This window comes from Crocodylus siamensis, chromosome 2, assembly GCF_052110815.1.
Source record: "Crocodylus siamensis isolate JL-2025a chromosome 2, ASM5211081v1, whole genome shotgun sequence".
NCBI lineage: Eukaryota > Metazoa > Chordata > Crocodylia > Crocodylidae > Crocodylus > Crocodylus siamensis.
Window position 1 is genome coordinate 226,160,287 of NC_143396.1, and position 71,936 is coordinate 226,232,222.

General features: G+C 46.2%; 2 protein-coding genes and 1 pseudogene across 2 annotated transcripts; 1 reads left to right on the top strand and 2 right to left on the bottom strand.

The window, feature by feature from the left end:
• Nucleotides 1-956: 956 nt before the first annotated feature.
• On the bottom strand, nt 957-3,146 carry LOC149871796 (disintegrin and metalloproteinase domain-containing protein 20-like). The gene has a single exon (XM_090034638.1). The coding sequence runs from the start codon at nt 3,144-3,146 to the stop codon at nt 957-959; it is 2,190 nt and encodes a 729-aa protein (XP_089890764.1).
• A 149-nt stretch (nt 3,147-3,295) lies between these two features.
• LOC149871797 (disintegrin and metalloproteinase domain-containing protein 20-like) lies at nt 3,296-24,448 on the top strand (annotated as a pseudogene).
• MED6 (mediator complex subunit 6) lies at nt 21,701-50,359 on the bottom strand. The gene is made up of 8 exons (XM_090033253.1): nt 50,286-50,359; nt 46,128-46,287; nt 45,026-45,117; nt 35,218-35,300; nt 32,352-32,460; nt 29,765-29,880; nt 26,636-26,663; nt 21,701-24,715 (listed from the first exon to the last, which is right to left on the bottom strand). The coding sequence occupies exons 1-8, from the start codon at nt 50,305-50,307 to the stop codon at nt 24,585-24,587; spliced, it is 741 nt and encodes a 246-aa protein (XP_089889379.1). The 5' UTR covers nt 50,308-50,359; the 3' UTR covers nt 21,701-24,584.
• Nucleotides 50,360-71,936: the final 21,577 nt, after the last annotated feature.

Here is a 71,936-nt window from a genome sequence, read left to right on the forward strand (position 1 = left end):
AGTAAAATATACACATCTATCAAGCACAGTGGCAGTTCTGAGTATGAAGAATTTGTAATTTCGGGTCTCAGTACTACAATATCCTATAAAGTGAGGATTTTGCTCCAAATTTTTGCCCTCTGTCACATTTGTGCAACCTCAGTGAGAGTTACTCCAACCAATGGCCGAACAAATATTGAAGGTCTCCAAAATTTCCAGAAAAAAACCCTCATTCTTGTGAAAGGTCGAGTTAATATTAGCTAAGCTTCTAACAAGCTTCAAAACATCGACAAAGACATCTGTTATGAATTGGGTTGGGAGTGATTTTCTCTCATCCCACCAAAACCCTTCTCCTGTCTGACAGTCATTGGCATCTCCCTTTGAAAAGCTGCTCCTGGCAGAAGTCACGGTCTCCCCACCTTAGGAAGCAGAACTATCCACTCTTACTGGAACGCCAGTTGTCCTCCTACATTTGACTGAGTTCCTGAAGTGAAATAGTTATTTTTTTCTTCCTTAATATTTTATTTTTTGTATGGTATTTCAGAACATCATCTTAGCTGAGAGAGTAGCTGTGTTCAAATTATTTCATCTCTACAGATCTCTTTATCTATCTGCAAAATAGGATTTCTTTCCTACCTCACAGGGCACTCAGGGATTTAACATCTGGAGGAAGTAGTAAATGGAAGAGGCTACACTGAGGTGTATAGGATTAGCCTAACTGCCTTTGTTGCAGGGCCCAATCCATAAAGATTCAATAAAAAAAAAAGACTATACATTTATAGCGTGCATTTATTGTCATTAAATAACTGAAAACATATGCTTTCATGTTTTCAGGGTTCAGTGTGTAATATCCTATATTTAATGTTACATAAAATCCCACTTTCCCCTCACATGCTCTATGTTGGGTTTTGGCATATTAGCAGCTGTTGTCTTAGTTAGCTACTGGGGATTTCCTTTTGATTCCCTGAAGCAACAGCTTACTTTTTTGGGTGGATTCCGGCTAATAACCTTCTGCAGTATTCTGATAGGGCATTTCTGTAATATACACCAAGGCCGATCACAAGAACACCAATAGTGCCCATTACTGCTATTCCCACAACAAAGTTCCTGGTAGTCACTTCCATAGCTGGAGGGGGTCCACTATCAATGCTCCCTCCAAGTCCTTTATTTTGACAGTATGGAGGAGCCCAGCCATATTCACAGTGGCAGTGTCTTTCACTGTTGCATATTCCTCTGTTATGGCACCGGGTGAGGTTACAGTCATAATGCAGAACAGACACTCTGATGCACCTCCTATTGAAACAGATCTTGTCCTTATCACATGGCGTGCCATCTCTAACTGATCCAGTATCAGGTATCTCCATCCCCCAGTGATAGTCCATACCCCAGCACTGTTTACCATCAATGGGAGTTTGAACAATAGTATTATGATTCTCCAAAGAAGGTAGATTTCTCACGTTTTCACACTGGATCCTACCGCATAAGGTGTCCTCAACTCTACATTTCATATATGTATTAGCTCCAATCATACCACAGTTGCCAAACCGGTCACCTCGAGCATTCAGTTCATTGAAGCAACCTTGTTCGGCAACACTTGCTTCACTGCCAAAGATAGATTTGCACAGTTTATCATGAGTAGAGCAGTTTCCATGATAACAGTAGGCACCATGCTGGCATGGAGCACCATCTTGCACATACACATTTTTCGGGCACCACTGAGAAGTTCCATTGCAGTACTCAGGCAGATCACACTCATCAGTACGTTCTCGGCATACTGTTCCTGCCAGAAGAATCTGACAGTCTTGGCAGCAACCTCCAAAAGCACAGGCTGCACTCGCACTCAATGTGCAATTGGGTTCACAGCAAGGATCTCTGCCACATGCCAGGTCTGAGCCACAGTCACATTCCTCTCCTGTCTCCACCACCTTGTTGCCACAGTAATTGAGAGTATAGACTGCCTCGGGTGCTGCAGCTTCCTGCAGACAGTATGCACGTGTCATCATTAGGTTGTAATAGGCATTATAACTGCAGTTGCTGAATGCATTTGTGATGACATGGTACTCATACATGATGCACCTGCTTCTGTTACAAGTGCAGTATTGTTTATCATGCGGCATGCCAAGGTTATGGCCCAGCTCATGAGCAAAAGTTAGAGTAAATGAGAACAAGTTAGAAGTAGTGAATGATTCAACACCTGATGCCCAATAATTAACACATACTTGGGAAAGATAGGCTAGTCCAAGCGTAAATCCAAAATTCTTATGCACAAACAGGTGACCAGCATCATGTGGGAGACGTTGCCTAAGCACATGTCTTCTCCATTTATTAAAATTATCAAGTGTAGCATTCATATAGTCACTAATTGTTATCAGATTGTTTTGTGTCCAGATCTCCAGCCCAAGTGGCTGCACTCTCACACCAAGGGGGGCATACAGTGAATCAGCCATGTTGACGATGTCTAGCACTTCCCTGATGACCTTTGTTTCGTTGTGGTTGGAGTGGACAAATCGCTCGTGATCCACCACGATGGCCACCTTTGCATAGCGGGTGTGGGTCCACCAGTCCTCCCTGGCTGCCTGCCTGACTGTGGAGCTGACATTGAAGCCGGGGATCAGTGCTTCCTGGTGCTGTAACTCCTCCTTGGTCAAGCCGCAGCGCATGCCAGGGACACTCATCCCCTCCTCCAACCAATACAGAAGGTGCTGGAAGGTGGTGGAGCCTGGCACAGGCTCAAGGCCATAGGTGCTGCCCAGCAGCTGCAGCAGCCCTCGCAGCCCCCCTGAGCATGTGCTGAGCACCACCATGGATGTGGGGCTGCCCTGCACATATCCCTGGTAGAAGCAGTCATTCTGCAGGAAGGGCTGCTCTGCCTGTAGGACACCGCCAGCACTATAGGTGAAGAGGGTGAAGTGCTGTGGCACAAAGGCATCCTTCTGCTGCAGCCGTAGCACACGGCCCCGTCCCTGTAGCTGCAGCATGTATGAGATCTCACGGAGCTTCTTGCCACGCCGTGGGGCCAGCTGCCGGGGTATCACCACCTCATAGCGAGGGGTGCCCGCCTGGCCCAGCCCGGCCGCACCCCCCAACAAGCTGCTCCCTGCACCCAGAGCCACCAGCACCAGTGGCACCAGTAACAACCACAGTGGCACATCACGTCCCACCCCCATAGCCTGCCTACCACCAGCTGGAGAGCATGGGCAGACCCAGGCAGCAGTGGATCTCTGTTCAACTGGAACGGGCAAGTCGAGCAGGACCGAGGGAGAGACACTGGGAGAGGAGGGTGCAGGCGGGGCCAGGAGAAGCCTGCAGTGGGACCATGTGGGAGATGTGGGTGGGTGGAAGCAGCCCTAAGCTCACTCCTGTCCTACCGGCCCCAGGAGGGCAGTTCTTCGCCTGGGAGAGTTCCTATCAAAAGCCCAGGTCAGTGATGAAATAATGGTAGCCTGCTGATTCCTAGGGGCCATTATGTGATTGACTGCATGTGTTCTAAAATTTGCATACCCTCATATGGTATGGAGGGTCAAAGGGTTAACGGCCTGTCTGTGACAATTTGTACCCCCAAAAAATTAATGTTAGGGGCTAAGTGGGGGTTCAAATCTCTGTGTCACTGGCTGGATCTCTGTGTCACAAGACCTCCCTTCCTAGCAATTTTATTTGGGAAGCCCACATAGGATGCAGGAGACAGTTGTACTGGGATCCCTGGGAGGTTGGCACTAACTGTGACCTGGGCCCAGGCCAGCAGGGGGGTGGCAGGGAGACTGCAGGTTTTTTTCCCTTTCTTTCTGTCCAAAGGGCTCTCACAGACTCCAGAGGGCTCGGGCAGACTCCAGTCCAGAGTCTCCATTCTCACTGAGGCTTGTAAAATCCTCACAGCTGCAGCTGTACTGCTAGTGAGACCTCGAGCTGAAAGCCCAGAGTGGGCAAACCCAGCACTGACCCCAAGTGCCAAAGTAGCAGAGACCCCAGCAGAGCTTTTGGAAGCAGCAGTGATCCCGCAAGGTGGCACAGACCCCAAGCGGCTGTGGCTTTGCCAGCAGCTGTGGCAAACCCTAATAGTGGCACCCACAAACCGGTGATCTTGAGAGGCAATACAGCTCCCAGAAGTGCTTTCAGAGAATCCACAGCACACGGGTCAGCATGACCCCAAGCAGCAAAGCGACAGTGTCCCCAAGCAGCTCCAACCCTGAGCGTCGGCCATTCTGAGCAGGGACACAGACCCCAGCAGCGGTTTCAGAGCCACAACAGCAAACACCAAGGGGCAGCAATGTCCAGGGCCTGTCCTGGGAGCAAGAGGAAACCCCTGAGCAGCACTTTCAGAGCAGCAGCAGCATATCCCAAGTGGCACAACCTCCGTGCACCAACCCCAGAGGCAGCTGCAACTCCAGGCAGAGGCCCTGAGAGGCAGCTGGCAACACAGCTCAACCAGCACTGGGTGGAAACTCATCTCCCCCTGGGACTGGACAAGTAGCCACTCCGCAAGGAGGATCTTTCAGACACAGACTGTACCCAAAAGCTCCTGAGTGTTTCAATAGTTCAGAGGACAAAGTTGAGGGTATTTGATGCATGACGTGTTTCCCATATGGGGTCATTCATAGCGAAGGTGTTTAAATACTGTGACGTGTTGGATAGCTGGGATGACTCATGTTTCTGGTATTGAGTACTGGGAAGCCTTTAAGCCTTAAAGTTTAAGGTGTAAAGGAACTGGTGTCTGGGGTAGCTGAGATGTGGGGTGTCTAAACCCATTTTTGTGGCTGTGGTGCCTCATGCTGTTCAGTCCTATTTCAGGTGCTACCAGGCAGCTCTGTGGGGGGTGTTGTCCTTTCAGGCTCCCCAGCCAAGACCAATGGTCCCCAGTTCCTGGCTGGGGGAGTGGGGGGCAGAGGCAAAGCCCAAACCCCCAAACTAGTCCCTAGCCTCATGCGGCTGTGGGGGCCTGGCTGAAGGGCTCTGAGACCTTGGGAGACACTGGTGTGGGGGCACTGGGATGTGAGAAGACTCATGACAATGCAACAAGCACCCCAGGGCTGACCCAGTGTCACCCTGCCTGGCTGTTGTTGGGCCCACTCCAAGCCTGGCACCACCAGCTGCCAACATCAGGGTGAGCCATGGCCACGCCCCCTGCCACTGGGTGTTGGGGGGGGATCTGGAATCTGCCCCCACCCATTCCATGCGCAGTCACAAAGGCCAGAACCATTGCAGGGGACCATGGCACAGCTGGTAGGCACCATGGGGGTGGCCCATGGGGCACCACTGCTGCTGGCAGCATTGGGCATGGGCAGGCAGGGCCCATCTGAGGTGGTAATACCGCAGGTGCTGGCTACGTGGCATGGTGAGGGGTATGTGCAAGGCAAGGCAGTCCCACTTCACTGGTGGCGCTCAGCACTTGCTGGGGGGGTGGAGCTATGGGGGCTGCTGTGGCTTCAGAGGGGCACCTACAGCCTTGAGCCCCTGCCAGACTCCACCACCTTCCAGCACCTGCTGTATAAGATGGAGAAGGAGGAAGATGCTCCACGCCTGCTCTGTGGCCTGATGGAGGATGAGCTGCAACACCAGGTGCCTCTGACCCACCAGCTCCAGTGGGGTGCACTGGAGAGGCAGGGCTGGTGGATGGACACACGCCATGCCAAGGTGGCCATCGTGGTGGACAATGGACACTTCATGTGCCACCACTGCAATGTGACACAGGTGTTGGCAGAGGTGCTGGATGTACTGAACATGGCGGATGTGCTGTATAGGCTTCTGAGTGTCCGGGTGTGGCCTGTGGGGATGAAGATCCGGACACACAGCAACCTCTTCGTCATCACCAAAAACGGTTGTAGCCCTTGCAAACTTCACCATACGGTGGTGGCAGGAACTGCGCCCGTGACTTCTCCATGATGCTGTGCACCTCTTCATAGACAAGCGCTTTGGCAGAGCCACTGGCTTGGCCTACCCATCCCAAGTGTGCAGCAAGAGATGGACCACAGCCATTGAGTCCTTCAGCACCTCCAACTTGGTCCTCTTTGCCACCGTCTTCGCTCACCAGCTCAGCCACCAGCATGGCATGCCCCGTGACAAGCAGTACTGCACGTGACACAGAAAAGTGTGCATCGTTACCTCACCCGTTGCCACCTCTGATGTGTTCAGCAACTGCAGCTATAACTCCTGCTCATAAAAGCAAGGGTGCCTACAGCTTGCGGCAAGCTCCAGCACCTGAGGCGGTCTACATGTTGAAGTACTGCGGCGGAAAAAGATGGTGGAAAAAGGGGAAGAGTGTGACTGTGGCTCAATGCAGGAATGCAGCAGAGATCCTTGCTGTGAAGCCAACTGCACGCTAAGTGTGAGCACAGCCTGTGCTTTTGGTGAATGCTGTAGCAAGTGTCAGACCCTTCCGCTGGGAAGGCTCTGCCGAAAACGTATTAATGAGTGTGACCTGCCCGAGTACTGCAATGGAACATCCATCCCAGTGGTGCCCGAAGGATGTGTGCTCTGTGTGCAAGATGGTGCTCTGTCAGGATGGTGCCTACTGCTGTTGTGGGAACTGCTTTACCTATTATAGGCAGGGCAAGGCTATCTTTGGCAAACAGACCAGGGTTGCCCCACTAGTTGTTTTAGTGAATTGAATGTTGAACGGGAAACCGTTTTGGCAATTGTGGTGTAGACAATGTTAGAAAATATAAGAAATGTAAGGTTGGAGATGCCTTATGTGGTAGGGTCCAGTGTGAGAATGTAAAAATACTACCTGCTTTGAGGAATCATAATACCATTGTTCAACCTCCCATTAATACCACGTGGTGCTGGGGTACAGGCTACCACATGGGGGTAGACATAGCTGATATTGGATGAGTTAGAGATGGCACACCAAGTGGTAATGACAAGATTTGTTTCAACAAGAGCTGCACCAGCGTGTCTGTTTTACATTATGACTGTTACCTCACCCAGTGCCATAACAGGGGAATATGCAATAGTAAAAGACACTGCCACTGTGAATATGGCTGGGCACCTCCATCCTGTCAAGATAAAGGACATGGAGGGAGCATTGATACTGGACCACCCCCATCTAGAGAGATGGTCACCAGGAGCTATAATATAGGAATACCAGTCTTGAGCACTGTTGGTATTCTTGTGATTTGCCTCTGTGTATGTTGTAGAAAGGTACTAAGAAAATGTTTCAGAAGGTGATAAAATACATTGATCAAGCACACTGTGGTATGGCAACTATAGCTGACTGGGACAGCACTTGTATGGTGCCTCTGAAAGTAGAAATATTTTCATTAGAAGCACAGACGTTGAACCTAAGTGGGACACACCAGGCGGTGTGGGGTGGGATTTGGGGGGTGGGGCCGAGCAGGGGACACAGTTGGGTAGAAGCAGTCTATCGCCCTGAGCTCATTCCTCCTCTGTCCCAAGTTGGAGTGCCACCTTCCCATGCCTCCACGCCCTGGCATGCCCCAGTCCCACTCTGTGCCTGGGCTTCAATGTCCCCGCAAGACAGTGCTGCAGAGGATATGTGCTTGTTACGGCTGTCAGCATGGATGTACAATCACCCTCAAATCCCGCCCCAACCCAGAGCACGTGGGCCTGTCCTCTGCCACAGATCTGACAGGAACTTTGCCCGGATGGTGGAGGCACAGGAAGAAATCCAGCCCATGGGACACGGTTTCAGTTGGAACAAACCCACTTTCAACTTCACTGGAGACTAACATGTGCTTTGGGAATTCTTCCAGGGCAGGGAGAGGCTGGGAAGAGCCCATGAGTAGCTCATTCTTGAAGAATAATCATAAGACAAACCCTTTTATCAAGTAAAAGCTCATTCTTGAGAGCACATCCTGCTAAGCTTCACAGGGGGCAACACACCTGACTGAAACAGCAAGTTTACCATTGATATGCTTAGAAATGTGTTTGAATCATTCTCATTATTGCCATCAACAGAGTAGATGTGCATAGGCAGCAGGTCTTCTCTATGACCTGAGCTCACTATATGTGGAAACTGAAAATGCCTTACAAAGCCAGAGCTGGGGCTACTTCTTCATTTCTCTTGTTTCATGGAGTTCACTATTTGTAACATCATTTCAAAGGTATGTGTTTTTGGTCCTTACACCTCACACTGATAAACCATTTATAAGCACCATGAAGAGATACGCTGTATATAGTCTCATGAAGAAAGCCACCACATTACTGACTAGTGAATAGATGCCATGCAGCTCTTTGACAGTACTATCTCATTTAATGCCACTTGAGAAAGCTCATATTAAAATTTTCCATATTTCATTGGTAAAGATGTGATATTTAGATGGCAAGTAATAAGATTTGAGAAGTTTTCATGAAAAACTTGACTAGTGAACCTGACTTCTGGCATACTGAAAGTTCTGACTAAGAAACTGATAGTTTTCTATTAGTCTTTACTATAAATGTATTTGCCTATTTTAAATTTTGTGAACACACATGAAAAGGGACCATTTTCTAGCATGCATGCCACAGTCCTACTAAAAAAACAAACATCACTTTTACTGGACCTGTGAGTCAAGACCATTACCTGTCTCTTAAGAAGCTACAAAATTTTGGGCCCTCCATGTCAAAAAAATGTTGGCAAATCAGAAAGAGCCCAGGAGACAGCAAAAATTAATAAGTAAAAAACCTAGAGGTCTTGGAAACATGATCTAATGAGAAAGGCTGAAGGAACTGGGATGATGTAGCCTGGGGAGGAGGGGAGGCTGAGGGAATGTGATTCTCTCTCAAGGATGGTCCTAAAGGAGATGGCAATAGGCCGTTCGCTCTCTGCAGGGGACAGGATAAGGCACAATAGTCTTTCATTGAAGCAAAGGAGATTTAGGTTAATATTTAGAAGAGCTTTCTCACTGTGAGGGAGGTTAAGCATTGAAACAGGCCTCTCAAAGGAATCTCCATCTCCTGTGGAGTCACCATTAGGGCTGCGATTCGATCTGGCCGGATTTGGTGGCCGAATCTCCAAATCTGAATCAAATCAGAGGACCCTTTAATCTCTCCAAATTGATTTAGAAAGATTCAGCAATTCAGACACAGACACAGCTTAAATGCTTTTTCTACGTACCTCAAGGTACCAAGCGGCTCATGAGTGCTGCGATGCTGGGGTGCATGGAGCATCCCATAGGAGCACAGGGGGCTCCCCAACACGCTCAGCAGCAGAGCTGGAAGTGGACCAGAAGCACTTCCAGTCCACTTCCGGGTCTGCTGGAGAGCACGCTGGGGGCCTCCCTGCACCCCCCTGGCTTGGCAACTGGTGCTTCCTGGGTCTGGGGGGGCACCCAGGGCCCCCTCATGGCTAATTGCTGACCCAGGGAGTGCAAGGGGGCCCCCTGCGTGCTCCCTGGCAGACCCAGAAGTGGACCAGAAGTACTTCCAGTCCACTTCCAGGTTCGCCACCAAGCACATGGGGAGTCCCCCTCCCTCCCCCACTCCTGTGGGATGCTCCATCTGCCCCACCATCGCAGCATTCATGAGCCATGCCTGGTACCTAGAGGTATGTAGAAAAAACATTTAAAGCTGTGTCTATGGCTGAATCTTTGATTTTCCAAATCAGCATCGTATCTTCAGATTCGGATCCGGCCAAATGGAATCAGGGACAGTGATCTGAATCAACGAATCGAATCATTGTCCCCTATTCAGGCTGAATCTGAATCTAAATTGAATAGGGCCCATTTTGCATACCTCTCGTCACCATCCTTAGACCTTTTTAAGAACAGGTTAAAATGCTTACCTGGTCTGGTCCTTCTTGCAGTAAAGGGATGGAGTTGATGACCTCCTGAGGTCCTTTCCAGCCCTTTCTCTTGTATGATTGTATACATATGCACAAAGGAAGCAGGCATTCTTAATGTGGGCATTCCCAACTCCAAAATGCTTGGCCTTGCAACCTTAACAATGTTCGTTTAATCGTGTGCATGCATATGTGTGTCTTGTTTTAAATGAATTGCCATAGCCAGTGATCAAAGCACCTGGTTTGGGCAACACTTTTGTTTTCTCACCAGCTCTTGTTGCCTATGCCTCCTGATTCACTCTGCATCTATAGATGTCTTGTAGGGCTGTGTGAAATTTCGCTGGCTGTTTCATTTTGACACTGTTTTGACTCATTTTGAGGTCAAAACAGCACAATGGAAATGAAACAAAGGGTGTGGAAACAGTCTTGAAACAAAACAAGGCTAGTCGAAATGTTTCGAAAGTCAAAATGTTTTGACCATAGCGCTGGGTATGAGAAGTCAGTCCAGCTGGGCCTACTCGCCGGCCCTGGCCCAATCTAGCACAGGGGATGGGGAATCAGCCCAGGTGGGCTGATTCCCCACCCCTGGCCCAATCTAGCAAAACATCGAAACAGAGTCAAAACAGTCTTACTGTCTCGACAAAGCAAAATGGAACAGCTGTTTTGAATCAAAATGAAATTCGATACAAAACACTGTTCCATCCAAACTTCAAAACTCAAGGCGAAACGGAACGGTGCCGTTTCACAGCCCTAATGTCTTGCCCTTACAGAAGCTCAAATTCAAGATGGAAAGAATCCTCCCCTGGGACAGCTCAAGCCTTGCCATCAACAGTTTTAATAACAGGTTTCTACAGAGATAAAGCTGTTAAAATGAGCTTTCAACCCTGAAAGTTCATGGTCTTTGTCATAACGTTCTAATACGAACAAGGGGCGGCAAGCACCTCTTGCAAAGTCTTCGGCCTCTTTAGTGCCAGCACCCTGCTGAGTGATCCTTGCAGTCTCTTTTTTTGTAAGGCTTTATTTATTATTGATTTATATGAATTATGTACTGCCTTTCCAAACACAGATCAGGGCTTATTACAGTAAGAGGACACAACATTTTTTTAAAAACAGGACTGCAGCAAGAGAACAAAAAAACCCCCCAACCTTAAAAAAGGAACTAGAATGTCAATATAAAACAGAGACTCACTGAGCAATATCTCAGCCTAGTTTTGTTTGCTGAATGCCTATCCAAATAGGAGGGTTTACAATGCTGCTGAAAGGAAACCAGGTTTGGGCTCTGGCAGGCCTCAAGGGGAAGGGAATTCCAGATCCGTGGAGCAACTATTGAGAATGACCTCCCGCACAGTTTTGGCAAGCGGAGGTGACATACTGCTCTTGGCTGACCTTTGGGATTGTGATGGGACATAACAGAGAAGGTGGACCTGTAGGTGTACGGGGCCACAACTATTTACGGCTACTTGGGGTTGTTCTGGCTTCTTTATCTGATCCACTGAAGAAACAAAACCCAAACCATATCAAGTTTAATGGTTTATCTTTGGGAATCAAGCTTTAAGTTCTCAGCAGGAAGGACTGAGGAACTACAGAGCATGGAAATTAAGAGGAGGATTTCGTTGTCTTTCTTATTCAAAGTTGTTTAGAGATGCATTTGCAAATAAGCATTCTGGAATGATTCTTTTATATCTTTACAATTTTGTTTCTATAACATCACTGAAGTCAATAGAGTTGGGGGAGGCATCTTTGTTCCACTCTGAGTGAAATCCAAATTTATCAATATCTCTAGCAATCAGTGCATGGAAGTGAGTCTCAGCAGCTTTTTCTACTATGTGGTTGATGGTATGCTGTTAGCTGACAACAAGCAGAGAAAAAGGCTGAAAAGTTCCCACTAATCCCTACAAAATGTGCCTACAGCTAATTTTGTAATACACACCCTTTTTGTTTGTTATACTACTCATTGCACCTTGTTTGATTTTGGCTGTTAATCTTCAGAGGAAGACATTTTCAGAAGAGAGCCCTGGCCTTGTCACAAGTTCTAGCCCAGGGTGTCTCAAATCCAGTGCTGCAGCACCACAGGGTACTGCAAGGTCCCCCAGGTACCATAGCACCTGGCCACTGTGCCAGGAGGTAAGGGATCACTCCTCCTCCCAACTGGTGGCTGGCACCCGGCATACCCTGATGAGCTGCACCCACAGCTCCCCATGGCCTGGTAGCCACCACATCACTCCTCCTCCTCCCCATGGCCTGGTAGCCACCACATCAGCCTCCCCAGTGCTCACAGTGCCATGTTCTGCCATGAGCAAGTGGATGTGAGGGGCAGCCAGGCCATTTTTTCAGCCTAGGTTGTCCCCATTCTCCTGGAACCAGAGAGAGGGAAGGTTGCATGTGGCTCTGTTCATTGCCCTGTGAGTTGCAGGAATAGCTGCAGCAACAGGGACAGTCCTTGATCCTTGACATACAGGGCAGGGGACAATGCACAAAGCAGGGCACAGTGGAATGAAGTGGTTGGGGCCCCCTCTCCCCTCCCCTCCTCTCCCTCCCCGTCACCTGCCACCAGCTAGATTCTGGCTCACTGTTTCTTCAGTGGGTTCAGCTAAATTTCAGAAGGCTCTGGAGGGGGTGCCTTGAGGCTACACATTTTGGAGAAGCACATAAATACTAAATTAGACTCCTAGCCCTCCTACCAGCTTCATGTTTAACTTAGACAAGTCACTTCCCCTCTCACACTGTCACATACCAAGGCATAGGCGCTCTGATTGGCAGTTTGCTCAATCTATTAGCCGAGGTCACAGAGGTAGACAGGGTCAGTGCTAGAATCAGTCCAAGACAGGGCCAAAACACTAAACAGAGCAAAGTCAGGGAGCAAGCCAGGTAAGATGTGTGCAAGAACCATGCTCCACCAACCCAAGATGCAAGGCAGTGGTGGAGGTTGAAGGCTGAGCAGGGCCAGCACCCGGTGGTCACAGCTGTTTTCTTGCCTTTGTGCCCCGACTCTAGAAGAGCAGTGCAACGATAACAGGCATCTTGTTATCCAGGCAGTTTCCCCAGGAAACAGGAAGCCTTGTGGGGGAATCCAATCTTGAGACAATGGCAGAAGGCCTTTTCCCAAGAGGACACCTTTGCTTGCCAGTCTGCCTTCCTTCGTGACCTGTGGCTTGGTGGACAGCTGAGCTGGTACATGGTCTCTGGGGTTCAGGACTAGGTCCTGACATAGACCCCAGAGATATAAGTCAAGTGGTTTATGTCAAGTGCTTGATAAACTGTAAACCACAGAAATCAAGTTAGTTGAATTCAGCCTCAGTGTCACTGATGGACAGAAATAAAAGGAATGAATATGATCAAAAATAATGTTTCTTTACTAAACAGTGATTCTTCAAGGATAAATGAATTAATGGGTGGTGATCTGCTCAGCAGTGAAGTGAGATGAGCCCTGTGGAGGTACATATGACATCTATCAACAGTGGCAGTTCTGAGCATGGAAAATTTGTAGATTTGGGTCCCAATATTGTAAGACCCCAGAAACAAAATTTGGCCTTCTGGTATATTTGTGCAACCTTGCCAAGAGTTGCTCCTATGAAAAGGAAAACATACTGGCCCATCCAAACATTTGGAGGTCTTATAAAACCTTTAAAAAAGAGATATTAAATGATCTTGTTCTTCTGAAGTGTCATTTGATTTCAGCTGAACTAACAAGCTTCCAAACATTCAGCAAATGTATCAGTTATAAACTGGGCTGTGAATAAGTTCCCTGCATCCCGTTATATTAAGCCGTTGGTTATCATAGTCCACCAAGCTGGCTGGCCTAGTGGGTAGAGCTAGGCGTGGAACTGGGATTGCAGGGGTAGGGGTCAGAAGCTGCAAGTCAGGAGCTGAATGCCAAGCAAGGATCAGAAACCAGGAATCAGAAGCCTAGGTACCAAGTCCAAAGGATAATCCATGGGGCAAAGTTCTAGAGCAAGCCAAACCAGGATCAGGAGCCAGGGAACTAGGGTGACCACCATGAATGCTATGAGCCCCTGGAGGCTGGCAAGGCACGGCAAGCTCCCGCAGGCAGTGGCAGCACTGTTGGTGGTGGAAGTGTGGCAGTGGCGAGCAGGGAGCTCCCACAGGCAGCCACGGCCCACGCACCACCAGTGGTGACCACCTTTTCCAAATTGGAAGGTGAGACTTCCTGCCTGCCTTCCCCCCCATCCCCTGTCCCCCACCTCCCCCAGCAGCATTGGTGACGCATAGGGAGTGCACGTGGATGCACCCCCTGCAAAAAGGCACTGCCAATGGCACCTGCAGGTGGTTGCTACTTGCCACCCCTCCCCCCACCGCTCACTGCTGACACTGCTGGTGGTGTCTGTGGGTGGTCCCCCACTAGCTGATGTTACCAGTGGCATCTGCAGGTGGCCACCGGTTGGCACTCACCACTGCCCCGCCCCCCCCACTGCCGAAAGTGCTGCGGCTGCCTGCCGGAGCTCACCACTTGCCACCGCCACACTCTCACCATCAATGGCAGCCTAGCCCCTGGGGCCATGTGGCGTTCATGCCCAGTAGCGCAGCTGGATCAGAGCCAAGAGGGGCAGGGGTGGATGCGGGCTGCCCACTGTGGGCTCAGGGCTCTTTGCCCTGCTGTTCTTCCCCTGGGAGCCCACACTGGCCACACGCCCCTGCCTGCCCTGTGCCTCCTGGACAAACCACCCGTGGCTGTCCTGCTCCCTGCCCCAGCCCCAGAGCCCCATGCATCGTCCTGACTGGGCAGCGCCCCCAGCCCCAACCCCTGCACCACTTCCTTCCTCACTATAGGGGCCTCAGTCTGCTCCCCCTACCCCCTGATAGACTTACCTGCAGGGAGCTGCTTTCCAGGCTCCCGACCATGTGCATACATGCAGGTACATGCAGACATGCACATGCACATAGCACCACCTGTGTCCTGCTCCTGGCAGCCCCAAGCAGCCCCTTGCAGACTGGAATGTTGCCCGCCTGCAGGGGAAAACCCGGATTGCACGATGCTGCAAATCTGGGACAAACGCTGTCCTGAAGTCATGCAGCCTGGGACTGGGACTTGTTGATCCCATTCTAGGACTGTCCTGCTCAATTAGGGACAGGTGGTCACCCTACAGGGAACAGATCTGCAGGGGAAATCAAAAGCTAAAATCCTGGAACAAGCCAAAGGCAGGGTCAGAAACCAGGAAAGGCAGAGACATCACTAGGCCAGGAGCTGCTCAGAGATTACAGACCAGTAGGCTGCACAACAAGGCTGCACAAGAAGAGCTCCTTAAAAGCAAACCCAAAAACAATTAGAGGGAAGAGGTTGGGGGTCAGCAGGACTTGATTAGTTGCAACTGGGGCAGCTATACCTAACAAGGGCTGAAGGGCAGGAGCTTGCCTCAGCTTTACAGAGCTGACTCAGGAACAGCGTTGCCAGGTCTTAAATATGAAATGATCGTATTGGAAGCTCAAATTATTGTATATTCTGAAAAACTATCCTACACTGAAAAAGTAGTATGCAGATAAATATGCAAATACTTCTTCTTTTTATTTACTGTATATTGCTCTCTGTAACACTCCAGTGAGTGGGTGAGAACCAGGTCATCAAAGTTGAAGTATTTCTTCATTTGAGGCTAGCAGTTGTAAAAAAATGGTTAACAGCAAACCCAAGAGTTAGTTAAAAGTCTGTGACTTGGGTTTTGTATAAGCTGCACTAATGAACGGCCTCAAAAATGTTGTATGTTTTAAAGGTTTTTAATATTATATATTGTACATTATACAAGGGTTGAAATTATTGTACAAATACAATAATTATTGTACACTTAGCAATGGTGCCCAGGGAACTGAAGCTGGAGCCTTGTGCTAGCCTTGGTTGAGAAAGTTGGGTATAGGTCCCTGAAGAACTGCTCCCAGCTGGAGGCATTATCTCCCCGTGCTGGAATTTGATGGATCTAGTCAGTAATTCTGATAAAATTCCTTTCTTAAATCCAAAGGCCAGTAGCAGTTACACAGTTACTTTAAACCCCTGGTTTTCAACCTTTTAAGGCTCAAGGCATTCCTCTAACTTTCTGCAATTTAGTGGCACCTCATTTAAAAACCTCTGTTTCTTACAGCACATCCCTTCTTACACCCAGTGACATGCTTGAAAGACTCCTATGGGGTGGCAGGGTGGGCAGGCCACCCCTGAGATCATGGCAGGGGATGGTGCATAGCACTCCGGGTGGGCAGGGGCTGCTAGGCAGGGCAGATTGGGAAGCTTGAGGGTGGTTCACTACACCCCTCAAGAAGGCAGCTGTCTGCAGGAAACAGCAGGGGGTAACAGTGGCCACTGGTGCAGAGGCCAGTGCCAGGTGAGGGTGGCAGAGGCAGGACCCTCCCATGCCTTGCTTCTTCCATGGTCTGCCCCCTTCCTGACCCTCCTTTCTACGTTTCAGGGGTAAGCACGGTCCCTGTTGCTGCAGCTGCTCCTCTGGGGACTCGAATGCCAGTGCTCCAGAGACAGAGACACTCTTCCCCGCGCTTCCTCCCACTGGCTCTGGGAGCGTGGGAGGGTCAGGAGAAGCAGCTGGACAGAAAGAGTGTGGTTCCATGTTGCCCACCCACAGCAGACAAAGCTGCTCAGAGCATGGGGCTGCTTTTCCACACTGCTCATTCCCTTGCTTCTCCCATACTTCCAGAGCTGATGGGAAGGACTGTGCGAAGTGCCACTGAGATACTGGGGCAGGCATAGGGCACCCAGCGTCTGGAGGATTTAGTGCTTGCCTCCTTTCAGAGGGGCCAGGCAATGTAGCACTCCTCAAAGGATGTCATAACACCCCAGACAGCTGCAGCACCCCGATTGAAAATAGCTGCTTTAAACAGACCTTCTAAAAAGAAGATGAAGCTGCAGGCCAGGTCAGATGCTTCCAGAAGCTGAGCGCCAGTGAGTGGTGAGATGGCTTTGGCAGCTGTATGGTGACCCTGAGGAGGGCTTGGAGTCTTTTAGCTTTTAGTCTTTTAGCAGCTGCTTGTATTTGTTCTAGTTTTAAACTGGAGGACTGGATCATGGCTGTAGGGGTGGTAAGGAGGCCACCCAGGGAAGCCTGAGGGGCACCCATCAGAGACCCCTATAGGGGTTAGGGACTCTGGGGCTGTAGCAAAGAAAAAGCAGCCTTGTCAGGGTGAGAGACCCTGGGGGGGCTGGCATTGATTGAAAGCATCCTTGCTAGGGTCAGGGACCCCAGAGTGTTGGGACGCCGCATGGGACGAGGGCCCAGAGAGTAAAACGCAGACAGCATGAGGCCAAGAGGGGTGGGAGTCTTACACCTTGTGTGACCAATGACAAGAGGCTGAGATTGAGAAAGCCAAGCCAGAACAAGCGGGCCAGGGCTGGAGGCTTGAGCCAGCATAACAGTGGGCTAAAGCCAAGAGGGCTGAGACCTACAAAGAAAGGCAAATATTGTCAGTGACGCTTGCAAAGCATGGGTGTCGTTGTGAAGGAGGCTAGAGACCACAATTAAAAGCCCTAAGGTTTATTTATGGCCAATAGCGTCACACGTGGTAACCCCTGACTCAAAGTAGATCCACCACAGGACAAAAAATACTTGCGGAGGCCTGTAGAGTCCTGGCTAGTGGGCAGAGGGCCCAGAGAGCATAAGAAGTCAGTAAGAGCACTCGAGGACTAAGGGGCAATTGATATCAAAAGAACATCAAGACTTGGCAGGAGAGATAAAAAGAAGAGGTTATACAGGGCACCAGGAGTGCGGGCAGGATTATGGGTGGCCCCTAGGGGGTGCCACAACTTTCCTAGAGCCTATCCTAGGCTAGCACACCTTTACAGCCTGTACTTGTAATAGAGTAACTGAAAATATATTTTTAATGTTTTCAGAGTTTAGTGTATAACGCTCTGCATTACAACTGTAGTGGCACCAAGTGCCGTAACAGAGAAAAATGCAAGTGAAAGACACTGCCACTGTGATTATGGCTGGGCTCCTCCATACTGCCAAGATAAAGGACACGGAGGGAGTATTGAGCCCCTCTGCCTAGGAAGGTCAACAGGATCTATAGTGTGGGAATACCAGTATTGGTGTTCTTGGGATTGGTTTCTGTGTTATTATAGAAACGAACTAAGAAAATGTTTCAGAAAGCCATAAAATACATTGATCTAGCACACTGTGGTATGGCAGCTGTTGCTGACCTGAAAGGTAGTTTTAGTGTACCTCTGTTTAGAAATGCTTCCATCTGAAGCATAGACATTTAGCCCATGATCAGCTTTATCACCATACCATACTGTGAAAACCTTTTATTTTAGGTTGGTAGAAAGCAAAGTATACATATGTTGAATATGTTCCTAATATACATGCATGAAGACAGGGAGTAGGTCATGTCAAAGTTTTGTTCAGACTTCATCTGTCTAAGGAAGAATTACTGCTTAATACCAAAACTGATTGTCTTTTTATTCTGCCTTCCCAAAATTATCCATCCATTTTGTGTCTTAGTTGGCTGGGATAATAAACATAAACTTCTACTGTTATCCCTCTCCGCTCCCAAAAGATGGCATTCATATTTTTTGACAATGCCATGGGAAATCCTCATGCCTGGAAATAGGAAGAAAAACATTTTGCCTTGTTTACTCTCTGGAAGTGACCAATGCTAGTAGCATAAGTGCATATCCAGTTGCTGCTTGGGTTGCATTTACAGAGGGGAGAGACAAATAGCAGCAGCTCTTACCTGATTTCAAGCAAGCTGCTTTGGCAAACAGTAAAAGGTACCAGCTGTTTGTAGAGGCAGGGCTCCTAATTTTCCTTGTCGATAAATGGTTGCTAAGATGTGAGGTGTTTTTGGAACAACAAAGAAGATATAAGAGATCCCAGAGAATTCCCAGAAGTGATGGGGGAAGCAGAAATCACACAGACTAAGCCTACACTAATCTGTAAAGTATATTGCAAGCAGCATTTTTTCTTTCATCTTCATATCAGAAACCCTTGGGCCTAACACAGCAGTGTCTCTGGGGCTGAATCCCCTCCTTTCATGAATATTCAGGCAGATTAACGTCTGGGCTCTTAGTTAAATGTATACTTTATATTTCTGTTTCATCTGGCCTAACACCCCAAGTGACTTAGCTGCCAAGAAAACAGCTAAAAAGCTAGTCTGAAATCTGCAGCTTTCCCTTTAAGCACTCCAGACCAGAGCAGATGTGAACACTTTATAAACACCATATAGCAACAGTCTTAAATCTGGCCCATGGAGCTGCTCTATCTGACCCAACAGGTTACTGGCAGGCCACCAGAAACTGTGACCTGTCACAGAATTTGGGGCCCTTTGGCCCCTCTGGCCACAGCCATTAGTGGTGAGCTCAGCTCACTGCCCATACTGCCCCTTCTGCCCCCACCTTCACTGGCAGACCCCAGACCCTTTGCCACAGCTAGCAGATGCTTCGCTGCCCCTGGCAGACCTCTCGCTGTTCCTGGACCCCTTGCTGCCACAGTAGCCACAATAATGATAGTTTCCCATTGGTTTTTAACCATAAGTGTATTTATCTGTTTTAAACCTTGTGAGGGTTTATAAAAAGGAACATTTTTTTGGTCCAGGGCACGTAACATTCTTACCGACATACCCATCAGTATTACCAGACTTCTGAATTAAAACTATTACCTGGTCCTTTTGTGGCTACAAAGCTGGATTGTTACTCGAGTTCCTCCCCCTGCCCAGGCAGATCAAGCTTCAGTAGGGTACTGTGGGGAGGATCCTACCAAATGTAGGATGATGGACATAAAATTAAGAGTACCCTGTGCCATCTCTTTCATGAAGACTGCATGCGCCTTACTTAGTCAGTAAAGAATCAGAATGGCAACACTGTGGCTGGAAGGAAGCAAGCACAAGGATAAAAGCAGTCTCCGAACCAGTGTTTTACTGGTTGTGTACTGTGGTAGTGGATTTGGTCAGGCTTCTGGCCTGCTTGGCTAGAAAAACAGAGACCAGAAGTGCTGATACTGCTTATTTCAGTTACATGTTCTGAGATAAGGAATCCTGCATGCCTTATTTTGTCTTGATATATTACCCTGTGCACAGATGTTTTCTTTAAGTAAACTGTCTGTATGTCTATGTGTGATTTACCATTATTTTGTTTCTCCAAGGTCGTATTTTTTTTCTCTTTCTCTGTCTTAAGTATAAATATGCTTGTAAACTTAGAGTTCGAGAAATCCTTTGAAACAGACAAGTGGGTGATTCCTCTTGCTGTGTGGAATTCTCCCTGTGATCACAGTATAGCCCTAAATAAAGAAAAGCTGGCTCTGTCAGTTTTGATTCAACCACAACACGAAGTTTGATTTCTTCCACAGTACCCAGCCTTTATCCAGCACCTCCCCCGGTGCTTTGCTCCTTGGATAAAAGGAACCATGGATACTGCAATATTTAGTGCCTACTGTCTTTCGTCATTAAATTTTATCATGCCATCATCGCCACGTAGATCAAACCTGAAGTCTATTTCATCCTGTGTCCTCGTTCTAACAGTGGTCAGTCGCAGTTGTTTTAAAGGAAAGTGTAAAAACCCTGAAAGGGGTGGATGCAAATTAGTCTGCCCATTAGGATTAATTCCAATCACTGTTTCAGAGACCAGCTGAAGCCCTGGAGCAGGAGGTTTAAGCATTGATTTTGAATTTAACCCCTTTCAGTTTCGATGAAAAACACTCTTGTGTTACAGAACAGGCAGGTTCCTTCTCCACAGCATATATTACTTTGTAAATGTGCATCAAATCCCCTTGCTCATTTGTCTAAGGCAAAACATGATCCCAGTCCTTTTTGAATTTTTTCCTCGGAGACTTTTCCCATGCTACCAATCACCTTTATTACTCCTTTCTGCAACCTCTCTACTTCCATGTTATACCTTTGAAGCCATTGACCAGCATGGCATACAATATTCCAGGAGGCCAGACACTTTATGTAATGTCTGGCCTCCTCTGGCTTTTATGAACTATTGTACATCATATTCCTTACGTGTTCTAACTTTTCTTTGATGCCCAGGTCCCATTCCTTGTTGATAATCTAGAACTTTTGCTTAGTATATGAGGAGTTAATGTTTTCCCCTCCAAAATGTCTTTCCTTTATCAAGACTGAACTTCATCTGCTGACATGCTGACCATTCATTTTACTTTTTTAGGTCTCTGAAGTCCTTCAGAGTCCCCTCTCTGTCTCACTAACCTGAATAACCGTGTTTCCTCTTCAAAATGTTGCTACATCACACTTTTCATCCCCTTGCCAAATCAGTAATATATTAAGCATGGGTTCTAGTACGAAACCTGGAGATATGCCAGTATTACCCTTTTGCCATAATTAAATTGAGCCATTCCAAAAAATCTGTAGGCAAGACTGATGAGCTTCAGGGGGCAGTCCTGATATAACAATGATAACTGTGACACGAGACCTTGTTTGAGAGAGAAGTGATGTAAAGTTGGGGGCAGGTAGAGAAATAGAAATCCTCAAGTCTCTAGCTATTATAGGGAGAATATACTCCCCCTTCAAAAAAGCAAGGAATCAAATAGTTCATACCAGATAAACTTTTGTGCCACAGTAATAACAGCAATGATGGAAGTAAAGGCTCACTTGCCTAAACACCAAAACTATTGGAAGACAACCCCTTCCCTTACACACATTTCCATCTAATAATCACTCCCATGGAAAAAAAGATCTGTCCTACAATACACAAAGAATTCACAAATTAATTAACTCATGCAAATTTTATGGCGACAAAATTCATTCAAGCTGGGAGCAAGGGAACATGTCTTTTATCTCGTTAATTTTGCTTCATTCATTAAGGGGCTGCTCATCCCATCCAGTAAGCCCATGGTAGCTCAAAGCACCAAACCAGCCTTCATCCTAATTTACTTAAATTGCTGTAGGTACCACGAAGTCATTCATGGGGCAACACCCCAATACTATAATGTGTTATCTCCAAACAGATAACTGGATGCCTTCTCCTGGACCAATATCCGTTACAGTACTGTTTTCAAATCAAATATTAACCACTTCTTCATTTGGCAGTGAATACAAAAGGCTTGATAGGGGGTGTCATTTGTTTGTATTGATGCAATACAAAAATTTACATTGTACAGCAGGATACAATAGCTGCCAAGAGCAATTCTACTCCATACATCAGAACTAAAACAGGTAAATAAAACAAAAATGTGAAAAATGTATTTATACTGCATACACAGGCAGGAAAATTGCTCCACTACCAAATAAATCCCAAACCAGCATTAAAAAGGACTTTTTTCTGACTTTATACTGACTGTGTCTGTCAGTAGGCTGCAGGCATAATAATAATAATGTCTTCAAATTAACTAATGCTCTTCAAGGTAGGGAAGGAAGAGGCAGAAAATGAGCAAAACTTGAAAACAAATTAAATTCAGGGACTCCAGGAAGAGACTACATGAGAAAGGAGCGGGGGCAGGGACTGGCCTTGTTGAGCAAGACAGTCCAGATGAGGGAGGTGAGGAAAATGGCACTGGTGAGAAAAATGGCACTGTAAGCAGGGAAAGGATGAGAACACACAGAAACAGCTAAGCTGAGTGGGAACAGGAAGGTTTGTGACTAGCCCTGGAGCAGCCCCTGCAAAGCCTCACTCTCCGTGTCATTGGTTTCACAAGTACTTGCCAACAAAACATAGTTCAACCATGCTCCGAAAGCTTGCCCATATAAAAGGGGCACTAGTGCTATCAAGTACTCTACTACTGCATCCTGCAGAGTTCCTTCCAACATGAATGCCGTGTGCCCCTGGACGCTGGGGAGGGGCACGGCAAGCTCCCACAGGTGGCAGCAGTGCTGTCGGTGGCAATAAGCTCCCACAGGCAGCCACAGCGCCGTTGGTGGTGGGGGTCGGGGGGAGAGGAGGGAAGTGCTGGCAAGCAATGACCAGCAGTCAGTGACCACCTGCAGATGCAGCCGGCAGTGGCCGCAGCAGCCGGCGGTGATCGCGGACCACCTATAGACGTCACCAGCAGTGTTGGTGGCGAGGGAGGAAGGACGGTGGCAAGCGGCGATCGCCTGCAGGTGCCACTGGCAGTGTCAGCAGTGCCTTTTCCCAGGGGGTGTACCATCACGCTTAGCAGGTGCGCATGCACCCCCTACACGTTGCCAAAGCCTTCCAGTAACTGTAGATTTATGATGATGCCACACTGCAGCACGTCTGTTTTTTCAGTCTGCTTTTTGATAATCTAGAAAGTTCCAAAAAGCAAGACATGGCAAGCACATTAAAGGCTGCAAAAGCAAACAAGGAAAAAACTGAAAATGCCAGAGCTCAGCTTCACCAGTGCAATCCAAATTCTGTTCCCTTGTGCATATGCACAAAGATGTGGCTGTAATTACAGGGAAACTGCTTCTTCCAGTGCAGAGCATGGACCTGCTGTAGGGATGAATAGGGACAGTACAGTCACAGGAAACTGTAGGGCCCGTCTCATTTGTCACAGAAGTTGGAAAATGGAATGAGGCAGCGCAATACAAGAGAAAGCATGGTGTTCTGGTTAAGACAAATGAATGCTCTCCTGAAGAACTGGACTGGATCCCTGTCTCTACCAGAATGGCTATGCTGTGCTGGACAACTCACTGAAACCAAACTTCCATGGACAGCCACTGATCACTTGCTCCTTGTTCTGTGGTGCCTGACTTGAGGCCCTATGATCCGATCTGCAGAAGTGTTGAGCACTCAGAGCTAAAGGCAAGGGGGTATTGTGCTGCAAACAGACAAAATGCTACAGAATACTGTGCATTCGGGGGGCGGGTACAGAGACAAGTCCTAGACGTCTCAGGTTAGATATTCAGAATTAATTAATTACTTTAACCTTAATCTCTGTGCCTTGCATTCACCTTCTCAAAATGGGTCCTACACCCTGTCATCTCATAGGGGTGGTATGTAAATATACCTAGATACTATAATATACTTAGATACTACAGTAAAAAGTGTGACAGGAAAACTCATGAGAAAAATAAGAAATTCTGTTGGGTTGGGATAGTTTACAGCAAATAATACATGGGACTGCACATGGAGCTATCAGGAAAGAAGCAAAACATTCAACTGGTGCTCATGAATTGAGAGCTGTTCATTGTACGTACTGCAAGAGATGAGACACTGACAGAAAAAAACGTTAAGTGATGATATAATTAAAGACTATCATCATGGGGACATTCGAGGGGCCAAATTAAAGTTCAGTAGGCATTCTTAATGGTGGCATTTCCTAACCACAGAGTGTTTGGCTATGCAATCTTACCAGTGTTCTTCCAGGGGGCAGGGAGATCAGGGGCGCTTGTATTACTTTACAGGATTTGCTATAGGTAGTGACTGAAACATCATTCTCTCATGCCACCCGTTATAGCCCATCCCTTCTGAACCACTCTGCATGAGTCTTGTTCTCTTACTGTTATTGACACTTTAACTGACAATTTTAAAGCAACTCTGCATAGCTTAGAATGAATCAACCAAGTTTTTGTTACGCACTGGTGATCCTGCTGAAATTCTCTGAATTGAAGGGGCACGAAAATCATTGGTACTTCCTGGTACAATAGTCAAAGGCGGGCTTGCCAAAAACTCAGTTTTTTTTAAAATAAGAGTTCCTCTTTTCTTACATAGAAAAAGGAGCTAGAAGGGAACGCACAAAGAAGTCAGATCATAAAGAAGTTGCAAAACACACCTACTATGAAATTCAGTCACAGAAGGTAAAATCCAAAATGGAAAGAAGGTGGAAACGGATTGTCTCCTGGGATAGCTCAAGCCCTGCTATCAACAGCTTTAATGATAGGTTTCTACAGAGATAAACTTTTATAAGTGGCTTTAAACCCTGAAAGTTCATGGTCTTTGCCAAAATGTTCCAACACAAACAAAGGGCAGCAAGAGCCTCTTGCAAATTCTTCCCCATGTATTGAATCCCCTAGGAAGGAACTGGCTCTCCCTTCACTGGAGTCTCATCCGTTTCTCCGGGGGCCCTTTGGTGCCAGCACTCTGCTGGGTATTCTTTGCAGTCTCTTTCTCCTCTGTCTTTATGGCTTCAGGGGCTGGTTCTGGCTCCTTCTTGATCTGATCCACTGAAGAAATAAAAAAAGAAACCACAAATACATTATTTTCAGTCCTTTCAAAATATTTTCAGGCTGTTTAAAGGGGGGGAAATTGATAGAACAGAAGTCAAGCAGTACTTGTGCAGTTAATATGCTGGATGCAAGACTGCCTTGGTACAGAGACTGTGGGGGCAGGAGACATGTGATTTGTACCTCTCCTATTCCAAAGTTACTAGAGACTAGCTCAGGGGTTGGCAATTATTTTGGCTGATGGGCCGAGTATGGTGAGCTGTCAAGGGCTGCACACACAAAATCTTTCAGAAGGTATCATTTAAACACATTATAGATTAAAAAAAAGCATCATCTACTAAAAAGCAAACACCTACCATATTTAAATTTTATTTAAAAAATAGTTTTTGTCCTGATTCATGTTATTTTGAGTAGTGTATATAGAGATGTAGAATAATAGCTCAGAGGGCATACCACCAGCCCGTCTCACCCACCACATGTAGGGGACAGGGGGAGGGTGCCTCAGCCTTCAACCTCCAGGCTGTTGATATCTGACATTCAAGAAAGAACCTCAGGGTGAAGCTCACTTACTGGCCAGATGTACCCTGAATCTCTGACAGCTCTAGGACTGGTAGACATAGAATTGTTTGCATTATTCTTATCTGCTATCACTGTGTATCAATAAAATTTGCCTATTATCGAATGGAGAGGTTGTGGTCAGTCTGAGAGTTTTGGTTTGCCCAGAACAAAGTATCTGGGTCATAAATCTAATGCTACCACTGGAAGCCAACCAAGGGTGGGGAGAGGGAATGGGGACAGGGGGTGCTTGCAGAGCTCACCCAAGCAGCACAGTGCAGTGCAGGTGCTTACTGTCCGCCCCTAACCCCCATCTGGCCCACAGCTGCCCCTGTTATCTTCTCAAGGGGCTGAGCCCCGCCTGGGACAGCCTGCACCATGCTCCTGCCAACAGCCACCCCACACGTGCCAGATAGCTGCTGCAGCAACCCACCAGGAAACTGTGTGTGCTGGCTGGAGCCAGAGTAGTGCTATCTGGGTGCTTGGCAGCACATAACACAGGGAATGCATGCCAGGCAGCCAGAAGGGGGTAAAGCTGCAACCAGTGGGCTCCTGCCCCAGCATGTGGGGCTCCAGCTACCAGCGGACTTTCACCCACTCTGCCTGCCTAACTTAATAAGCAGCCATGCCTGGCTGGGCATGTAATGCCCAGCACGCATCACCATGGCTGCCTTCACGTCTTTGCCCTACCTACTTCCTAGAGCAGCAGGGGCAGGAGGAGCTGCTAGAAACAGAGGGGGCCAACCAGTACCCAGGCAGCTGCAGCCACACAGAGAGCAGCACTGCTGGCAAGCTGTGCCTGCTGGCGAGGACTGGGTGGGAGTGCATCAATGGCTGCCCCAGGCAGAAGTGGGACAGGGCTCAGCCCCATGTGAAGCACCATAGTGACAGCCACCCACCTGAGGGCCAGATACAATCAGTTGGTGGGCCAAATCCAGCCTGTGGGCCACATTTTGCCCACCCCTGGACTAGATCTACTCCCCAGTCCTGTGTCCAAATCTACAAAGGCAGTCCTTGAGGTTTTCCTAGCTTGCTAGGACAAAGCTGTCACGATACAGAACAGCTCTGGCCACTCCCATTGCCTCCAAAGAATACCCTAGATCAAAGGTGTCTCAGCACTACAGCTCTTAAGAGAGAGGAGTCTTCTGCAAGCTCATGACTATGGCAGGATGTATTATGGCCCTTTAGTAGCACCTGCAAAAAGGTAAATTTTCATCTTTTTCCTTGAAAGTCAGGCAATAGCAAAATTCTTGACAATTTTGGTGGCAGCAGGAATGACCCATTAATTAGTGAAGACTTAGAAAGGAACCTGAATCTAGTTTGCTCTCATGTTTTAAAAACTAGGCATAATGCAAAATTTCTTACTTGGGACAGGCTTTTCTCCAGGTTTTTGCTGTAAGAAGAGAAAGAAAAGAATCATAAACCAGACTTTTATCATCATTATTCTTTGCTATGGCGGACTAAAATTTTAGCTTCTGTTGAATATTATCACTATGAAGATACAAGCCAGGGAATGCCAATGAGGAATGGCGGATATCAAACTAATTACCCGGAAAAAAAAGTGACAGAGCATTTCTTCAAAAAGTACTAACTGAGTTAAAAAAGATGCATACAATTAATAGCATGTACACACAAAGAATTGTAATTAGTATTTTCCTTGCCTGTAAAATAGGCCTCATACAGCCTATAAATCCCAGGATAGACATATTTTGCAACAAACAGAAGAGTAAACTGGAAAGGAGTTAGGTCCATTTAACTTGTTCTTCCCTTTTAGCCCAAGTGGTAAGCCTGCAACTGGGACCCAGCAGAACTGCTTGTTAGGAGGAGTCAGGCATATGCCTGGGAAAAATCTTACTTGTCTGATGTGTGCTAGATGGAAATGCCATGTTTTTTGCAATTTTTCTCCGGCAACATTTCTAATAATGTTTGCATTTGAAGCAGATTAGAATCTGATTGGTTATTGTGCTTCTCTTAGTGTTCCAAAATGTTTTACGATCATTAGTTAAAAATTAGGAGTAGGCGTAACTGTGTGTGAAGACAAAATAGCAGCAAAGTATGTGAAAACAACAGATCTGTGGACTTTTAAAATATGTATTTTATAGATAAGAAATGTACTATGTACATTTCCTCTCTCATCTGTGCTCCACTGCTGGTTATAACTTTAGAATCATTTGGGAACACTGTTTGGTAATTGCTACTACAATGTCAGCAGGGGAAGTACAGAGGCACAGAAGACTGATTCTCAGTGAAAGGCCTGCCTAAGTCAGCAGATCAATAGGCAAAACAGAACTCTGCCTCATGACTGGCTGGAGCTTGCAGTTTACCTTTTCCACCCCTTAGCTGAGTCTACATTGCAATCTGACTGCAAGTGCAACACACTCAGACACACCTGAACTAATTATAGTTCTGGCACCAACAGTAGCAAAGCTCTGGTGGCACAGCTCAGTGTGGAATAGTCACACAAGAAGATATGTGAGGTCCTGGACAGATGTGTACAGCCCATGCTAAACTGCATGCTGCTGCAGCATTACTGCTAGCAGTACCCAGGTTGCACCTAAATGTCTCTATATGACATTTCATTCCATAAGATCCCAGACTTATTTATAGGAATGACTTACCCAACAAATTAAATGCAGCTTCTTCTAACATACTATGTGCCAATGCTCAGAGTAGGAAAGGAAAGAAAGTTTTCTCATAACTTTCTCAAAGAAAGATTCACAGATGCTAGAGTTGAAAGGGACCTCAAAAGATCATTGAGACTGACCCCCTGCGTAGGCAGGAAAGAGTGCTGGGGTCAGATGACCCCAGCCAGATGCCTGTCCAGCCTTCTCTTAAAGACCCCAAAGGCAGGAGAGAACACTACCTCCCCTGGAAGCCCAATCCAAGATTTGGCCACCCTTACCATGAAGAAGCTTTTTCTGATACCTAGCTTAACTCTGCTTTCTGTCAGTTTGTGATCATTGCTCCACTCCTTGTTACCCCAAGAGGTGCCCTGGTGAACAGAGCATCTCTGGTTCCATGCTGTGCCTCCCTAATGAATTTGTAGGCGGTCACAAGATCACCTCTCAGCCTTTTCTTGCAGAGGCTGAAGAGGTCCAGGTCCCTTAGTCTCTTCTCATAGGGCTTGCCCTCTAAACCCTTAACCATATGAGTGGCCCTCCAGTGGACCCTCTTGAGATTAAATAAGTTTACGATTTCTCATAACTATTTAGAGAAATCTACTGACACTGGATTTCTTTCAGAATATAAGATCAATAAGCTCTGGTTTGCAAGAAGTGCCCAGGACCCACTTTAGATTTAAAATTATATTTTAAAGTTCACATTTGTGTGTTCTGTGTCCAGCTGTACACATACCACCTGCACCGCAGAAGTTCTACTTGCAAAGGGCAAATATACTTTTAAACCTAGAAAATAAAACTCCATTCATTTTTGCAGCATCAGTCATCATGGAAGAAGTTGGGTGAGTACACTTTTAAATAGTGTCAGAGCATGAGCTAGTCATTTAAAGAGGTTGGGGTTCAACTGCTACAATTAACCCATCACCCCAAGAAGGAAAGGAGGCAGAAGGTCACATGATTGGAGCACACTGATATATAGAAGGAACAGCCCAAGTCAATTGTGTTTAAGGCAACACTCAAAGAAGCAAAGGACTGTGCGAGCTGCTGAACACAAAAATATCCCTTAACCTCCAGGCAAGAGGTTTGGGGTAAAAGACTATCATATGAGACCAAAGTCTACTGGGGAAAAGTTCCTTTGTGCTAGCCAGAGGTAAATGTCTGTCTAGAGCAGTAGTTTTCAACTTTTTTTCATTTGTGGACCCCTAGAAAATTATGGACAGAACCACAGACTCCTTTGGAAATTTTGAATGGAGGCGCAGACCCACTTGAACTCTAAGTGTGGTGTATTTACATAAGTTTGATTGATCAAAGTCACCCCCTCCCCCAGACACGGTCCACCGACTCCACCGGGGATTCGGAGACCAAAAGTTGAAAACCACTGGTGTAGAGCTATCTGCAGCAAGTGACAGAGCCAGAACTCTTGGGTGTAATTTACTGCTGAACCTATGAATGGTATGCAAACTAATGAGCTTGTAGAAGGCTGGAAATTTCTAACTGGAACTGTTTCATATTATCAGTCCACAAAGTAAGAAACCAAAGTGAAGGCATTGCTTTTACCAGTTTTCTTTGGCTAAAGAAGTGGTAAAACAGAGGCAGCAGCAGGTTTGGATAGCAGATAGGGTACACCCTCAGCCTTCCAGGGTAGTCACTTTTCCAAGAAATTTGGCAATGCTACAATATATTTTTGGGTCTCTCCTGCACTAGGTGGAGAGAATCTACCTTAATAGTACCCATTTTTAGAACAGGAATTTTGAAAAATAAATGCTACAGTTTTACAAAGCTGTGAACTCCCACCAGCTATCCACCTCAGCTGCTTGGATGTGTACAAACATTTCAGCTGAAGCAACACTGAGGGTGCAAGTTACTATTACAGTACCTGAACAAATCTGGGTGGAAACTTTTGTCTCAGGTCAAGAAGCAAAGCATCCACCCGCTGCCTCTGGAAAATAGAACTTGGTTCTTCTTTCTTCTTGGCCTTTGGCTTGGCTTTATCTGCAAGTCATACACAATAGTTGAAATGCAACATCACATCAAAAGGTATAAAGTCTGTTTTCCATGTTCATGTAGCTGGACAACCTTCAGTACAGGTGACGCAAAAGCACAGGCAACCTCCAGATGTGGCATGCGGGAGATAAGGAAGGAGCAGGGGGCTCAGTGGTAAATAGGACAGGAAGCAAAGTAGCAGATTACGCAGGAAGCACAGGGAAGAAAGCAGAAAATAGAGTAACAGGACATGCTGGAGGATGAGAGTGCAATTCAGAAGGATCCTGACAGACTGAAAAACAGGGCTGGAGCTGTCAGGATGACATCCAGTGCTGACAAATGCAAGGTGCTATACTTGGAAATAGAATCAGAAATACAAAATGGGTGACACCTGTGTGGGTGGCAGCACCATGGAGAAGAATCTCCTGTAATGCGGCCCGTGAGTCTTGGTAGATCACAGACTCAGTATGAGTCTGCAGTGTGTTGCAGCTGCCCAAAAGGCAAATGTGGTTTTGGGATATATCAACAGAAATATTAGGTGCAAGACACAGGAGGTGACAGTACCTCTCTACTCTGCACTGGCCTTATCTAGAGTATTGTGTGCAGTTTGGGGTTGCACATTTTAAAAAGGACATGGAGAAGTTAGAGAGGGTTCAGGGGGAAACAAAAATGATAAAGAGCTTGGAAGGCAAGTATTACAAAGAGAAGATGAACAAAATAGCCATTTTCTGCTTCTGGAAAAGGTGCATAAGAAGAGACATGATAGCAGTTTCAAATACTTCAAGTGCTGCTATAAAGAGGGTAAACATCTTTTCTTTCTTCTGCACAGAGCAGGACACAGACCAATGGCCTGAAGTTGCAGCAACGTAGGTTTTGATTGGATATCAGGAAAAAACTTTTCCTGTTAGAACAGTGAGGCAGTGGAGTAGACTGCCTAGGGAAGTGGTGTTCTCCATCACTAGAGGGGTTCAAGAAGAGGTTGGACAGCCACTAGTTGGGGATAATCTAGCTGTAGCCATGCCTATATTCTACTATGAATATTTCCCATGTTTCTAGGTTTTTCTGGTTGCCACATGGAGCTGGAAGGGAATTTCACCTCTCTACCCCACTGCTACATTTTAGGGGTTTTTTAAGCCTTCCTCAGACACACCGGGTGCTGGCTCCAGCCAAGGCTGGGGATTGTTACTGGGGTGTGCCATTATTCCTGCTGAAACTTAAAACCGGAGGTTGCTGGCTAGAATCTACCCAGGGGTGGGCACAATGCAGCCCGCAGGCTGCATGGGGCCTGCCAGTCCAATCTATCCAGACTGTAGGGCCCCTAACAAATTTAAATCAATATTGATCTGCCCCTGGCTGCCTGTAATGTGGCCCTCGATGGCTTGCCAAAACTCAGTAAGTGGCCCTCTGCCCAAAATATCTGCCCGCCCCTGGTCTTGTCCCTCCGCTCAGGAGTCAGACTGACTATCACATTTGGGATCAGGAAGGAATTTTACCCTTTGGTTAGACTGGGGTTCTTGCCTTCCTCTGTAGGAGGCGGCATATCCCTTTACCTAAGATCTCTTGAGCATATCTTAACAACTTTTACAGCAGCACGATGTTGGCCACTCCACGGTGGCCCTTTTGCTTTACTTGCGGCAGGTTATGGTGTTATGTCTTGTGTTGTGCCAGGATTGACTGCAGTTTTGCTAAGAGGTTAGACAGTGGACTTGTATAAGGATGGTTTGGACAGGGATGATCCTGCCTCAGGCAGGACTACATGACCTCTGGAGTTCCCTTCCAGCCCTACTTCTCTATGATTTTATGATGAGGCAGTGGAAGGGGATCAAAGTGGCACACAGGAAGGGGACATTGCTGATCGGTGGCACAAATGATGTGCTGCAACAAAACTAGATGTATCCATGACTCATTTTCCCTGTGAAGCTTATTTCACAAATGGGAAAATGAACCACAAAATTAACCTATCATAAAAAAAAGACGAGACAGTCTACTGCTGGAAGGGACAATCCACTATAGTCTTTTATTTGTGGTAAGTTAATTTTGTCATTCATTTTCCCTTTTGGTAGACTAGTATGGCATTTGTCCAAATTAAAGTCCAATCACACAAAATCAATCACATCCTTGAGCCCTCCCCTAGGCTCAAGTTATTTTCCCTGTTACAGAACTAGACATTCCCTTGACCACAGGTTTCACCCCTGCTGATGAATGGCAGAGAACTGGAACTTCCTGCAACTTCCAAGAAGTCCCAGCCTGGGGCATCTGAACAAGAACAGTGCCAACACCAGACCTCCAACCTGTGTTGTTACTGTTTTGCCTCGCACCTTTTCTTTATGAGTTATACCCCTCCCCATGTTCCTTTCTCTTCTCCATGCCTATACTAATGGGAATATACCAGGAATTATAGAAGCATTTTTTGAGGTACTTTACTTCAAAGTTCAAAAAAAGGGAGAGCTGCTTCATGACTGAAAGGCTGGGCTTCATACCTCGTTCTTCCTGATCTTTGAAATGCCACCAGTAGCCTTTGGAAGGGTGATATCGGCAGTAAGACATGGCTTCTTCAAAAGCAGACTGAATTCCATGCACTGCAGTGAGCTTTCAGAAGGAGTCAGCATAAGGAAATGTTCAGGGTTTAAACAAAATAGTATATAAATATAAGCAAATAGGAAACTCTATTCCAAGATTCTATCACATATATAGTGCCTGGCGTTGAAAGCAGCATGTTAAATATATGTTGGTAAATAAACAAAGAACTGTACTGTGGAATAATATTGTTCTGCTATTAAAATAGCTTTTCTATTTATCAAGCAAAAATTTTCAAGTTTCTTATGGAATAACATTATCAAAGGTATGAAAGAAACATGGAACAGTTAGTTTGGCATCAAAACATCAGGTTTTGTTTATAATGGAAACTTTTACAAACACACATTCAAATATTTTGGGTTTTTTTTATACTGATCAAGGGTGTGGATAGACAAATAATCACATGCACGGGTTCGTCACAGGTAGATCCTGCCTGACAAACCTTATAGCCTTTTATGACCACGTCACATACTGCCTTGACACATGAGCGGAGGCCATTGTCATCTACCTGGATTTTAGGAAGGCCTTCGACACAGTTTTGCATCCTATTCTCATAGGGAAGCTAATAGGCTGTGAAGTAGATGCCTACATGGTCAGGTGGGTGGCTAACTGGCTTAGCGACTGCACCCAGAGTGTGGTGGTTGATGGGTCATTCTCAGCCTGGAAGGAGGTCGGCAGTGAGGTCCCGCAGGGTTCGGTCCTTCGATTATTTAATATATCTTCATCAGCGATTTGGATGAGGGTGTGATGAGCACCTTCTCCAAGTTCGCGGATGATACCAAATTATGGGGCAAAGTTAATTCACCAGAGGGCAGGGAGCAGTTACAGGCTGACCTGGACAGGTTACATCAATGGGCGAAATGTAATAGGATGCAATTCAACAAAGCTAAATGTAAGGTACTCCACCTAGGAAGGAGGAATCCCCAGCACACCTACAGCGGCTGAGGCTGAGAGAGATCTTGGAGTCATACTTGACTCCAAGATGAACATAAGCCAGCAGTATAATGATGCCATCAACAAAGCCAATCGCACCTTGTTGTGTATTAGCAGATGCATGACCAACAGACCGAGAGAGGTGATGCTCCCCCTCTATGCGGCACTGGTCAGGCTGCAGTTGGAGCACTGTGTCCAGTTTTGGGCACCGCTCTTCAAGAGGGATACGGAGGATCTGGAGAGGGTTCAGAGGAGGGCCACTCGCATGATTTGTGGTCTCCGTGAACGACCCTATGAGGAGAGGTTGAGAGATCTGGATCTCTTCAGGCTATACAAAAGATGGCTGAGGGGTGACCTTGTAGTAGCCTATAAATTTATCAGGGGAGGACAGCAGGGAAATGGGGATGCGCTGTTTACCAGAGCGCCCCAGGGAGTTATTAGGAATAATGGGCACAAACTAGTAGAGAGAAGATTTAGGTTAGACATTGGGAAGAAATGTTTTACAATAAGGGTGGCCAGAGTCCGGAATGGGCTTCCAAGGGGGGTGGTCCTATCACCTAACTTGGAGGTCTTAAAGAGGAGGCTTGACAATCCCCTGGCTGTGATCATCTGACCTGGTCTTCTTTCCTGCCAGGGACGGGGTTGGACACGATGATCCACTGGGTCCCTTCTGACTCTATAATTTATGAATCTATGCTTTAAAGAGAAAGGGGACTTACAACTTGTGAGCCTGTGTCCTCTGATTCACTGTACTTGTTTCATCTGTCTACTCCTATGCTGCAGTAACCTAACCCTGTTTGATATAGAGGTAAGCTGCACAGATTTAACTTCCACCTCCCATGCAATGGGAGCAGACAGATGAAACGCTACTGCCAGATTCAGTTGAATCATGGCAAGCCCCCTTTTAAAATGGTGTAATTGTTATGTATATCTATCCCCTGGAGAACAGCTGGTGAGAATCTGTCTATCTGGTAGGACTGTTGTAACACTATACTATATATAGCATGAGAGGCAGGAGGCAAAAACAACCAGTCTAGCTGCAATGTTCTAGTCAAGCAGAGTGCCAGAATAAATCAAACAGCACTAAGTGGAATGCAAATTCTATTTTAACATCTTTCAGTTCAATTTTGTTTTTATTAGCAAATCCTCAAAAAAATCATATTTTAACATATTTTTTAGTTTTAACCTGAGACACTCCCTCTGACTGTCCTGCTTTAACTTTTATTTCTTTCTTTCTGTCCCTAACAAGTTGTCTCATCATAGCTATCATAAGCTATCAGAGCTTACTACACTCTTCTAGAAACATCCCATCTTCATCTAAACACAGGGTATTCAGCACGCAATACTGTTAATCAGGTTTCTTAAAAACAGAACTGGTCATTCTTTAGATAGGGATCTACCCAAGTCACAATGAGATAACAAGGTTTTTTGTGGTCCACTTGTGGTGCACACAGCCAAGTTCACAGGCATTCCATGGTGGCCCCACCCCACACTGACTGGTGGAGGGGCCTGGTGGCCCCACCCCTCGCTGCTGATTGGCAGAGAGCACCTTCACTCAGTCTATGTCATTACTAATGTTTTGGTTTTTGGCTGATTTTGTGAGAAGTTGCAGCCAATGCCCGATTACCCAGGGATCATGGATAATGCTGTTTTTTTCAGTTTCTGCAAAATCTCCGAAACCGTGATTTACGTAGGTCCCTATTTATACAGCATAGGCCCTTCTCCCAAAATGGAAAAAACAAACAAACCAGACCTTAAATCAGACCAGGGAAAGGCTTAAAGACAAACAGATGTGAACAACTTTATACCAAACACATGCATATAAAAAACACTCACCACTCTGGAGTTTATGACGGACCCCAAGTCAGGTGCCTGATAAATCACGCCCGCAATAATGTAGTAATCAGCTAGTGGGATAACTGTAAACAAGGAACACAGTATCTGTTTGGTCTGTGTGCACAGCTCTGAGTAAGGAAGGGACAAAAGTTGAAAAAGACCACAGCTAAAGCTGCCAGAGCTGGGGGAGCCTGAGATTTCAACTGGCCCGACGTGGGGCCAGCGTCTTAAAATGAATAGGCCAACAGTCCTTGTGTGGGCACAGCCCAAGTGTAAAAGGGCCAGGGAACCCATAAGGGAGAGACAATGCCTATGACGGGTAAAAATGATCAGGGCACAAAAGCCTGAAAATTAGTCCTGGGTAAAACATGGAAACTACACCCTCCTAGGACCAGTTAATGTGGTAAAAATATCTGTGGTGGGGTATTCTCTACAAAATGCCACATGTTGCCACCCCAGGGAAAGGTTAGCTCCCACTGCCTTGTGGGTCACCCTTTAATGAAAAAAGACTAGGGGGAGCATACCCTGACAAAAAAAACCCTTGGTGGAGGCCCAGAAGAGAAAGCATGTGGCAGGGTGCTTGGAGCACCTGTCACTTAAAAAAAAAAAAAAAAAAGCCTGCTTAAAAAAAAAATCAGCCTCTGCCAGTTGCTAGGATGGGAATCTCCAGATGATTTTTAGCCTAAAGTGTTAACAAATAAATGAATGAACAATTGGGGCCCGTACTGCATTCTCAAGCATGACAAGTAAAAAAATCAAATAATGTACCATACTACTTAAAAAAAGGCCTAAATGACAAGGGCCAGGGCCCATAGTAAACAACGCCAAACAGTAGCAAAAATAATTCCGTAACCTGAACTAATCTAAAGGGGGTTGTTTAGTCTCCCTTTTGTCTTTGTGTTTTGCAGGATGTAAACCACTGCCAAAGCATCAAAAAGTTGTTTGGTACAAAAAATAAACATAAAAATTGAACTCAATTGTCTTGCTTATCTGGCTGTGCTTGTGTAATGTGGTTATAATATTAGCTATGCTAGACAATAAAATGTAAAGCAGAACTTCATAATAGGCTATGAAATATCTGCAAAGTGGCTACAAAAATGTTGCATCATATGAAACATCACTTCTGGGGCCTCAACGTTCAGTCGTGCCAAAAATCAAAAAAGGCTGAATTAGCCATTTGCTTTTATTTTCATCCTTTTGTTTGTTTTATTTTGCTTGTGCTAAATATGTATTTTAAACATTTTATAGTAAAACAGTAATGCAGTGTGGCTTCACTAATTTCCAAAATTTGTGAGAAGATCTAGAACAGGGAGTAAAATGGTGGCATCCTGATGAAAACCAGGCATGTAGTTTGCACAGAAAGGGTCTAACCCTTGGCATTTCTACAGGTTCTTGCAGGACATAGGGGCATTGGTAGTGCTATAATAGCACCAAGCATCTGGTTGTACAGGAGAGGTAAAATTACTAGGAACATGTCCAGTCCCCAAAGATTCTAACCAAGGAATGCTTCCCTGATCTAAACAGCCATCTTGACAATGAGATGAACTACTAATTGCTGAGTGGAATGCTACCTGGAATGCCGAGCAAAAGGTTTAATGGCATCTCGGGCCATACATTCCCCAGCCCCAGCATAAAAGGTCTGTTTAAACTTAACTGGCTAAAACTCATCTGCTGGGTTAGGACATGCCAAGGCAAAAAACAAGTCAAAGTGGGCATAGGCAACATTTGGACAACAGTTAAGGGTTCATCACAATATCCAGCCCATTGAAGCCCCTGATCACAAATACCATCATGCTTTTCCCAGAATGACTGGTGGAGGTCTTCCCTGCAACCCCAATAAACATTCCAGGTATTTCCCTCAATTATGCTCCGTTTATAATGTGAAGGTGAAAGACCTTCAAGAAAGGGATTTATGGCTAGAAAATAATATTCAGAGGTTTGCTTTTAGGAACTAGTTTACAGGTAAAGTAGATATTGGATTAGAACAATGGTTCAGGGGAATAGCAAGGTTTAATTGGTTTCTAAAAGCCTGATTGTGACAAAGTTTCCTTCAAGGCCCACTGCGTCTGGTAACAGCAGACACTGTGTCTAAGGCCAACAGACAAGTGGGCATACACAGGCTGGGATATTAAAGACATGTACCATACCGTTCCATAATATGAGATAAGGGACTCTGCCTCATTGGCTAGGTCCCAGTGACCAGCTGCAGAGCCCTTGGAATTTCTGGTTTTGGTGAGCAAACCAAATTAAAATACTGGTAAATGACCAAATTCAAATGTGTTCATGTAATGGGTTTGTGGAAACAAAAGAATATCCTGATACAGAAAGCGGACAATATGGTTTTCCATGGAGAAACCAATCAGCAATGCCTGGAAATAAAAAAGTCATCAGAGGAGGAAAAGAATACAAAAGAAGGGATTTCAGACAAGCAAAAAGGGTCCCTGAGGGGGAAACCCAAGGCCACCATGAACAAAGGGAGAACCACCAACCAATCTCACCCACTCCACTGGTGGGGGTTGGGCCTCTGCCCTTGACCTCCCGGCTACTGACATCTAACGTTCAAAAGAAAACCACAGGGTAAAACTTGCAAAATGGCCAAGACATACCTTCCCTTTGTGACCACCAGGGTGGATCTGATTTAAATCAAATCAATTTAAATTATGATTTAAACCACTAGTCAGGAAGCTTCAATTTAATCAATGCTTTCTACAAAAAGTGCATTCTTGCTATTTGATATAACCTTAATACATATTACTCAAAACTCAGAGATAGATGTAGGTTTAATTTTTAGAAGGTACACCCTATACATTTTAAAGCAGTGATTTATTTTGATATTTTTGCATATTTATTTTGCAGCAACATCAGAAAGCTGAATTATGATATTTAAATTGTTTTTAGTAAAACAACATTCTTATGTATTCTGGATATTTTTCTTCAACAACAAACATGTATAATTATTTTAACAAAACAAGTACATGTATTTTTGAATTTTTAACTATTTTAGTTCTGTGAGATGTGTTTTTAATAAAAGTTAAATAGATTATTTCAGCCAGGTTAACATGAGAAACTTAAAATACTGGGTTATATACATGAACAGCACGTGCCCCCAGTGGCTGTGGGGGCATGGCAGCAGCAGCGGGAGCACGGCTGTGGTAAGTGGGGGACCTCCTGCAGACACCATTGCCAGCAGGGGGGAGGTGGCAAGCACCGACCACGGGTTGGCAACCACCTGCAGCCACCAGCAGCAGCAGCGGCAGCAGTGACCAGTGGAGATCGCAGACCACCCTCAGACGCCACCAGCAGTGTTGGCAGCAGGGTGGTAAGCAGCGACTGCTGACTGCCCACAGGGGGTACACCGCCATGCTTTTTGCAGGGGGTGCACTGCCACACTCAGGGGGATCCTTGTGCTTAAGTGACTTCCACCAGTTCACTGATGTGACTTTGTTTGAAATCTCATCAGCAAACATATATATTTTTAAACAGTTCACCCTTAGGCCCGAACTTTATTGTAGTTGGTATTATGGAGGGATGATTGTTGGATGCCCATGTCATAGCTAACTCCTCTTCTTCAGTAGATAAGGATTGACCCTGGTACCGGGTATTGAGAATACTGGCAAGAAAATGAACTGGAGATAGTGCTTGATCCATTTGTTTTTTTAATGCCTGTAATTTAACTCTGTCATTGTGTATTTGTCTTTTCAAGGCCTCACTCAGTTCCTTCCAAATTTTAACAGCATCAGCAATAAAATAGCAATTTCCCTGCATGTCATTCAAGGCTACAGAAACAGGCTTCAAGATAGCCAGCATATGTTCTACATTTCACTTTAGCCCAAATTTGAGAACTCTGGCTGTGTCAGTTCCATCTATTTGGTCACAATTTTGTTCACAAATAGTCATCAGATTAGGCGAGTTCTCAATATATTGTTCAAAACAGTCCACTACTGAGTTACATTACGCATCTTCTAAGAGAGTCAGCTTGGTTCCTCCTGCTTTCTTCAGAGCAGCTACTGCAAAGTGGTTGTTAGAGAAGTATTTTGAAATTTCAACATTAGCCTTTATTTCTGGAACACTGAAACCTTTGGCTAAGAAGTGCATCAAGTGAGCAAACATGTTAGTAGCTAATACTTGCAAGTATTCTGCTGTGGGTGCATTTCCTGATGTATCAATTGTTTCTGTAAGGTAGACAGTCTCTTCTTCTGTTGTCACACAAGCACATATTACTGGATCATTGTGGACATTGCTCCACCCATCAAGACTCAGGTTAACAATCTTCCCCTCTAGACTTTTTGCACACTGTACAATTTCTCTCTCATATACTTTATCCAGCAATATTGTCTTAAACAGTATATAATTAGAAGTTATAATCCCTATTTCATGATGATATCTTTGAGCTTTAGCATCTCAAGCAGGTCCAAGGAAGTGATACTTCCCCTCTATGCAGCACTGGTCAGGCCACAGCTGGAGTACTGCGTCTAGTTCTGGACACCGCACTTCAAGAGGGATGTGGACAACATGGAAAGGGTCCAGAGGAGGGCCACTCGCATGATCGGGGGCCTATGAGGAGAGGCTATGGGACTTGAACCTGTTCAGCCTCCACAAGAGAAGGCTGAGGGGGATCTAGTGGCCTGTTACAAACTAGTCAGAGGGGACCAGCGGGCATTGGGGAAGTCCCTGTTCCCCCAAGCACTACCAGGAGTGACCAGGAATAACGGTCACAAGCTGGCAGAGGGTAGGTTTAGGTTAGATATCAGGAGGTGCTACTTCACAGTCAGGGCAGCTAGGATCTGGAACGAACTTCCAAGAGAAGTGGTGCTGGCTCCTACCCTGGGGGGTCTTTAAGAGGAGGCTAGATGTACCCCTTACTGGGGTCTTTCTTGCCATGGCAGGGAGTCAGACTCGATGATCTGCTCAGGTCCCTTCCGACCCCAAAAACTATGAAACTACATCTTAAATTAAAACTATCTTTATACAGGCAGTCCTCAGACTTACAACACAATTGGTTCCTGAAAACCATGTCTTGAAAACCATGTCTTAATGTTGTGTGTGTGGATTTTGCAATATAGAAGTAAGGCCATTTCTTTTACCTTTAACCTCAATACATAGAAGCAGACACAGCACATACTAGATGGGTGAGAAAAGAAGTGCTGTGTAAAGCGTTACTAATAAGATATGAAACTAGCTGAATCCACTCAACAGAGGAGCCTCGTCAACAGAAAAACCTCGAAAGCAGTACAAAAATTGTTTTCTTTCAACCAGACTACTTGGCAAGAATATATAAAACATGCAGTCACGAGAGTTAAACTTTGGTGTTCACGCGCACACTATCACTTGATTGGATAGAATAGTAATTTAGTTAGTAGATGATTGGGTATTCTTACAAGCACGAGCTAATCACGAACTAATTCTGATGTACTAACAAGGTATAAAATAGTATTATAACTGGTAGGCGGGGTCCCTCCTCAGAGGCACCTCATTGCAGCAAATAAAGATTCTGTATCTGACTTTGGATATGTGCTCTGAGTGATCATTGCCCCAGCCTAGAGTGAACTGCACGTGGCTTTAACAGTGTAATTCGTAACACTTAAGTCAAAACGTTGTAACTTGGAACCAATTTACAAGCAGTTGTAAAGTCAAAAAATGACATCAAAAAGTTAAAACGGTGTCAATTTATAACATTGTAAGTGCAAAACTCTGTAACAAAATGTAAGTTGAAGACTTCCTGTATAAGTTTGTTGTTTTTTTTAAAAGCATCTCAACAAAAAATAAAAATTCCGATTAAATAAAAAAAATCCAGTTTACATAAAAAAAAATCCGACCTTTCAAAAAAAAATGTTGATTTTTATCCACCCTGGTGACCACCCTAGGACCGGTAGATATAAAATGGGAGGGGGGGGTGTATTTTGTTTGCCTTGCTTGCATTATTTTTATCTGCTATCATTGTGTATCAATAAAATTTGCCTACAGGCAGTCCTTGACTTGCAACGTTTCAAGTTACAATGTTTATAAATTGACGCCATTTCAACTTTATGATGTCAGTTTCGACTTTACAATGCAACACCACATAAGCGAACAAGTTTGCGGTGTCATCCATCTCCCTGGAGAACACCTGTCCAAACTTCCTTGGACGCTTTCTTTAAGAAAGCAGACAATACTCCAAAAAAACCTGCAGCCAAGATCCCTTCAAAAAGTCCAACCAAGAGCCCTTCAAAAAGTCCAGCAAAGAAGTCCTTTCAAATCAATGATTGCTATTTACAATATAAATACATTAATGTAGCTATATTACTCATCTATAATTTACTGAGTACAAAATTCTGGGCTATCTTTGGTGAAAATAGGGTATTGGGCCTTGGTTCAGGAATCCATTCATAACATTGTTTCCTATGGGAAAATCAGTTCCGAGTTACAAAGTTTCTACTTGAGACAGGGGGGCTTTCAGGAACCAATTGTGTCGTAAGTCTGAGGACTGCCTGTATCATCAAATAAAAAGGTTGTGGTTGGTCTGAGGGTTTGGGTTTGCCCGGAACAAGGTATCTGGGTCATAAATTCAATGCCAACAGTTGCCCCAATGTGTTTAAGGGCAAAAGCTCCTCCTCAGTGCACCCTCACAGATGTCGCATCCAGCTTTGCTCAGATACTGCTCTGGAGGCAGCCACAGGAAAGGAACCTGCCCTCTGGCCTCCACTGCTATTCCAGCATGGACAAACGTTTACCCAATGTAAGCTAGTGAGAAAGAAAAAGAGATTCCCAGCCTTCCCTTCCCAAAAACTAAGCAGCAAAGCACTGTCATTTTCTACAGAACAGCAGCACATGTTATTAGGGCTTCCCATTTTATATTTTTTCATAGACATTAGGGCTGGAAGGGACCTCGGGAGATCATTGAGTCCAGCCCCCTGCCCAAAGGGCAGGAAGTCAGCTGGGGTCATAGGATCCCAGCAATATAAGCATCCAAATTTACTCTTGAAGGTGTTCAATGTAGGTGCTTGAACCACCTCCGCTGGCAGACTGTTCCAGACCTTGGGGGCTCAGACAGTAAAGAAATTCTTCCTTATGTCCAGCCTGAAACGGTCTTGCAGGAGTTTGTGACCGTTCAACCTCGTCATCCCTTGGGGCGCTCTGGTGAACAGACGTTCCCCCAGATCCTGGTGGTCACCCTTGATAAACTTATAGGTGGCCATCAGATCACCCCTGAGCCTGCGCTTTTCCAGGCTAAAGAGTCCCATGGCTCTCAGCCTGTCATCGTAAGATCTGTTTTCCTGACCTCTGATCATGCACGTGACTCTCCTCTGGATTCTCTCAAGCTTCTCCACATCCTTTTTGAATTGTGGAGCCCAAAACTGGACGCAGTACTCTAGCTGCGGCCTCACCAAGGCCGAGTACAAGGGGAGAATGACGTCCCGGGATTTGCTCGAGAAGCATCTATGGATGCACGCCAGCATTTTGGTCGCTTTTCTAGCCGCAGCATCGCATTGCAGGCTCATGTTCATCTTGTGGTCAATGATGACCCCCCAAGTCTCTTTCTTCTGTAGTGCTATCCAACGTAGCACTGCTGAGCCTATAAGGATGCTGCAGGTTTTTCCTCCCAAGGTGGAGAACCTTGCATTTTTCGATGTTAAACACCATCAGGTTCTTGTCTGCCCATTTGCTGAGCTTGTCCAGGTCAGCCTGGATCACCCGCTTGTCCTCTGGCGTGGATGCTTTGCCCAAAGTTTGGTGTCATCGGCGAACTTGGCCAGTCCACTCCTGACTCCAATGTCCACATCATTAATGAAGATGTTGAACAGGATGGGTCCCAGGACAGAGCCTTGAGGGACCCCACTGGTCACAGGGCACCACGAGAAGTGACTGCCATCGATTACAACCCTCTGGGTCCAACCACGGAGCCAGTTTCCCAGCCAGCTTAGTGCTGTTCTAATAAGGAGTAATTAAACTTTTAAAGCCACGAAGGACAAGGTTGCAGCTCTAAGTCTCTAAAGCTACTCCCTTGATTTTTATTCACAGATCTGTCTGACAGAAACACTCTGCAAAGTTTCCTTTTCAGGTCATAAGTGAAAACAACTCTGTGGCCCAAGAATCAGCTAAATTGTAGCAAAGGGAGGAGTCTAATTTCTGCTTGCTCTGGAACAGACGCATTTTATTCCTTTTTATTGGTAATTAATCCCCCAGAGCTAGTTTGGAGAGTCTAGACTTACCTGGGAGATGAAAGTCATCACATGCATTGAGACTGACAGTGCTGGTACAGACACGAACCACTGCAGTCCCAACTAGGATAATGGATACATGTCCAGGAAACATGTTTTACAAAGAAAGTTAGAAAGAACTAGTCATTTAGTCTGGAGAAGATAAAACTGAGAGGGAATGTGATACCATATAGAAAGAGAAGGGTGCCTGACTATTCTCCATGGGAAGATACACAGGGGATAGGATAAGTAGGAAGGATCTGAAGTTGAAACAAATGAAAATTAGATTGGATTAGGAAGAAACGTCTCAGTGTGAGGGAGGTAAAGCACTGGAACAAGCTGCCTTGAGACATAGTAGAGGTTCTAACGTAACCATACATCTGGTTTTTGCTGGGATAGGAGCATTTTAAACACCTGTCCCTGTCATCTTGTTGGTTTCTTCAAATGAAGGAGGAGGAGCTGTAGAGGTCTCAGAAAATGGGGCAAAAGCATTCATCTGAAGAAACTGATGAGATGCCCGAGCGACATGCATCATTCCACTCCCCACCCCTGGGCGGCCAAGGCTTTTTACCTTGCCTGTATATTTCATTCCCAAAACATTTATTCTAAATGATCCCAAAGTGATTTACAGATTATGTATAGTAAATGCAGAACACAGTTCACCCTGCAGTTAACTATCAGAAGATTACTACAAGCAAATTTAGAACAAGAAATACAAAATCCAACTCTATGTGACTGGGGCCGGGGGTGGGGGTAGAGAGGGGAATGCAGTTATTTCACGTGGACCTTTGGCAAGGTGCAGGTAAATTCTTTCCTCTTGCTTAGGATGCCATGGGATTCTTTAATAACCTGAAAGGTTAGTTTTTATATCTACACAATCTCCAATACCTCAATGCCATCTAACATCGCAATGGAGTGCTGGTTCAGTACTGACTCAAGTTGAACTCTGTCACTTGCTACATCACCAACACTCAAATCTGTAGTAACCTGTTTTTTCCTGGAAAGTTTCCTACTCCCATGTTTATATGGCCCTACTTAGCATGTTCAGTCTGACAGATCACAGTTCAAGGTGGTAAACCTGCAGAATAAAAACGCAATTATGCAACTAGCATTACAAATGTTCCCCTCACTCTAATCCATGGAAAGCAAGGGTTTCCAGACAGCATGGTAACCACTCAGAAATGATTACCATTAAATTCAATTTGTACTAGTCAACCTCATGCAAGCACAAAATAAGCCTTATGTTTAGCTATTTAAACCAAGAGTCTTATGTATAGCATAGCATAGCACAGGAATAGAGCATAGCGCATACTAATAAGTACCAGCTGCCCACAGGAAAATATACTGCAAAGCAGCACCTTCTCTCTGCATTATAAGCATTTTGCCACAAGAGGGCAATCCCAAGCTAGTATCAGAGTGCAGACCACCCCACCTCTGGGGCAACATTAAATTTGAGTTGCGCTGACAGAGTATTTTTGAACAGCATTAGATGTATCATACTCTCTCTCAAATAAAAAGCTAGATTTAAAGATATTTAAGATGAGGGGAATCATATGAACACACATACAGAGCAGAAATATAACCAAAAAAGACTAACTGTAATCAGAGACAGAAACTGTGAGCAACCTTACCTTGTGTAGGAGACTGTCTTTGCTGCTTTCGAATAATGAAGAGAATGGGCTCTTGAGCATGAAGGAGGATATACTCCACTCCAATCATCTGACTGAAAGGCAAGTGACCAGAATAAATATATTTAGTCATCTGAGAGTGAATATATAGGATGTGAAAACTCACTGAGATGTTACAAGGCCTGGAAACTGTGACGGGCTATGAGATCTTTCATGCCATTAAATCTTTCCAGGCTAAACATCAAAACCTAGCTTTGGGCTCAAAGAATGTTAAGAAATCCTGAGCTCAATCTCTTGGCAAACTGGTTAACAGAAGAATAAACAAATGGAAACTATAGCTAGCTACAGATGATGCTTACATTTGGGAGCCAAGGACCAATGGTACTGACCAGAATGTGTGCAAGGGGATACACAAAAGCTCCTTCCCAATCACAGTAAATGAACATCACTTTGCCAATGAGCATCTTGCCTAATCTACGTGATCCCTGCTGTTCCATTTTTTGATCCACAAACAGTGGTCAAAGAACTTCACTTGTGCCTGCAGCTTCATACCAGCTACTTCTGCCTGGGCTCTCTCCCAAAGCAAGAAAATTGCACAATGTTGATAAATAGCCACTTGTGACTAGTTGCCTATGCAGCTCATCTCCTTTGTGGCCTGAATTTAAAAAAAGTTATAGCAGCCATGTGAAGAGCTATTCTAATAATGATGCCTAATTCAGGTTAGTGGGAACTACCACATTAAGTGATATATAGCATATACATACTTATTTATATTTCTATAGACAAGCTTGAAGTAGCTAACTTAGATTCTGTTTATCTTACAAAAAATATAACATCCAATTGCAAAACACGGCTATATCATTGTTCCTGGACATCCTTGTCAATTTCCTAGGAGAAAAAAAAAATAGCTTTCCAGCAAACAGACTTTTTCACATCTCCCAATATGGATGCGCCAAGACCCCTTTGCACATAGCTGCCATGTCTCCCAGGAGTTTCACCAGGATACCACCAGCATCCAAAAAAGTACAGGACAAAGCTCAACCAGAAAGGAGAGAAAATACAGTTCAACTTCTCCACCACTTCACCACTCTTTACAGAAGCTTACTTCAAGTGCTCCAATGTCAGCCGTTGCATTTTGACTACTTCATTGTTACATGTCCGGTCATAGAATGGATTACTCCGCTCCGAGAAGTAGTCCAACACGCTTCCATTGTTTAATATTGGAATCCAGGAACTGTCAACCCAAGAAATCCCTAGGAGGTTATCTGGGAAGAAGGGCAGAACAATTACAGATTCCTGAAAGGACCTACTCAGTAGAACTTGGCACCCCTCCACACACACATTTTCAAAAGACAATGTATGCATATCACTATATTCAGAATTTTGACCAACCTCCTCTGCCACCCTCTCCCAAGCATTTTTCCAAGCAGCTCTCTTACTAGCATATCTCATAAGTATATTCTGTAAATGTTTCCCTATTTAGAAATGTTTCACTCCACATAATATTTTCTATTTCTTTCATCTTCAGCTAATACATGAAGATACGGTAATCACACAGATACCTTTAGTTCTCAGGAATGTTAGTAGAGAAAAACAGTACTAGCAGGTTACATCATGCATGGACTAAAATATAAGCTGTAGCATTTGTTAGTGGAAGAGAGGTGGACAAAGCACCTCTCTCTGTTTGAATCTAAGTAAACAGATTGTCTAAAGTTAGAGCCAGTCATTGAAAAGCCTGGGAGACAAGATGCCATGTTTTATAAACGTGGCCAGACTTAGGCATACACGTATATCTTGTGAAAATGGATTCCAGGAGGAAATCATGTCACTGACGATAGGTGAAAATTTGCAGGAATCAATTAGTCAGGACAAGATCTTGCCTGCACTGAAACCAACGGCAAAATAATGACTGCAGTACAGTCAGAATGGGAGTCCTTAATATTTATCTATATGACATCTGTTCATCAATGAGTAATGGTGGATATTGCAGTTATTCTTCTGATTGGTGGTGCATCTTCTCTTATGGCTGCAAAGACCAATGCTAGACTTGCTGGTCCTGCTACAGTGGTCACAGGTTGTACATGACATTAGGGGTGACTGTACCAACTGGTCACATTTCTGTTGTAATGTGAGTGACCATTTCTCACCGTGATGTTGGACTCCATGATTGAGAAGGGAGTGCCACACTGTCCTGTCTCCTGCTAAGGCCTCCCAAAGGTCTGCATCAATTCCAAAAGCCTTCATATTCTGCTTGCAGTAGCACAATTTAGGGTGCCCTACTCTTCTCTTCCCTTTAACATTATTATAATTACTAGAGCAATACAGACATTGATGTATATGTTCCCAGCAATTATAGAATAAGAGATTTTAAACCTGGCTCTGCCCCTGACTTGCTGCAAGGTTTTAGCATCTCCACAGTTCACTGGGTAAAACAGTGATCTATCTACAACTTTTAAGTCTTCACTGGTTACACAAAGCACAGCAAGTTATTTAAGTGAAAGGAACTCTATGAGACAAATTGCTAATATCCTAGGTATGTCACAATAGAAATGCTGAAATCCCTGCATTTTCCCACCACATGGCAATGACTGTAGAGTGCAGCAGCACAGCAGCTATTGTGTGGTCTACATACATAAGCAACCAGTTAAATGCAAGACAAAAAAATGTGGCATAAATAAAATCTGAATTCAAATCATGATTTGCTAATGTTTAGTAGTTTTCCATTGCTATGCAAAATGTAAAGCATCTAGAAGTTCCCAACTACTTGAAGCCACACTGGCAATGAATGAAATTCTCAAGACCTGGGAAAGAAGGAAATAAAATAATAAGGCATCCATTTTTCCAGAGGGGACAGGGTGGAAAAGTGACTGAAACAGCTGTGAGCACGGCTGAAACCACCTTGTAAGATGAACACCACAGGCCTGCTCCTGCATTATTTGCACATTCCAGACTCATACTACAGTCATTCCACTAAAATATGTTTTGACTTCTATGGAAGCTTCAAATGCGCAAGGAATGCAGAATTATCCACAACTGGGGACTGAATACATAATGAGCACATTATTAACTATACCTAAAAGAAAGTAAACTCAGGTGCACAGCAAACCATAAGTAATGCAACAGAAATACACCTGTAAATAATTCATGTTACAGTGTCAATCTCAGAGCTGTCAGTCTCTTTTGACTACGAACTGAAAAAAAGGCAAACAATATCCATATTTCAAGAAATATGAACGTTTCTCCTTTTTAAAAATCTCTTAATCTACAAGAGGCAGGGCAGGATGGCACCTTATTGACTAATTCATTCAGAAATGCATAAGCTTTCATAGGCAGTAGCCTACTTTGTCAGCCATCCTCCAGAAAAAAAAGAGGGAGCACAAAAAAGATCACCAAAATACCAATATAATTAGAAAGAGGTAGTAAGGATGTTAATCTGAAGTCAGGCAAGGTGCACCTCATAGACTAATTGAATCAGAGATGCATAAGCTTTCATCAGCAAAAGCTCGCATCAGTTTTACTCAAAAACTTCCGTCTCTCATTCTGAGGTGCATCACTACCCTACCTAAGTATATTAGTTGCACCTATTCAGAAAGAAGCATCTTCATTTAGTCTGTATGTCAAATCATGTACTATTTTGCCCTTCTAAAAGGACAATCTTGCTCAATGCATTTAAACGGAGTTTGAGGAATGAACTTAGTTATCAATTGCCTCCATCAAAGTCTAATGGGAGACACAAATGGCACAATGAAATGCACTAAAGTTCAAAGCAAAACAGGAAGCTCAAAAAATCCCAGGGCTGGGTGGGGGTGGAAGTGCAGTGGAACAGCCTAAGCGGTCTCCGTTCCCAAACCTTCCCTCCATGTCACTTGCTCTATCACTGGCACCAGAGTCCTCCCAGTCACTTAGCTCTACAACCTGTAGTGTCTCTCAACCCCACTTTTCAGAGCTTCTGTGGTATAATGAGGGCAGCAGGGCTGGGGCAGCCATCGCAGGCACCAACTTGTGAGAGGCAGGGAGAGGAGGAGTGGCTGCTAGGGCAGCTACCTGGCAATAGTTGCAGCAACCATAAGTTACCTCTACCTCTGTGCCTTGCAACTGTTGTGCAGTGCTACACCTCTGCAGAGCTTATCCAAGTCTTGCTACTTCTCTTTCTAAAATATTATCAATATCCCACCTTCTCTCTCTACTCCCAGAATTACCCTTCTATCTTGGGGCTCTCTGCTTTTGCCTGTCTTCCCAAACACCCATGTTGCCTCACTCAGATCCACAGAAACTATTGCTAAAGATCTTTTATCTCTGATCCACTATTTTGGTGTTGCCATCCCCAACCATCATTTCACTAGCTCAACTCTTCCACTGCCTCAACAAACGTCTGGCCCTAACCTTCATAGCTCGTCACAATTTTGCCTCCCATTTTTAGCTGCCACTAGCTCTTAGTCTGTCCTGCCATGACCTCACCAACATGTTCCTCAAATCACCTGTGCGTCTGCATCTCTCCAAGTCCCCACTCCATCTCCTTTCCAGTGGCAACTTGCACAAGGGACATCCTCTGTGAGCCAATGCATGACACTTAGGATCTCTTCCTTCAAATAACTCATGTTGCAGTGTTAATCTCAGTTCAGACCATGTCTACCACCAGGATGCCCTAAAAATCTCTTCTTGTCCTGTGTCTGGCTTTGGGTCCCCCACTACAGAAAGGATGAGGACAAATTGGAGAGAGGGGCCAGCGGAGGGCAATGGAAATGGTTTGAGGGCTTGGGAATAGGATTTGTGAGGAGACACCGAGGGAACTGGGATTCTTCAGGCACAAAATCAATAGAGAAGCACCTACTCCAGCCTCTCTCAACCCATGGGTCATGACCCAAAAGTGGGTCGCAATATACGAAAGAGTCGTGAACAAACTTTAAAAATGGATTCTCCTTTAAAGGGAAGACGGGCGGCATTTCCCTTGCAGGCTCGCAGAGCTCCATCCGGGAGGCTGGGGGCAGTGGGGCGGGAGTGATGAGGGCTGGCCATCCATGTTTACAAACGGGTCCCACAATGGGTACAAAACAGGTTGAGAACCACTGGACCGGTCGGACCCCCTGCCCACAGCAGGACTAGCCCCAACCAGATCACTCCGGCCGTGGCTTTGTCTGCCCGGGTCTTAAACACCTCCAAGGACAGAGGCCCCCACCCCCTGGGTGAGCAGTCCCAGGGGGTTGTGAAGCCCCCACTCCCCAGGCCACCCCCCGCCGCGGCCGCACCCAGCCCCGGGCCCCACCTCGGATATCCACCGCCGCCATGAGGCCGCTGCGCTTCCGCCCAGCGCAGGGAGCCGCCCTCACTGGGGAGAGCCGTGGAGAGCCGGAAGTGAGGTAGAGCGTCGCTGCACCAGCGAGAGGAGGGCTAGAGCGGGCCCGCCACGGAGGGGAGGGGGTGGGGGCTGGAGGAGTCACCTGATGTGCTGCGGACAGACGAGCCCGTGAAGCGGGGTAGCGAGCGGGGGAGCTTGTTTCGGGGTAAAACTGTCCCGGGCCAGGAGCAGGCACACGGGCAGCCCCTGCCCCGGGGCCCCTGCCTGCTGCTCCCCTGGGGGGCCCTGACTGCACCCCTGCAGGGCAGAGCAGGGGGGCAAGGCCCCCTAGGTCTCCCCTCCCCGGCCTCACTTGGGCATCGCGGCCTGGCCCGCAGGGCTGAGCTCCGAGGAGCCACCAGCCTGCCCACATGCTGCCACAAGCCCAGCAGGACGACTAGGCCACGGGCACCCGTTAGGGTGACAGGGATTGGGGCCCAGGGCAGCCAGGCCAGCAGATGGAGGCTGGGACCTCGGCACCACCACTCTGCGGCTCAGACACCAGTCTCAGCTTAGCCTGGTTTCTCCCATGAGGCCATTAAGGAAGAGGCAGGTGACCAGGAGGAAACCGGAAGCTCCTGGGCCCTGACAGGAGGGCTGTAAGACGCCTCCTGCTTCCTGTGGGACTTGTCTCGGCACCGTCGCTCACGTGTGTGCTCCTTGGACCTCTGCCTTGCTCCAGCCCTGCTCCTGTTTGCTCCTGCCTGATCCCAGCGTCACCTCGGTCCCTTTCCTTGCTCTGTTTGGACTTCCTGGCTCTGATCTACCTTCCTCCCCAGCCACAATGCTGCCTCAACCCTTGGCCTGAAGACCCAGACTGCAACTGCTACCTGGTGTGACCCCAGCCTGCCCCTGGTAATTTGCTGAGTGACCACCTACAGCCTGGTTGGCCCTGACAGTGCCAGCAGCAGGATACTGCCCACCATGGACGCGTCCCGGCTGGAGCTAGTGCAGGCGCTGAATGGGCAGCGCCGCCAGGTGATGGCACTGTTCCTGGCCTCACAGCGCCGCGTCCGCCACCTCCTAGTGACCCTCACTAGCCTGACGGCCCAGCTGTGCGAGCTGTTCTTCCGGACCTGCTCCCGGGAGGCGACAGCAGTTGAAGCCCTCACAAGGCACAGGGTAGAGCTGTGTGGCCTCCTGTCAGCTGGTGACTGTGAGCTACCAGAGGATGAGGACATCCGGGACACGAATCAGGATGGCCTGCTTTGGGACCACCTCCAGACTGTCTACCGCCAGTTCTGGGTACGGGAGAAAAGTGGGGACTGGTGGGAGAGGGTCGTGCTGCAGACATGGGATGACCGGCACTGGCTTGAGAACTTCCGGATGACAAAGGCCACATTCTTGGAGATCTGTATGGAGTTGACCCCAGAGCTGTGGAGGCGGACCACCAATATGCGACTGCCCCTGACCGTGGAGAAGCGGGTGGCCATCGCTATTTGGAAACTGGCAAACCCCAATTGCCACCGATCTGTATCCAACCAGTTTGGTGTGGGCAAATCCACCGCTGGCTCTGCCGTTCGGGAGGTATGTGCAGCCATCAAGAAAGTGCTAGGCCCACGCTTCCTCAGACTATCCGACCCCCAGGAGGTCATTGATGGATTTGCCTATATGGGTTTCCCAAATTGTATTGGTGCAATTGATGGCACACACATCCCAATCCTCTGTCCTCCCCACCGTAGCTCGGAGTACATAAACAAAAAGGGCTATTTCTCCATAGTGCTGCAGGGTGTTGTGGACCATCGTGGGAGATTCACACACGTCACTACTGGATGTGCTGGCAAGGTGCATGATGCCAGGGTCTTCCGCAACTCCAGCCTTGTTCCGCTGATGAGGCGGGGAGCATTTGCCCATGGCGCTTCCAGCATTGAAATCAATGGAGTGACCGTCCCCCCACTGATCATTGGTGACCCAGCCTACCCACTCCTTCCATGGCTCATGAAGCCATACACAGGGCACCTGGACCCAAGGAAAGAACTTTTCAACTTCCAGCTAAGCAACTGCCGGTTGATGACTGTTGAGTGTGCCTTCAAACGCCTCAAAACTAGGTGGAGAACCCTCAATGTCCGGCTGGACGCCTCAGAACGTTACCTGCCAAATATGGTGATGGCTTGTTGTGTCCTACACAACATCTGTGAGACAAGGGGTGAACCACTGGGGGTTGGGTGGGCCGCAGAGGCAGAGAGGCTTTCCCAGCGCTATGAACAGCCAGAGCCAGCACCCCTTGTGAATCACAATCAGCAAGGGAACCTTGTCAGGGAGACCTTAGCTAACTACTTTGCACAGGGACTGGGGTTACAGGTGTGATGCAGGGCCTACCCTTTTGTAATGTGTGTTGTTAGGGGCCAGAGACAATAAAGCCCACTAAAAAAACAAGATGTTTTTATATAACAATCAAATTAACAAGTAAACATTTCAAACTAGAAAAAGGAAGTACCTTCTTATTGAAAAAAGGGTCAGGGGGAAAACTGTTTACATTCCTGGGAAGGCTGGGGGAGCCGGGCAAATAGGGAATTGGATGCATTCAGAGTTTAGTGCTGCTGCCCACCCCTGTGCCACCTCTGGAGGTTTGAGGGGTAAAAAGGAATCTCTTCTCTGGAAGTATTTCTGTCTCCTGAGGAGGGATGGGAGTGAATGCATAGTGCTTGCTACCGCCCCGAGTAAATGAGGTCATGAGGAAGACATCTGACATTTGAGCATTCTTCCTGCATCCTTGAAGGCGTTATGAGGTTGAATGGAGAAATGCTACGGGCTAGCGGGGAAATGTCATAGATGGGAGGGAAGGCCAGATTCCTCCCACTTATGTTCAGTCTGGTGGGTCCAGGGGCCCAGCAATATCTGCTCTCCATTCACAAAAAGATTCTATTACCACCATGACCTTCCTCATCCATTCAGTGACCTTTGAGACTGATGTTTAGCAAGCCACCTGGTCTGGGCAATGCCCCACCGTAGCAGGTGGAATTCCACCATGGGGCATCACTCCTCCACCACTACAGCTCTCCTCTTGGGTGAGTGGCCTGCTATCCCAGCAGCTTCCTCTTTGACCTCCCCCTTCATGCTCACCCTGCACTGTGCATGTGTGAGGTCCTTGTAGCTGCAGGTGTCCAGCTTGGAAGGATAGAAATGTAACAAGATTTCATTGTTCTAACTTTAGCTTCAGAAAGATCTAACATTCACAGAAATTCCTGTGGTGACTTTGCCAGTGTATCTTCCCAGTGGAAGCATTAGTGATGGTAAGTATGCATCTCTCAGATTTTACTGCGCAGGTGTAGCAGGAAGCTTGGTGCTCCTGCTACTTTAAGAGAAGGCAGGTGGGATGTGAAGCAGCCTGCAGGTGTGGCAGGGATTGATTAGAAAGTCACCTGGCCATAACGGGGCCAGGTTTAAAGCATATAAGCCCGGGGCCTAGGCTGGTCAGTGAGTCTAGCCCTGTGAGCCCTGGAGAGGAGCTCTTGTGTACCAGGGCTACAGCAGGGTTTCTTGGTAGTATCTGAGCTGGGGTAAGCAACTCTGGAGGTTTGAGGAAGGGTCCAAGGGGAGGAGGTCCCAACAGGCCTGGGAGCAAAGAGGCCTAGGAATGTGCAATAGTGGGCCTGGGGTTCAAGGGGGAGACAGCTTGAGCCCAGGAGGGGTCAAGTAAGCAGGATCAAGAGCCTGTAGCTCAGCAGGGGTGGAGTTGGAAGTGCTGACACAGTGAAAGGGCCCAAGCCCAGAGGTGGGGCCAAGAATGTAGGTCTGAGCTGGGAGGCTCAGTTGCTGGGACTGAGGCCAGAGCCCAGGAGGGGCAAGTGTAAGCAAGGTAGAGAGCCTGGAGGTCTCACTGGCCCAGGAGTGGGACCAGGACCCAGAGATAAAGGCCAAAGACCAAGGAGGGCCATAGCCAGAGAATGGCAGAGCCAGGGGAGCCTGTAAGTCTCAACTGGCCTAGAAGTGGGCCCAGGGCCTAGAGAGAAGAGCCAAAGACCAGATTTCACAGCCACAGACTAAGGGAGCCAAGAAGCCTGTAGCCCAGGAGGGGCAAGGACTGGGGCCAGGGGCTTGTGCCCAGGAGGAGTGCATGCCAGCAGGGTCAGGGGGGCTATAGCCTGCGAGGGGTTAGGAACAGCTCAGAGAGGGAGGAACAAGTGAGAACAGTGAGGCATGGGCATGGGTATTGGGGAGAACGGAGCCCATATAATTGCCCTTAAGATGATGAGCAGCAACAATAGCACTCATGGCAAGATTCGACTTGGAAAGCCCTGGGGCTTTTTCTGAAATATCATTTCATCAAAGTGTGGCAATTGAGAAGGGGAGATTGCCCTAACAGAGCGACAAGGTTGACAAGAGCTGAGGGAACTCCAGGGGCATCACTGCCACCCCTGGAGCAGGACCCTGTTACATCAAGTTTTTGTCAGCGACTGATCAGTGTGGTGGGGGAAGACTGGGGTAGTGAGTTCTGGAGCTATGGAGTCTTCCAGTGCCTGGGATGCTTGTGAGTCTGTCACCTCTACAAGCCCAGGCTGAGGGATGGGGGGAGCACTGTAGCACTGGTTGTCAGATGGCAACTCTGGAATCTCGGTCTCATGCCAGCTGTCTTTGTTTTGCTGGGGACTGCCACATCATCCTGCATCCCAGAGGGATTGGGTTTCACTGGGAAGCTTTCTGTCCTTGCCCTGGACCTCCTTTCACCTGTCCACATCCATGCATTCAGTCTCACCCACAGTTGGTGACAAAATGCAGCTTGAAGTTGTCAGTGTTGGCAAGGACCCTGGAAAGTTCCTTGCAGAAGGCATGTATGGCTAACCTGATGCCTGAGCAATGGTTGGTGTCCCCTACCTCTGTAATGGTATTTGTGGTGTTTGATCCTGGCCCTACACCACTGGCTACTGCAGGTGGGCAGCCATCGGCACCACAATGGCATTGTAATGTGTTTTGTGAAGGGCCTGCTGAACAGCTTCTTTCCCTCACTATATGATGGCGTTGCAGAGCTCCTCACAGATTGAGCTGGTTAAGCCATAGGAAGCACCTGACATGCTGGTATGCTGGCTGAGAAGTTGAATGTACTGAAATGGAAGGAGGGAGGGCCAATACAAAATGGTGATGTTGTGCCTTCATGCCTGATTTATGAAGGGCTGAGTCGCAGGCAACTTCAGAGCTCCAACCTCAGAGCAGTTAAGGTCAGAAGGGAGGCCAGAGCAGCTCTTTTACATGTGGGCCAGAAAGCAGCATGGGATTTGGCTGGTCTGACCGATCACCCCAATTGGAAGAGGGACATAGACAAAACCAGTTCTATATCAATATAGATACCCCTGACTGTTAAGGTAAATTCTATGGATTGGATGTGGATCTACTACTTTAGAGCTGTGTATCATCTGCTCGTGGGATTTTTAAACTAGTTTAAGGTCATATAAAACAGTTTGTATTCACACTCAGAGGATAATGGCAAGGGAAGAGAAGTGGAGGCTGAGCCTCTCTCAACAGGTTTCTTGTAGAGGAGGAGAAAGAGCTGTATCTTGCTGAGAAATCTGGGGTTGCCCCTATTTGGCATAAAATGGAGCAAATTCTTATCACCCTCTTCCATACTTTGCATGTAAGCCATGGGTATAACAGGGCCTGGCAGACAGTGCTCTTGTTACTGTCAGTCCTAACCTTTCCAGTCATGAACAGCCCCCAAAATAATGAGTGAATTAAACATAATGAGGCTTTTTAAATAATAGATTTGGGTCCTTATATGCCTTCTGGTGATGGAGTCTTTAGGGAAGGCAAAACCATCTTTCCATTAACTTATTTTTAAAATACAAAGTTAGGATTCTCATGGAATCAGATGATTCTGGGATCTGGAGCATGACAAAAAACACTGTGCACTGGTTTGAGGGATCTTATATTAAGATCAGTAAAGGTTGAGATCTGATGACTCTGTGCATCATATCAAATACCAGAAGCACAGGACAAGTTATAGGGTTCTTTTGGGCTGTAACTAAAAGAGCCAACTGTACTTTAAGGGTGTGAAAAATAATTTCTGAAAAAGCCAGCTAATAGCTAATTTTCAAGGAGCAGATTTCCATAGTGTTTTAGTCAGGGTACACATTTATACATTTGTTCCCCTTATGAATACCTGAAACTTGGGACAAAGCATGTCCTGTAGAAATAGGGTATGGAATGGGGACTGCTGTGTGACCCTAATAGTCAAAGTTGGCAACATGGTGGTAGCAGAGGTGTAAATCTGGCACGGTGGGTGTGCCACAGACCAAGAAGATTGCTAGAACAGTGAGGCAGTAGAATAAATTGCCCAGGAAAGTTGTGGAATCTTTTTAACTGGAATTTTTCCAAAAGAGGCTGGGTAAGCACTGGCCAAGGATGATTTAGGAGTAGCATTCCTACATTCATGAAAGAAGTTGGACAAGATGACCCTCAAGACCCCTTCACTTGGAAGCTGGTTCCATATCCTAGCCACCCTAACTGTGAAGTAGTGCCTCCTGATGTCTAGCCTGAACCTACTCTCAAACAACTTGTGGCCATTATTCCTAGTTACTCCTGGTCTCACCCATTCCCCTCTTGTCTCCCCTGTTAAGTTTATAGACAGCCACTAGATCCCCTCTCAGCCTTCTCTTGTGAAGGCTGAACAGATTCAGGACCCGTAGCTTCTCCTCATAGGGTCTGCCCTGCTGCCCCGACCATACGAGTGGCCCTCCTCTGGACCTTCTTGATGCTGTCCACATCCCTCCTGAAGTGCAGTGCCCAGAACTGGATGCAATACTCCAACTGTGGCTTGACCAGTGTTGCAAAGAGGGGGAGGATCACCTCCTTGGACCTGCTCGAGATGCATCTGTGGATACATGACTAGGTGCGGTTAGCCTTACTGACCATGTCCTCGCATTGGCAGCCCGTGTGCTTCTTGGAATTGATAATGACTCTGATGCTTAAAGCGGTTCATTTCTCTGGAGGCCACCAAAATCACAGACACACACTCATTAGATGGCACAAAAGGTGTATTTGCAAATAGGGTCAGAGCAGAGTCAAAAACTCAGATTACTCTGAACCCACCAAGGAATTTTGCAGGCTGTATTTATCTTTTTCCTCCTGGGCACGTGTGCAGAAACAGGAACTCTTAAAGCTCACTTCTGTTTCATACAAGCATACATGTGGTTACATCACTACATACATCGCATGTATAGTATAATTAACTACTTAACTATGCAGGGCAGAGAGGTAAATATGCATCAGCTAATTAAGCATGCTCAGAGACTACTATAGGTCACCAAGAGTTCAACCCCGGCCCCCCTTTCAAGGGCACAGTCAGTTGAATTCCAGCTTCTGTAATCTGTATGAGAAAGGCTAGGGAGAAGCTGGGGGAGAGTCTGCGATTTAGTATAAGAAAAGCTGTGGCAAGGCTGGGCAAGGAACAAAGTCCTTGGCAGTGTTTCTTTCTTATCAGGTGCAAGATGCAAGCTGTGCATTTCTAACAATACTCCATTTCTAACAATATTCCCCCCTCAAGATGCTTTCTGCTCCCCATTTTCATTTAGGCAGATCAAGATAATTACGAGGAATTTTTCTGAGTACCATGACTTTTGCTACAGTCTGCGCTTTGAGGGGGACTGCTGCAACTTGCATCCCTTCAACTGTGGTGGTTATCAATCTAGTGAGACAGGGAGTAAGGCAAGGAATAAAAATCAAACCAGTCAGAGCACACAAAAATACAAACCCTACTTTCTTCCACCAGGGTCCTCCAAGTAGATTAGACCACCAGTCTTTATCTCATGTGTTTTCCCACATTTGTATTGGTACATGGGCTATTTTCCTAATCTCTTTGGCAATCTCTAAGACTGCTTTTCCGTTATCATCTATTTGGAGACAACAATTAGAAAGGTTGAACTTTCCGCAGACTCCGCCATCCTCTGCAAGTAAATAGTCTAAGGCCATTCAATTTTGGTATATGGCTTCTCTCATCTGAGAACTCTGTCGGGCCAGTAACTCGAGAGCAGTGGCAGTTTGGTTAGTAATTATTTCCAAGACTGCCTGCAACCTGATGATTCTATTTAGCATGTATATTGGTGTCCGGTATCCCCAACTCCCATCATTAGCCCATGTAGCTGGTCCGTAATACTCAATAATCCTTTGAGGGGGCCACTCATCCTCCTTCCACTTCTGGGAGCCACCCCGTGTCAAACTTACATCAATACTTCTCTTGGTCCTTTTCCAATCATCATACAAAGAGACTCCCAACTTATTTCCAACCTCAGATGGTAGCAAAAAGAAAGCTGGTACAATTACCCCAATATAGCAGGTTCCTGTCCACCTTTGTGGCAGTACCGTATAGGCTTGCCTTCCGCAAATCCAATAATGTCCTTTTAAGGCCCTGTTCTCCCCTCCCAAGGCCAGGGGGTCACAGTTCCACCAGAAAAGAGGGGGATAGTATTTGTTGTCCCTATGCCCTAAAGGGCCGGTGTAATGGTCACTCGGTTTAAGCTGACATCTCCATACTCCATCTTTATCCCTATACTCGCACTCGGTTATTTCATTTCTGTCATTTGAGGCACTCCAATATCTATTAAAGCAAGCCATCATGCCATTCGGGTGCTCCCATTGCCAATTATAGAAGTAAGGTATGAATCGTTCACTTCGGGTCTCATTATATGCCTGACATTTTGTAATGTTAGGATCGAAACGTGATACTCTTGCCCTTCTGACCTTTTCGAAGCAGGTGTCTTCATCATACGGGGATGATTGTGGAGTGGATGGGTTACATTTCATCCACGTGGAGTTTGGGAGCTTAACAGCAGTAGAATTCCATTGACCTGCATACTTGCTGCAATTAAGCGCATAACAGGTAGTGCATGTTTGGACCCATTTCAATGTCCATGTACGCTGGCTATGTCCCAAACTCCTCCCTGTACCATTATTGCTAATACAGTACTCTCCTAATGCCACTTGGGAAAGATCCCAGCTGTGGGTCTCATCCCATTCTTGACCAGTACTCTTAACATCCGCCTTATCACTTACCAACCATTTTGGGGCCAAAGGAAAAGCCTTCCAAGGCCACTGTTCTCCGGCCTCTTGGAGTCCCCTACAGGCCCAGCAGTTGGTGAGATTAAAGGTACCTGCAATTCTTTCCATCATGTCAACATACAAATTTGTCCCTGGGGGAGCAATTGGGGGAAGCGGGGATATAGGCTGGCAGCTAGGGCTGCTCAATCCTGCTTCTCTTACTACATAGATAACAAAGCATATTAAGATTCCCACCATATTCTCTCTTTCTTGAGATCAAATACAGTCTAAACTTTTTCTTTTTACTTTCTTGTCTAATTTTCTGACCTTTGATTAAGCCGTCTCAGGCGCACTTGGAGATCACCAGTGGGTTCACAGCTCCACTTGCTGGCTTCTTGTTCCGAGGACGACTCATCTTCTGGAGTGAGTTCGTCCTGGGAGTTGGTGTCCTCTGACGCTCGTGGATGTCGTTTCACACGGGTATGGTGTATCCAACAGTCATGGCTAGCAATCTTTACAGCGGTGTGGGTTGTTAGAAGTACCTGGAAAGGGCCACTCCACCTCTCAGTCAAAGGTTCCTTTTTCCACCGCTGCACCAAGACCCAGTCTCCCGGGCAGAAGTCATGTACCGGTACGTCTAAAGGCAGACGCTGAAAGGAGGCTGCATACCTGTGAAGAGAAGACAAGACAGACTGCAAAGCAATAACGTACATATGAAGCTCACTATTACCTAATTCAAAAGTTACATTTTCTCGCATCCCAGGGGGTAAGACTCGAGGAGGCTTGCCAAACATAATTTCATATGGGGTTAATTTAATGCCCCGTCGGGGAGTGTTTCGAATGCAAGTAAGAGCTAGCGGCAATGCTTGAGGCCACTTAAGGCGTGCTTCAATACAGATTTTGGTGAGTAGAGAGTCTTTAAAGATCCTATTCATGCGTTCCACTTGTCCTGAACTCTGTGGTCTCCATGGTGTGTGTAGTTTCCAAGTGATCTTGAGAGCTTGTGCGACTTCTTGAACTACCTTTCCCACAAAGTGTTGTCCTTGATCCGACTCGATGGACTCAGGCAGAGAATACCGGGGAATGATCTCCTGCAACAAATACGTCACTACTGTGGCCGCAGTGGCAGTCCTGGTGGGCCATGCCTCGACCCAACCAGAGAGCTGGTCTACCATGACAAGTAAAAACCCATGATGTCCGGACCGTGGGAGCTCAGCAAAATCAATCTGCCATGCTTGTCCAGGGTATGCTGCCCCGGGGTCTACCTCCCATTGGCACAGGGGGTTTCCTTCGAGGGTTTACTTTCTGGCATGTGATGCACCTGGTAGCAATGCGCTGAGCTTCTACATATAGCCCTGGGGCTACTGCTTGGCGGATCACTAGATCACCCATAGCCAAGCCTCCCATATGGGTTCTTGCATGAAGCTGATGCAGCACTTTTTGAAGTAATGGCCTGGGTATCATGACCTTTCCTCCCGGTACTATCCACCACCCCTGGGAGTTCTTTTCTGCACAAGCTTTCTGTGCAAATTTATCTTCTTCAGGGGAATACTGCGGGACTAAATCCCAGACGTATGGCCATATGGCATGGGACAAGGCCTGCCTGGATACTTCCTCCGCTTCTCCACCAATAAATGCGGCTTCCTTTGCTGCCGCATCAGCCTTTGCGTTTCCAAGCTTATGCTTTTCCTCAGCAGCCTTCCCATGGGCCCGCACATGAATGACTGCTACCTCTCTAGGCTGGTGGAGTGCCTCTAGTAGCTTGATAATCTGTGAGCCGTTAGCAATTTTATTCCCAGAAGCCGTAATGAAACCCCTTTCTTTCCGTGCGCATGGACCGTAGAAAAAGCATAGCGAGAATCAGTATATACATTAACCCGCTGGCCTGTCCCCAGCTGTAATGCTCAGGTGAGTGCAGTGAGTTCTGCGGCCTGTGCCGACCATGAGCTTGGCAATGACTCCCTCCATACTACCTTATCCAAGGTTACCACTGCACATCCTGTTCGTCTTTTTCCATCGATGACAGAGCTGGAGCCGTCTATGAAGTATTCAGCATCTGGGTCTTCAATTGGGTCCTCAGCAAGATCAGGCCGCACCTGTGTGGTTTGATTCAGGACCTCAAGGCAGTCATGCGTTGGTTTCCCTGGCTCCGGCAGCAAGGTTGCAGGGTTCAAGGCTGTAGTATGTTTGAAAGTAAGTCCTGGATTAGAGAGCAAAAATCTCTCATACCGTGATTGTCTGGAGGGGTTGAGAAACTTTCCTCCCTCAGTCCCTAGAATCTGGGGAACTCCATGTGGGGTGTGTATTTCCATGTCCGCACCCATGACTATCTTCTGGGCTTCTTCAACAACCACTGCTGTGGCTGTCACAGCCTGAAGACAGGCTGGCCACCCGAGTGCAACTGGATCTAGATCCTTTGAGTAATATCCCACGGGTCTCCAGGTCGGGCCTGATGGCTGTGTCAGCACCCCGGATGCGACCCCTCGATTCTCATGAACATACAGTTGATATGGCTTTTTACTATTTGGGATGGCCAGTGCAGGGGGCTGGGTTAATGCTGCCTTAAGCAGATCAAAGGCATGCTGCATTTCTTTATTCCATTTCCACTTAGTGAGACTCTCCTTAGTTAGTGAGTCATACAGTGGTCTAGCCTTTCCACCATAGTCTGGTATCCATAGTTGACAGAATCCAGTTAGCCCTAGGAATGCCCGCAGCTCCTTGGGTAACTTAGGTGAGGTTAGACCTTGGATTGCCTGTATGCGATCCGCACTCAGGGCTCTGACTCCTTTTGAGAGCTTATATCCCAAAAATGTAACTTGAGGCTGACATATTTGGGCCTTCTCTCTAGAGACTTTATATCCTTTTTCCCCTAGAGTGTTTAGCAGTGACCTGGTGGCTTCCTCGCAGAGTTGCAAGTTTGGGCTTGCAACTAGCAGGTCATCCACATACTGGAGGAGAGTCACTGCGGGGTGTGATCCCTTCCACTCCTCCAAGTCCTTCTGAAGGGCAAGTCCGAAAATATGGAGGGCTGCTATGAATCCTTGTGGAAGAACTGTCCACATGAGTTGGGCTTTATGGAAAGTATCTGGATCCTCCCATTCAAAAGCAAACAATTTTTGACTCTCTCGGTGAAGGGGAATGGAGAAGAAAGCATCTTTCAAATCTAGCACTGAAAATATTTCAGCTTCCCCTGGTACTTGTGTCAAAATCGTGCGTGGGTTCGGGACTACAGGATGGTCTAAAAGGAAATTCTTATTTACTGCTCGCAGGTCTTGGACCAGTCTGTATGAGACCCCATCTGCCTTCGGCACTCCAAGAATGAGGGTATTATATGGTGAGGACCCTTCCACTAGCCATCCGGACCTCTTGTATTTCTCTATTAACGGCTTGAGTCCAGCTCTGGCTGCTCGGCTGAGTGGATACTGCTTTACCCGAACAGGCCCCTCCCCATCCTTGAGTATGATCCTTACCGGGGAGACGAACTTAGCTCGCGCAGGGGTTCCATCAGCCCATACCGAGGGGTCTACTCCAGTCATGTGATCTTCAGAACTTACTACAGGGCGTCGGTCCTCCAGGAGAGCCATCTGATAGTTCGAGCTCTGCTTGACAGGTAGCTGGACCACCATCTGGTCGTCTCTGAAAAATATCTCAGCTTGCAATTTTGTGAGTAGGTCCCGCCCAAGTAGTGCAACTGGGCAACTTGGAGAATATACAAAGGAGTGCTCAAGCAAATGGTCCCCCACTTTGGTGAGAAGTGGCTTACAAACAGGGAGTCGGGATTGCGTTCCCTCAATCCCTTCCACAAGTACATGCTATTCACTAGTTCCTGCACAGGCGGGGGGTTTCTGGAATCATTGAAAATGTAGCCCCAGTATCCACCAAGGCTTCAAAGTTTTTGCCACCAACCCTAATGGTTACCATGGGATCTTCTCGGGCTCCAGCCCAAAGGGTAGTGGTCTTAGATCCCCGTCCCCTTCATTCTGTGTCCTCACCCTTTTCCTCTGCCCGTATGAGGTGACCTCTTGGTTCACCCTCTCTCTTCTCCTTTAACTTTGGGCATTCCCTCTTCCAGTGTCCTTTCTCCCTGCAGTAAGCACAAACGTCTGCTCCAACTCTTTCTCCTTTCCCTTTCTGCATCCCAGCCTTTCCAGGGTTACCTCCAGTTATAGCAGCTGCCAGCGCTGCCATCTGTCGCTGAGCCTTTTTATCCTCCTTGCGCTCCTGCACTACGCTCACGATTCCCATATACCTTATATGCAATTTCTACCAGCTCTGAAATCGGTTTCCCAGCACCTCCCTCAGTTTTCTGTAACTTCTTACGAATATCAGCAGCAGATTGACCAATAAACATAAGATTTACCATGCGTTGATTATCTGGGGCTTCTGGATCTAGGTCTGAAAACCTGCGGAACGCCTCATACCGCCTCCTGAGGAAAGCTGAGGGATCCTCTTCTCTTCCCTGTCTCACTTCATACAATTTAGACAGATTAGTAACCCGAGGCACTGCCTTCCCCATTGCTTCCGCTATAATCCCCAGATACTGTGCACTCAGCTCTCTTCCTTCTGCAGTATGATTATCCCATCTCGGTTCCTCAACAGGGCAGGTATCACGCAAGGTATGACCAGCAGCTCCCTCCGCTTCTACCCTGGCTGCTGCAATGCGCTCTGCCGTCCCCAACACTAATCTCCTCTCCTCTGGGGTCAGGAGGATTTGGAGCATCATCTGGGCATCAGCCCAAGTGGGTCGATGGGTTTGTCCAATAGATCGAAACAGGTCCCTCATCTTTTCAGGGTCTTCACAAAAAGAGGGTCTCTGATTCTTTCAGTTAAATAAATCTGAAGTACTAAATGGGGTGTAGACAAAAGTTGCATTGCCCCCCTCTCCGATAACCTCTCGCATCGGGCAATTCAGCACCGGCTGTGATTCTACAGTCTTGTGCAAATAATAGCCCTTATTCCCTGATTCAGATGGGGCACTTGGCTGAGGCACACGCTCTGAATCATTAGGTATGCTTTGATACGCCGGTGGTGGTTTCCCTGAGGGAGGGAGCGGTGGTGCAGAGGGACTGGATCCCGAGGTGGTGTCTGATTCATCCTCGCTACCTGACAGGGTGACGGGAGAGCGGGTCCGATACTCAGCCAATTCAGAATTCCCCCCCTCATTAGACTCAGGGAGTACAGGCGGTCCTCCTTGAGTCTTTCCTTTAACAACCATCACATGAGACTTTACTAAGCATTTCTTAATCCAAGGTAGCTGATTTTGAACCACCCACAACCAACAATCGATATAAGGAAATTTATTCCAATATCCGTTCTGCATAACTATTTCATGGATAGCTATCACTTCTTTTACTACAAAGGATCCTTTCGGGGTCCAGTGGACCCCAAATGTTGGCCACTCGAGTTGACAAAACTTAATTAAATCACCCTTTTTCATCTTCACTCCATAATCTGCCTGCTTTGCAAATTTACTGAAGTTTTGTAATATATAACTTAAAGGCGTATCTGAGTTTTCTACACGGGAGCGACCCGCACCCATATGCCCACAAAAGTGCATCCAACGCACACCAAATACCAAAAGATCCTAGTTACAGACGGTTTGCATATACCAGGCCGAAAATTTCCCAGTATTAAACCAAATCGAACGCGTCTTTGTTCCCGGATCCAGACCAAATTGGGCAAGGGAATTCATATACTCACTCAGATACCCCAGAGATCTCGATTAGAATGCCAGAATGTGTGTCTGGCGTCCTCAGAAAGCAAAAATTTTGCACAGGAGCCTTAAATCTCTCGGGTACCCCGACTCATGTCTGAAACCCCCTGGGTGAGCCCAAAAAGGCGGCTTGGTGCGCACTCCCCGTGGTGGCAGAGACGATCTTGTCACTGAGCCCCGAGGTGATTCAGAGACGTCCCATCTGCCGGTGCCAGATTGATGCTTAAAGCGGTTCGTTTCTCTGGAGGCCACCAAAATCACAGACACACACTCATTAGATGGCACAAAAGGTGTATTTGCAAATAGGGTCAGAGCAGAGTCAAAAACTCAGATTACTCTGAACCCACCAAGAAATTTTGCAGGCTGTATTTATCTTTTTCCTCCTGGGCACGTGTGCAGAAACAGGAACTCTTACAGCTCACTTCCATTTCATACAAGCATACATGTGGTTACATCACTACATACATCGCATGTATAGTATAATTAACTACTTAAGTATGCAAGGCGGAGAGGTAAATATGCATCATCTAATTAAGCATGCTCAGAGACTACTATAGGTCACCAAGAGTTCAACCCCCACCCTTTCAAGGACACAGTCAGTTGAATTCCAGCTTCTGTAATCTGTATGAGAAAGGCTAGGGAGAAGCTGGGGGAGAGTCTGCGATTTAGTATAAGAAAAGCTGTGGCAAGGCTGGGCAAGGAACAAAGTCCTTGGCAGTGTTTCTTTCTTATCAGGTGCAAGATGCAAGCTGTGCATTTCTAACAATACTCCATTTCTAACAACTCCAAGATCTCACTCTGTCACTGTGCTTTCAAGAAGGGAGTTCCCCAGCCTGTAGGTATGCTGCCCAAGTGCAGCCCCCTGCACTTATCCGTATTGAATCCCATCCTATTCTCATTCGCCCACCCCTGTAACCTGTCCAGGTCCAGTTATATCCTGTCCTTCCCTTCTAGCATGCCCACCTTGCCCCAAATCTTGGTGTCATCTGTGAATTTAAACAGGGTGCTTTTCACCCCCTCATCCAAGTCACTAATAAAGAAATTGAACAGTGCAGACCCCAGGACCGAGCCCTGGGGGACTCCACTGCCCACATCCCTCCAGGTCAAATATGACCCGTCCACCACCACTCTGTGGGTGCAGCCCCCTAGCCAATTTGCAAACCATCTGACTGCGTAGGCATCAATGCCACAGTCACCTAGCTTTTAAATGAGACTGGGGTGGGAGACAGTGTCAAAGGCCTTCCTGAAGTCCAGAAAGACTACATCCATTGTGACACCTGCGTCCAATGATTTTGTGACCTGATCATAGAAAGCAATCAAGTTGGTCTGACAGGACCTGCCCCCTAATAAACCCATGCTGGTTGCCGAGCATCACCTCCTCCCCACCTCCCGCTGGTTCCTCACAGATGTGCTCCTGAATAATTTTCTTAAAGAGCTTTCCCAGGACTGAAGTAAAACTAAGGGGCCTATAGTTGCCTGTTAGTATTATTATGTATAAAATCGTAACAAACTAGGCAAAACTAATCAATAGATATTGTTTCTTTAGTCCTCATTAGAGTTAAATGGACATCTCTTTCAGATATCCGTATTGAATCCCATCCTGTTCTCATTCGCCCACCCCTGTAACCTGTCCAGGTCCAGTTATATCCCATCCCTCCCTTCTAGCTTGCCCACCTTGCCCCAAATCTTGGTGTCATCTGTGAATTTAAACAGGGTGCTTTTCAGCCCCTCCTCCAAGTTGCTAATAAAGCAATTGAACAGCACAGGCCCAAAGACTGAGCACTGGGGGACCCCACTACTCACATCCCTCCAGGTCAAAAATGACCTGTCCACCACCACCCTCTGCGTGTGGCCCCTCAGCAAATTTGCAAACCATCTGACTGTTTAGGTATCAATGCCACAGTCACCTAGCTTTTAAATGAGACTGGGGTGGGAGACAGTGTCAAAGGCCTTCCTGAAGTCCAGAAAGACTACATCCATTGTGACACCTGCATCCAAGGATTTTGTGACCTGATCGTAGAAGGCAATCAAGTTGGTCTGACAGGAACTACCCCTAATGAAACCATGCCGGTTACCCCTGAGCATCATCCCCACTGTTGGCTCTTCACAGATGTGCTCCTTGATAATCTTCTCAAAGAGCTTCCCCAGGATTGATGTAAGACTAACGGACCTATAGTTGCCCAGGTCCTCCTTCCTCCCTTTTTTAAAGATGGGGATCATATTGGCCCTCTTCCAGTCATCCGACACCTGGCCAGAGCACCATGAGTGCTCATAAAGCCCCGCAATAACCCCTGCCAATTCCCTCAACACCCTGGATATAATGGGGGAGGACAAAACAGCCTATAACTTTGTCATTTATAGTTTCATAGTTTCATAGTTTGTAGGGTTGGAAGGGACCTGAGCAGATCATCTAGTCCGACCCCCTGCCACGGCAGGAAAGAATACTGGGGTCAAATGACCCCAGCAAGATGTTCATCTAACCTTATGACTTGATTTGGATGAAACTTGCAGGAATGGTAGCTCCTTCTGAGGGCATGAAGCCTGCCAAGTTGCTCATTAACTCATTATCTTAGCTAGCTACTGTGTTACGCAATCAATCATGAGTCACTAAGGAACCAGCTCAGTACACAGTAGTTAATAAGCAAGGATTAACACCTACAAAACTACAGACTAAAGAGAGGAAAGAATCAATACAGAGCTGGGAACTGCTTTTGCCCCAAGACAGATACAGTCAGTTACATAAGCACCCACATCAGGAGTTTTCCTTGTCAGCAGCTAGGGGTGCAGGGCCCAGAACCCCCCTGCACCTATCTCCTTAACAGCCGGCAGGCTTTGTGGCCGCAGCAGAGCGTAGCAGCCAAGCCTGCAGTAGTTCCTCCCCTCTCCCTGTGCCCCAGGACAGACAGTTGCCCAAGCACCCATGACAAAAGTTTTGCCTGTCAGCAGCTAGAGGTGCAGGGCCCCAGAACCCGGACTTCCCCTGCACCTATCTCCTTGACAGCTGCCAGGCTTTGTGGCCTCAACAGGGGCTAGCAGGCCTGCAGCTTTCACCGTGCTGTGCCTTAACAAACACACTGTCACCCATGTCATGACCCATGCTTATTTGCAGATTGAGGTACAGTTCCCCCCAAGCCCCTGCACCTGTCTCCTTGAAACCTGGCAGGCTTTGTGGCCTGTGCAGGAGCTAGCACGTCTTCAGTTTTGACCCCACTATGGCTTAACACATACACATGACATGAGTTTTTCTTTTAAGATTTGGGGGTACAGTTTCCCTGAAGCCCCTACACCTATCTTTTTTAAATTTTGCAGGCTTCATGCCCTCAGAAGGAGCTACCATTTCTGCCGGTTTCATCCAAATCAAGCCAGAAATGACAAATGTATAGGCTGTTTTGTCCTTCCCCATTATAGCCTATGGGCAAAACATCAAAACAGTGTTGAAATGGCAACATTTTTTGACTTGTCTCATTTTGTTGAGGCTGTTTTGACTATATCTGTTCCATTTTGATTTTTCTGTTTTGACCTTGAAACAGGTCAAAACAGTGTTGAAACATACTCGTGATGACATTTCACACAGCCCTATTAGCTATTCCAGTAGTCCAAGTGGCAGAGTTTGGGTGGCAATAAACCACTGGGGTGTCAGTGTGATGCTAAATGAAAGAATTTCTGTTCCTTCAATCACTTTTTTTTAAAATCTAGGAAAGGATTACATTAGAACAATGGTTTTCAACCTTTTTTCATTTGCAACCCCCTAAAACATTTTAAATGGAGGTGCAGACCCCTTTGAATTATAAGCATGGGCATTCACATACTTTTGATTGATCATAATCTTTTGCGGACCCCTTAGACATAGTCTGTAGACTTCCAGAGCACAGGTTGAAAACCACTGCATTAAAATAACACCTTCGAGGTTCCAAAAAACTCAACATGAGGAAATACCAACATGAAGATTTCAACCTTTATTCAACCCTGGAACACAAGTATTAGGATACAATCTTTAATTAAATCACAAACTATTTTTCTTTAAGATTCCTGTTTCATTCAATCCATAGGATGCATGGCCCTTGCTTGCTTTGTTGCAGAAGTCAGGTGCACAGTAAATGAGGCAAGGGACTGCAGGATATAAAAAGATGGTCTCAGCATAAGGCAGCTGAACTTTGCCTTGGAAAATTTGATTCTCTCTCTCTCTGCCCCAGAGTCCCGATGTTACGTAACTATAGTTGCTTAAACCAAGCTCTTCACAGGTGCAGTAATCAATTTTCTCATGCTTGACTTGAAGCCCTGGGGTGATTTGCAGAAGTGTAGAGCATTCAGAACTGCAACTGAAGTCAACAGGGGCTGCTTTAATGTATGTTAATGCTATATACCCTGAAAAATCAGGTTTTAAGCATCTCAGATGGGGCACCCCAAGTTAGATACATTTGACTGTGACTTCTCTGTGCCTCAGCTCCCCATCCATAAAAGGGAGATAATCCAAACCCCCATTTTGCAGAATTGCTGTGAACATAAATATACTGTTTATGCTGTAAAGTATTCAGGTACTAGTGACAAGCACCAGAGAAAGATCTAAGAGGAAATTCATAATTCTGTCTTCAGAGCAGAATTTGAATGTTATTCAGTAAATAAACTGAACAATTAGAAGATGCAAAATTCCCTGCCCATTAAGTAGTCACTTTTGATTGTATACACAAAAAAGACATGAATCTATCGGAAAAAAACTAGAATGGGAGCGCATCAGACTATCATATGTACAAGAGGCCAAATTAAAATTGCGGAGATAATCTTAAATCTCCATTATAACTGCTTTTGGAGCGCTTTATACACATTCAAATGTGTATGCTAGTGTGTGTGCACATGCACACACACGTCATGCATCTACTCATTGCCTATGACTGTTAGGCGTACTGTTTCTTGGCAAATACAACATTTAACATTGTACAAAGCACAGGTTTCCAAATATTACCCTTATACAGCACTGTTCTAAAAGAGATCTGTAAATATCTCATGATCAGATTCTTTAGAAATGATAAAAGCCAAAATTATAACAGTTATCATCCCAAAGCATTACTAATATCTCATCTCATTCTATTTTTGGACAAAACATTTCTCCCCATCAGGCAATGTGAACTCAACCTCCATTTAAAATATTCATGTTGTCCACATTTTCTGCTGACTCTTCACCTTTTTGGAGTAAGCATTTCTTTGGATGAATGACTGACTGAAGAGTAAAGACTTCTGTACGGGAAGTAATGATGCCTGATGGATTACAGTAAATCATAAGTTACATGGTGAGCATAACCTATCCTATGTTATGTTGGGAAGAATAGTTCACCCAGTGTTATTTTCATCCTTGAACACAAAATTAAAGACCTGCCTTTTCACTCTGTTTTTGGAAAAGAAGAGGGTCCTCAGGAGAGCTGATATTTAATTTTTCCAGATGGGAGGTTTGAGTTGGGGTAGAAATGTGATGAAAAGGTCATTGTTCTATTGGTCTTGAGAACTAAAAAGCCTACACTTCACAAAACTATGTTTGGTTTTGTTTCAATCTCAAATAAAATAATTAGAGAAAGTTTGAGATTCTGCAGGATTCCTGGTTTTGGGATGCTTTTAAAGAATTTTTCTGGTGAAATTATTATTATTGTTTAGTTGTATTATCACAGAGCACAGAAGCAACCATTACAACAGCATTATGTAGGTACTGTATTCCCATATAATAAAAGGAAACCATTCTTGCTTTAAAAATCTCACAGACTTTAAAAAGTACAGTGTTGATACCCTTCAGCCTGCAGAACAGAAGCATCATGGGCTGTGGTATGCAAGTGTATATATGTACCATAAATTGTAACTCAAAAGCACTACCTCTTGGAATGAAAAGAAAACTCGGCTCCAACACTGGTCTGCTGAGACTGACAGCAAAGAAGCCAGTTAATACCAGGCTAGTGGTAGTTTTTCTTTGTGGTATCAAACATCTGTCATTAAGCACTGGACAACTTCCAACTCATTTCAGACATTACTGAACAACTCTAGGATCATAACAACCTTTTTTGGACGCTAACAATATATGCTGTATTAGAACTGGCAACCTAATAGCCAGAAACTCCATCTCATAATTCCAGTCCCCCACAAGTATTGTTCTAAAGTAAATTGCTGAGAGATCAGACTTCCTATGCTAATGCAGAATGCAAGGCTTGAATTACTTATGAAATATGAGAGGTTTACTACTGGATTTACAGTAAATGGTGCTGGAAAAATGTTCCTTGAAACCCTTCTCTTCTGGCTTTAGAAAAACATGATACCACAAAATAAAATATGTCTTGAAGAACTGATTAGTAGGGCTGTGTGAAATAGCACTGTTCCATTTCTCCTTGAGTTTTGAGGTTTTGATGGAACAGTGTTTTGTATCAAATTTCATTTTGATTCAAAACAGCTGTTCTGTTTTGCTTCGTCGAAACAGTAAGACTGTTTTGACTGTTTCAATGTTTCTCTAGATCAGCTGGGGATGGGAAGTCAGCCCAGCTGGGCCAACTTCCAATCCCCTGTGCTAGATCATGCCAGGGTGGGGAGTCAGCAATCTAGCGTGGCATGATCTAGTGTGGAGGATGGGAAGCCAGCCCAGCTGGGCTGATTACCCATGCCCAGCACTATGGTCAAACCATTTTGACTTTTGAAATGTTTCGACTAGCCTCATTTTGTTTCAAGGCTGTTTCCATGCCCTTTGTTTCATTTTGATTTTGCTGTTTCAACCTTGAAATGAATCAAAACAATGTCAAAACAAAATGGCCAGCGAAATTTTGTGCAGCCCTACTGATTAGTATGAAAAATAATGGGCAACACCAGGCAAAGATTAGAAATCACACATCATTGTAAACAATGGACAGGAGACTTGAGATACAAACAGAGAT

What these genes read in the sequence shown, in the direction of transcription:
- LOC149871796 (XM_090034638.1), bottom strand. Translation starts at nt 3,146, where the DNA reads ATGGGGGTGGGACGTGATGTGCCACTGTGGTTGTTACTGGTGCCACTG.
- MED6 (XM_090033253.1), bottom strand. Translation starts at nt 50,307, where the DNA reads ATGGCGGCGGTGGATATCCGAG. An exon ending in GGCGGCGGTGGATATCCGAG is followed by an intron (nt 46,288 to 50,285) that starts GTGGGGCCCGGG and finishes CCTTCTTCCCAG; the next exon opens with ATAACCTCCTAGGGATTTCT. An exon ending in AAGACAGTCTCCTACACAAG is followed by an intron (nt 35,301 to 45,025) that starts GTAAGGTTGCTC and finishes CCTTGTTTACAG; the next exon opens with TTATCCCACTAGCTGATTAC.